General features: G+C 36.0%; 1 protein-coding gene and 1 pseudogene across 1 annotated transcript; one reads left to right on the top strand and one right to left on the bottom strand.

Moving 5' to 3' along the window:
• Window positions 1–52,707: 52,707 nt before the first annotated feature.
• Window positions 52,708–54,772, top strand: LOC143541694 (uncharacterized). Its single transcript, XM_077034450.1, has 2 exons — window positions 52,708–53,560; window positions 53,652–54,772. Exons 1-2 carry the CDS (start codon window positions 52,708–52,710, stop codon window positions 54,770–54,772), a joined length of 1,974 nt encoding a protein of 657 aa, XP_076890565.1.
• An 8,532-nt stretch (window positions 54,773–63,304) lies between these two features.
• Window positions 63,305–64,278, bottom strand: LOC143541681 (CASP-like protein 1; annotated as a pseudogene).
• Window positions 64,279–72,089: the final 7,811 nt, after the last annotated feature.

Raw genomic sequence — 72,089 nt, 5'->3', positions numbered from 1 at the left:
AAAAAAAAGTTGTGCCCCAAGCCCCGGTTAGTCGCCTTGGTTGCCCAACCCACCACCCGACTCTACTTACAAGATATCATCAAAATAAATGTTCTTAACTCATTAACAACAAATTTTATTCATTTGGCCTAGCGGATCACTTCATGACTATTCAACTGCCCCTTTTCAAAGCCACCCTAATGACTATGTTGCCAAGATCGAGGGTGAGCTTTCATAACCAATGTTTTAAAAACCGGTATTTTAGTTGTACCGGATTAGACTAAAAAATGGTACAACCAGTTGAACCGGATTATACCGGAAGGTTCAAACGATTAAATAGTTTACCTTATAATTTTCTATAAATGTAACTTCAATTCAAAAATAACCCAAAAGTAAATGATTCCATAACAAAAAATAATCAAAAAGTACATTCATATTAAAAAAATAATGCAAAAGCACTCCATTTTTTTAAAAATAGTCATAAAGTTTACGCGTTTGAATGTTAATTGTTGGGTTAAAAGTAATTTTGAAAAAATATGGGCTGCAAATATCAAAAAAATCTCGGACATAAAACCGGTTTGCCCGTAAAAACCGGTATTTTAGACAAAAACCGCCGTTACGATGTTCTAGCAAACCGGCCAAAAATACCGGACTCAAAATACCAGCTTGCTATTCGAAATCCGGTTTAACCGGTTCAACCGGCCGGTTTGAACAGGTTTTTAAAACACTGTTCATAACTCAAAACGAGCCGAGATTGATTCTAGCCGAGCTCGGGTTGGGCTCGTTTACACCCCTAGTAAGGGTATACATGTACTGATTTCAAATCTTATCGCTCTTGTTTTCACCTTAAATATTGATGAAAAGTTTAGTCAATATCAAATCATGTTGTGGATTTCTTTGCACATGACCGCAATATACGTTCTCCTTCATTGTAGCCTAAAAAGGTTATCGTAGAAGAGACTTTTGACAGACGAATTGATTGCCAAAGTCAGGATCAAGTTACTTGCACATTAATTGCGTTAAGGTGCACCGCCCAAATCTGAAAATGGATGTACATTTATTGAATATAACAAACGAGAAAAAAAAAGCAATAACGATGGGTTCAAGATGAGTTGAAAATATATTTACACATCATATAAAATACATCACGTTCTTCATTTTTGAAATCCTATGATCATTTAATCTTCTTCATGACCTTGGCCAGCATCTTATCTAAGCAACAGAGTGCAAACACCTTTATGGTCTTTGACAGTCCTTGATTTCTTGATCATCTAAGGCTGTTAAAAAGTTTGCATAACATTATTTTACTTTTGTGCATTACACTCACTGTCCAGTTTCGGAATGAGTCACTTAAGGAGTCACATAAGAAGAAAAACTCAAATGAAACTGCTATTATCTAAAAATGGTACCAAACCTATAAATGCAAATACTCTTGAGGATCCAACCAAGGAAAGTCCAAGGCTTGTGCAGATCCAGAGACCTGATCTGGAAGGCCCAGCACCACTGCACTACACTGCTGGGCCAAGTCCTATGGTTCCTCTCGCGTCATTAGTGGGAAGTCGAGGGAAATCAGAGACCATGTTCTTTCTGAGGGTTCATTGGGCCTGAATTAAAGCTCAAATCCTATAATTTCCAATTACAACCTGACTCCCCTGACACTAGCTTGATGCAAGCTGTATCTCTTGCACATGCTTTGGTAGATGGTACCTCATTGATGAGCAGAAGATCGCCTGGGATGTGTTTATCTTATTGCGGATGAGTAAACATTGGGCCATGGCAGTTGTCTGCGAAATAAGGTGGCGGCACGACAACTCATTGCCTCAGCCTTTCACTTGAGAACCTTGGTTTTTTTAATCATCATTCAATTTTAGGCTGTTAATCTCCTGATCAAGAAGATGTATGGATGACCAACAAATCAGCCGAAAAATTAACCACCCCATACGCGTTCTTTGATCAATTCCACTTATGTATATTCAACCTATGAGTGAAACAGATATAAATCTGAATAAATCAGTATTATGAGAGAGCAATGCGCTGATCGTAAGATAAAACAATCTAGAGAATGCTCAAAATACTAAAATCTGTTTTATTATAAAATAAACTAGCTAATACAAGGGCTGACGCCAATAATACAAACACCTTTAAGCAGTAAGTACATAATGTATTTGAAATGTATTGCATCTATACTTCTATCCTATGTGCGTGTACAAAAAAGTATTACATTTACAGTTTACATATAATTCATCTTTGAGATCCAATAGCTCCTCTTCACTGAGTGTGTTAGCCAAAGCCTACACAATAATATTGAATCATAGAAAATATTATTTGGAATTACTTTAATATTTGAGAGAAATATTTACCCGCGGATAAAAAAGAAATTTAAAATGGCTGGTAATAAAGATTTAGGTTATAAAATGATATTTCAAAACTATTATAAACTTACTAACCTCACCGAATGCTTCACCAATGCTACCCATTTTATGGATACTTTCAAAGTCGTTTCCCATGCCTTTCTGTATCAGTTTCCTGTTTAATTATCAAAAAAAATCGTCGCATAATTAGAGTTAATAAGAAAGGTAAACAACAAAAAAAAAGAACCATGTCCAATGGGCTGACCCAACAGATATTTCTAATTATATGTAATGTTTTGTTTACTTTAAAAGATTGACAATAAATGATTGCAGGATAATAAACTAACCCGTTTTAACCCGTTCCTTGTAAAAGTAGCTCACCATGTGCATAAAAGGATGTTCACATAGATCACAATGGATAATAGCAGCCTCCTACATGAGAACTAATCCATATAAAATCTGGTACAAAATATACAAATCATCAAATGGGGCATATATAATAATATCTCACAAAAAAATATTAAATTTAAAAAAAATGATTGAGCTATGTTGGAAATACCTCATAACAACGGGCCACGTTGCGAATGGTATAACCTCCTCCACCTTATATAAAGAGAGGAACATCAAACGACCTAAAGATACCCAAGACAATCTGCATGACCTTTAACAGACAAATTGAAGCGCTCTAGCCAATCACAAGCCAAGGAAATAGTCCCACAACAAAGAATCACAACATCAGTGTGAGAAACTTCCATATCATTGTGAAATATTTTTTCTAAACAGATCACGAGAGCTATCATCGTCCATACCAAGCATAATATTTGCCTTGATTTGTACCGATGTCTTTGATGTGACCCGTACTTGGATGAATGTAACTCCACCTATGTGAATCTGTTTTATAATGGGAAGAAAAGGGGCATTTAATATTTACACATCTTCATTAATGTTTTATTATGATTAGCAACTATGGGTTGAAAGTGCAAACCATGACTCTCACATATCCAAGATAACTCGTTTTCATTAACTTTCACAACAAACCGCATACATAGATATTTCATCTCAACAAATATGATCCGTTTTAAATGGGTGTGGATCCAATTCGGGTTTTCGCACCGGGTCATTTTTACAGAGTAATAGGATTGACATTGAGGAGCAACCTCCATTTGCCAAGTGTACAAAATAATTGTGTTTTATTAGAAGAGGAGGAGAGGATTCAATATATATGTGCACATCGGTAGCGGGCGAAATACCAGGTCAAACAAATACCAAAAAAGGAATAGATATGAGAGTATATATATAGATGTAATTGTAACAGTTAATAAAAAAAAATTCCATATACCGACTAAAAGCAATCAATAATTGCCTTTGAAGTTTAGCTTCGATCTTATTCATAGTTATATACTTAACTACTCAATTGTTTCAAAATTTGTAACTTGGTGAAAATATCATTGTATACAATCAGGAGTGCGAATATTTTTCTATTGTTGATCGATGAAGCGAAAAATTAAAATTAAAAACATCATTTGAAGTAGATCTAAGGGTATTTAAGATGAATAAAGAAGTTAATTAATCAACACTTACCTAGCGAGATTGTCTTCTGAAATCCTATGAACAGTCACCGATCGTCCTTCAGTACCCTGCATGATGATACCGATTCTATGTTAAGTCATAGTCATGAAAAAATCGAAAGACTGATCATAAAAAATCAGTTTCTAAAACAACTTAAAAGAAAAATGATGATGAAAAAAAATCAAAATCAAAATCCACTAACCGACTTTGCAAGTCAGGAGGCATGCTTTCATCAAACAACAATGATAAAGCAGATCCGATAGATCTAAGTTGTCTTACGGCTGCGTCTTGAGCGTTGAATTAAAGAGATCTTAGGGTTTTATAATTGTGGAACTCTACAAAGAATTGATAATTTACAATTTTAATCCTATTATTTTACATTCTGACCCTCCCCTTTTGTTTATTTCTACGAATCTATTCTTGGTACGTTTTTATTTTTTTATAACACTAATGTTATGTTCTTTTCTTTTTTTTTTGGGTAACTACTTTAATAAATACATGGGCAATTGAAGTCATAGAGCATTATAAATTCAAGAAGATCAAAAGTACATGAGTATGTAATTTTTAATTTATAGCCATGTAACATTCTTTGAATGAATGTGTAAATAAGCTGAAATACCTAGGTAAGTCATGCCAACTTATTTGGTCATATAGTATATTAATTATGTCGAAGCTCGGCTAGTAAAGCTTCGGAGGTGAGTAAGAAGCATACATGGTTGACTCGTCGGCTTTGATACCTGTAAGGCCAATTTTAGTGACTAGCGATATCAAATGACGAAACCTGTTATATATTTATGGTCAAGTGAATAATTAAAGCCGACAAGGAAACCAGACACAAAACGAGAGCTTCGGGACACGCGTTTAGCTTCAACGGGATTAGGCTTCTAGAATGTTTGTATATGGCTATATATATGACTTTATTTGTCATTTGTATGTGTGTTTTGTATGGTGTTTTCACCCACCCAAGGGGAGCTCACCTTGGGTGAGGTAGGTTCTTTGTTATCAATATATATCTTTTAACCGACATCGAGATCGTTCACTATCCTTACTATATTAACATTATTTTGTTCGGTCGTTTGAATTCATCGCGCCAGTCTCAACACTTTATCAAGAGCAAAACCGTTCGTTTAGTCATTTTGAGAAATTGATATGACCTTTGGAAAATGATAAGAAATTGTCTCTAATGATCTTAGCATATGAAAATAGTAGATTAAAAGACAACAAGATCATTGCTTTATGTGTAGATAGGCTTGACAAATGAGTAAGTAGCATAATGATACAAACTTGAAATCCTGCCTATGCTAGTGGTTACAATCTCAAGAAGCGGTTACCAACTCCAAAATAAGTCATATCAATGAAGGCAAAAATGTTATTAGTCAGTCATACACGAGCCCGTTAGTGATTGATCACCATAACAATTATTCTTGTTTTAAATACAAATATTGAAAATCAAAACGTTAAGGCAGAAAAACTGCAAAGTGATTAAAAGATTTAAAGTCAACAACAAAAATTGTTGATATAATATCAAACAAAAGGGGGCATATTAGAACCACGTAACGTGGGACATACAAGTATGTCCTAAACACTTTATATTAAGGCTTGTAAGTTCGTATAGCAAGTGCATCCATGGATCAACCTTTATTATTGTTTGAAAGAAAATTTGCAAAATGTTTAAATAAGCATTAAACTGTTTTGATCAATCATTAATTAGGGGTCGGAGTCAATTCAGAGTGATACTGATAAACACAAACTATGCCCGAGGTATGATGGAGTTTGTAACATGTCGGATTAACAGGGTCCACATAAGTACAGTGCCTAATTCATACCTTAACGTATCACATTGACATCAAAATAATTGTTAAGTTTAAAATGGACAAAATATATCTAAAACCGACTTTGGGTTCTTGGCATAACAATATCCAAATAAAAGTGTGATCTAGGACGTTATAAATAATATGATTCTATATTGGGATCTTCCTCGAAAAAATATTAAATTCATTAGAAAACCCTATAAATATTACTGATATATAATATTAATTACATCTTTACTCTTATCTTTTTCATTTTTCTTGTTTTATTTTATGTTTCAACTTCAAAATATTGTATATAATTTCATAATTTAAAAAACATATGAAAATGCCAAAAAGATTTTATTTTATTTTTTGTGTTCGTACATAATTTATTAAACCTTTTTCTTATTCAAAATCATGTGTTTCGTTGTCAAGGTCACTCATGCAAAGTTCGTTGGAAACCTGGGACTTAAACAAATCACTTACAAGTTGAGGGGGTATGTTTCGAAAAAGAAAACTATTCTTTGGCCCTTGAGAGGTTATGTGAATGAATCTTATTCATTTTAAGTTTTGTGCTGCTGTACATGGACTGTAGATCATGATCAAGTCTCATGGGCTGCAGAGAGTCGAAGGACAAAGCAAAGAAACCGGTTGGCCCAAGAAAGTCAACAAAAGAAAATTAGATGTCGACCCTCCCGCTTCTGATGTTTCTAAAATCAATCGTTGCCAATACTTCCCAGAAAATAAGATTGAAGTTCAAGTCTTCAAGATCGAAAATTAAAGAATTGTCTAAGAACCAATCTCGTTCAAGCTCTTGGATCAAGACAAGTACTATATTTCAAGAAATAAAGACGGAGCAAGGAACGTGATGAAAGGATACTCAATCCTAGAAAGAGATTGTAGGGCTAATATTTTATATTAGCATTAGGATTGTGTATGTACTTATATTTTCTTTTAGCCGGTTAATACGTACCTCAGTACGTTTATTTTTTAAGACGAAATGTAAAAGTTGGAGAAATTGGACCATATAAAATGGCCACTTAACCCATTTCTCCACCAACTCTTCATAACTCAAAAAACCCACTTGGAAATAAAGAGAACTTTTCTCTCACAAAACACCTCCACTTTCTATCTTTCTTTCTTTTGTTTCTTACAAACTAAGATCCGAGATTCGAGCGTTGTTAGTGATTTCCGCTAACTAACAACACGGATTGATTCGAGTAAAGTTGTTAGAGCCATCCAAAGAGGACCTACATATTCTATATTATTATTAGGATTGTGTATGTCTTTATGTTTGCTTACCGTACGTTTATTTTGTACGTAAAAGCTCATTGGGCAATCCCACTTGGGCCATGAAATGTAAACCTTGGAGAAATGGGGACCTTATAAAAGGGTCACTTTTCCCATTTCTCCAAACAACCCACTTTGAAATAAAACAAACTTCTATCAAAACTTTTCTTTCTTTCTTTTGTGTTTGAAGACTAAGATCCGTAATCTGAGTGTTGTTATGAATTCTTCTAACTAACAACATGGATTGATCTGAGTAAAGTTTTGAGATCCATTTTGAGTACCTACAATTGGTATCCGAGCTTTCGGCTCTACTAGATGTAGCTCTTGGATCAAGACAAGTACTAAATTACAAGAAATAAAGACGAAACAAATAACTTGACGAATGTTCCTCGACATACTCAATTCTACAGGGAGAGGTAGATTGTAGGGCTAATACTCATTATTATTATTAGGATTGTGTATGTCTTTCTATTTGCTTACGATCAGTGTATTGCATACTCAGTACGTTTATTTTGTACGGTAAAAGCCCACTTGGGCCATGAAATGTAAACCTTGGAGAAATGGGGACCCTATAAAAGGGTCACTTTACCCATTTCTCCAAAGAACCCACTTTGAAATAAAACAAACTTCTCTCAAAACCATTCTTTCTTTATTTTGTGTTTGAAGACTAAGATCCGAAATCTAAGTGTAGTTAGTGATTTTCGCTAACTAACAACACTGATTGATACGAGTAAAGTTGTGAGATCCATTTTGAGGACCTACAAAAAGGCCCGTAGGCATAATACCTAAAATGGGTTATGGGTAAAAAAAGACTAGGTCCAACATCTAATAAGAGGATAAAGATTTGTACCTATTTTATTAAAAAAAATGTGCCCCAAAACTTAAGTTCCCCGATTAGTCGCCTGGGTTGCCCAACCCACCACCCGACTCTACTTACAATATATCATCGAAATAAATGTTCTTAACTCATTAACAACAAATTTCATTCATTAGGCCTAGCGGTGTACCTTAACGCCCAGGGCGTTAAAAATAAGTTGGCAATGAGTTGACAAGTGTTAACGAGTGTCGTACCGCTCCTTTCATGGTTAAGCGGCATTAAATGCAAGGTGGATTGAAATATTAACGGGCTTTAAAATCCTCTACACACATAATTACATTAAATTACAGATTTCTCATAAATTTAGCATCGATTCACTATATTACCAAAAAATCAGAAGCATGCATGCATTCGTTGCTCATCATCAACAACGGATTTCACATATACTTAGGAAACTTCTAACGCAAATTAAAATAAATTCCAACTTACAAACCCATCCGATCATAAATTCATAACTACTCATAGATTTAGAATCTAGGTTTTCAGACTTTCCTTTTTAATGGTAGATGATTAATTGATCCAAAGCTTTGATCGCAAACTCAAAATTTGCAAGAACTTTATTTTTACCATATTTCATACAGTAACCGAATACTTTAACGTATTCCATATAATAATTTTATTAACTTGTTGTTGGACCGATATCATCATTTTATTGAAATTTTCGTTTAAAAAGATTGCTAATAAGACTTGTTGTTTCATTTTCCAAGTTCCCAAATTTTAGAAGAAACAGAATTAAAACCCTAAATCATTATTCAATTCCAATTTACAATGAAAAAATATTCAATAAACCATAATCAATCATTCAAATATTCAATTTCCCGTAAACAAATCCAAATTAACACTTTATATAAAAAATTAACAATTACAATTTTAAATAAAAGTAGAATAATATTTAAACTGAACAAGTAGAAGTCAAACTGTGTTGTCAGCTCCTCAACTGCAGCGTGGAGGTCCGGTGACCGAATTAGGGTGACAAGGGACAAGGCAGTGTGTGGTGAAAGCAGCGTGGGGTGGACAGTGGCCGGATGAACTTTGATTTGTTGAATATTGATGTCATGGTTTACGTGTCTGTAACAACGAACGTGTAGATTATATTTTGTTGGGCTTTAACTTTAATTGGGCTTTAATTGATTTTAGATTTTAATTTTGTGAGCCTTTAACCAAATAGGGGTAACACTATTTTTTCCAGAGGTAGCGAAATACAAAAACCGGCTAAATAAAAAGAATTGCACTACTGACGAAAAGTTAAGGCACTACCCCTGTTTATTAGCTAAGTTCTCCCCTGATTGGCATAATTCTTTACAGTTGGTGACAAGATGAAGTTTATTTTGCATCAAATGTTAAAATAAAAAGTAATTACGTAGCTGTAAAAGAAATGTGAAACATAAGAAAAATACCAGAAATAGTAACAAAGAGATTCGGTTCCGAAATAAAATTATGTGCGATATTGTAGACACAAAATTTGTGCGCATAATCTAATTCTAAACAAAGACATAATCTTGTTAAAAAAAGGTTGTTACAGTGAAAACTCAAATCGAGAAACTATTATTACTTGCAGACATTGACATAAATTCATTGTTAAAATGCTATGAACAATTAATACTTATTTTTCAACCCCTTGCTAAATCAAAGTCTAGAAGACATCATTACACAGCATCCTATCTAAGCATCACACTTTTCTGGATTTTAACAGTCCTTGAGATCTTGTTCAGGTACACGATATGTAATCAATGCACTCGAAAGTATAATAGCGACACTCCTACCACGATCCTGAAAGGTCCAGCACAACTCGACAACATTTGCTGGGAGTCGAGGAAGACGAGGGATAATGTTCTTTGTAATGGTTCCTTAGACCTCAACTAAAGCGGGTATCCCAGATTTCCAAACACGGCGAACCACCTCCCCAAGGCTTGTTATGATGCATATAACTGATGTCCTGCGATCTAGAAGAAAAAAGAGCCCATAATCCTTATTATGCAATACATGAGAAAAAAACTATAATAATTATATATGATGGAATAAATGTAATAAGGAAATATGATAAATTAATGCCCTGCTTGGGTGCGCGCATATAATGTGTATATGTGTGAACCCTCAGGTGGGCTAAAGTGAAATTGCACTAATTTTGACGTTATTTTACTAATCTCGTGAAAATAACGTTAAAAGTGGCGGAAGGTTAATTAGGCATCATGTGGTAGCGTTGATAGCCGAAAGACAAGGGTACATGCACCAATCGGCCGGTGTCCCAATGGTTGAGTGTTATGTGCCTTATGTCCAAGGCTTGATGCAAAACTACCATCGAGCTGGGGGTCTCACCGGAAGCAGCCTCTCTATTCCTACGGGGTAGAGGTAAGGCTGTCTACATCTTACCCTCCTCAGACCCTACCATAGCTTTGCTATTGGTGTGATATACTGAGTACGATGATGATGATGATGATGAAATATGATAAATTACCATTAGAAATGCAGAGATGATACTCAGCTTAAAACTATCAAACCTCAGGCTCCTCATCCCTGGGCATTCTTTTAGAGCAAGAAACTCAACTGAGTAAAAGTCATCGTCAAACATCTTTGCAAACTCCAGCTCGTTTAATCTGATCCCGGTCAGCCAGAGGGTGACGATCGGTTCGTAAGATTAATTAAAATGCTGCAGTGTCTGAAACATGCTGAAATGTTGAGGATGTGTACTACCCCTAAGAAGAATCTGATAATTCCAACACGACTTAGGGGAAACTGCAAAAATAGAGTACTTTAATTCCCAAACTACAAAAGAACCTAAAAAATATAGCAAAACTTAACAAAATTCCACTTTAAAGCAGTCTATATATACTTAAACTGGTAACTTAATGAACGTCCAGGGGCGGATTCAGTATTGAGCCAGGGGGAGCGTATGCACCCCCTCAAATTCGTATAATCTTCTATAAACATCTACCATATTATGTTCAAAAACCCCAAGTACCCCATCCTTGTTTTTTAGTGCCCCAAACTCAACTTTTCGAGCCAACTTTTTAAACGCAAGTGTAGTTTTTCTTTCACAAAATACAATTAGGCTTATAGTCAAGGTTTGAAAAGGCGGAAACGAACCTCGAGGCGTTTTCCATCAGACTCCCAAGGCGTAAGCCTCGAGGCGGACCGAGGCGTAAGCCTCAAAACATTATTAAAAAGTATTATATATATATATATATATAATCTATAAAAATAGCACTTTAACATAAAATAAACATTATGAATATTGTAAAACCTTATTTAGTAATAAAACAAACATAATAAAATAGTTTAACCACTAATTGAATACAAAACAAACATCATAAAGTAGTTTTTTTGTTGTCGTGTCTGTGTTGTTGTTGCTTGGTGTTATGAAAAGAGGCACACCAATTCAACCCTAACCATTATACAGTTAAACGATGATGTTTTTTAAGTCCACTAGCAGTAAATGTTGGGCTGACCCACTAATTAAGTTCACTAAGCACTAAATGGGTGAAAAAAATGCCCAGAAGATAATTTTTTTTGGCATATTTCCGTATTTCACAACTTCTAGTGAGGCTTAAGCCTCAATGCCTTGCCTTGAAGCCTCACCACCTCAGACCGCCTCGCAAAGGTCGAGGCGTAGGTTTCAGTAAACCCTAATGAGGCTAAGCCTTTATGCGTTTTTCCACCGAGGCTGCCGAGGCGTAAGCCTCGAGGCGCGCCTCAGAAAGCCTTTTTAAACCATGAATATAGTGATATATTTTTTGTTAGTTTAATCGGATCATTATAAAAACTAGACCAAAATATGATAGTATTCAGAGTATCATTTCTTTTTTATAGTTCTACACTATTTAACTTAAAAAAAGTTATCTGTTCATAAGAGCGCTTTGTGCCGAAACAATTATCAATTATGCAAAGGTTTTTATCAACTATAATATGTATTTTGTTATTGTGTTTTGGGGAATTTTAGTGCTTACATTTTTATACATGGTTTATTTAATGTAATATCATTTGACCTGACCCATTTTGGTTTGACCTTTTTTAGTTTGACTTGACCCGTTCTATGTTGACCGCTTTTTACACCCACTGGCAAAATTTTCTGGATCCGCCACTATGAACGTTCCACTATGTATACATATCCATCAAACCAATTCTACAATATTCCAGTATAATAATTCATTATCTTCGGCTTGATTGATGATTTTGTAACTAAATTATTTTTATACAACAAATTACCTCTTTTTAATTAAATAAGATAAGTTCAACAATATCTGGTATTCATTTGTAGATTTTCTTATGATAATTTCTGCATCAACACATAAAAAGTTTAACAGTTACCTAATTAATGAGATTGTTTACTGAAATCCTATAAACAGTCACCGATGGATCTTCAACACCCACCCTGCATAATACCGATTCTAATCAAAATAAAGCTAAGAAACCGAACAAGATAATAAGAAAACTGAACAAAGGAACGTAAAACCAAACATTACTTACCCATTTTACGATATCAGGAGGCCGATTTTCATGAAACAAGGACAGTAAAGCACCGGCCATCTAGGTTGTCTGACGGCTGCGCAGCCGTATGGGCAATATATGTATAACCTGACAAAAGAAGAGCAACAATATATAGAGTAGATTTGATATCCTAGATACAAAGATTTGATACCTAACCATTTTAATCCCAAAATTTTCATTTCACCCCTTAACTGATATATTTTTCTTTTTTTTTTGTTCCAATGGCCGATTTTATTATAACACACCAGCATCGAACTATCGAAGCATGAACACATTCAAAACAACGTTCAAACCCAATACGCATTTGTTTATTTCTATTAATTCTGTTCGTTGATATGTTAAAGTAGTAATTTTATATTTGTTTCTTTTTTAATGTAACTATCGTTAAAGACACTAGTAATGCGAAAGCGTATTAACTTTATGTTCTCCTACTGATGAACATACAGTTGGAATACACTAAAAATGCAAGGCATGAGAATAACGAGAAATTACCAAAGTAAGAAGCACATATAGTATGTAATATTGAGTTCAGAACCATTTAATATTCTCCGGCCGTGAATACGGCGTTCTTTGGCCTGTTAGCAGTGGATTACTAGAATCATTATCAAACACAACTCATTATCACATAAATGGGTTGCTAAAAGATAATGTGACTTTGTGTAATGTAATCAAACAAGTTCATTAACACACAAAATAACTTCTTATAACAGAGTGTGACTTGGTGTAATCTAATGCATTACCACATTAAGGCCCCATTAAATGTGATTTAGTGAACTTATCATCAACATAGTTTATTGACACATAAATAAGTAATTTGTATACAATGTCGGTTATTCGTGGTTATCCGTTGATGATCATCAGTGAAATTCTTTCTTCAAATTTGAATAGTTTCAATTAGTAATCCATTTTTAATTCTATTTAACTCACCACACCATATGTACAGGTTATTTTCAATAAATGAAAGGCGATCCCCAACATTTCAACTTTCATTCTCACAGCCGCATCAGAACACACACCATACCCTTTTCCTGTCATTCAAGCCCTAACCGCATCACCATCCTGTTTTGTACCACCCCACCATCTTCTCAAACATTACATTCACAAAATCCCCAAATTGAAAACCAAAATCACTTCATGACTATTCAACTGCCCCTTTTCAAAGCCACCCTAATAACTGGACTATGTTGCCAAGATCGAGGGCGAGCTTTCATAAGTCAAAACGAGCCGAGATTGATTCTAGCTGAGCTCGGGTTGGGCTCGTTTACACCCCTAATAAGAGTACACATGTGCTGATTTCAAATCTTATCGCTCTTGTTTTTACCTTAAATATTGATGAAAAGTTTAGCCAATATAAAATCATGTTGTGGATTTCTTTGCACATGACCGCAATATACGATCTCCTTCATTGTAGCCTAAAAAGGTTATCGTAGAAGAGACTTTTGACAGACGAATTGATTGCCAAAGTCAGGATCAAGTTACTTGCACATTAATTGCGTTAAGGTGCACCGCCCAAATCTGAAAATGGATGTACATTTATTGAATATAACAAACGAGAAAAAAAAAAGCAATAACGATGGGTTCAAGATGAGTTGAAAATATATTTACACATCATATAAAATACATCACATTCTTCATTTTTGAAATCCTATGATCATTTAATCTTCTTCATGACCTTGGCCAGCATCTTATCTAAGCAACAGAGTGCAAACACCTTTATGGTCTTTGACAGTCCTTGATTTCTTGATCATCTAAGGCTGTTAAAAAGTTTGCATAACATTATTTTACTTTTGTGCATTACACTCACTGTCCAGTTTCGGAATGAGTCACTTAAGGAGTCACATAAGAAGAAAAACTCAAATGAAACTGCTATTATCTAAAAATGGTACCAAACCTATAAATGCAAATACTCTTGAGGATCCAACCAAGGAAAGTCCAAGGCTTGTGCAGATCCAGAGACCTGATCTGGAAGGCCCAGCACCACTGCACTACACTGCTGGGCCAAGTCCTATGGTTCCTCTCGCGTCATTAGTGGGAAGTCGAGGGAAATCAGAGACCATGTTCTTTCTGAGGGTTCATTGGGCCTGAATTAAAGCTCAAATCCTATAATTTCCAATTACAACCTGAATTAAAGCTCAAAAAAGTTTTACATTTACAGTTTACATATAATTCATCTTTGAGATCCAATAGCTCCTCTTCACTGAGTGTGTTAGCCAAAGCCTACACAATAATATTGAATCTTAGAAAATATTGTTTGGAATTACTTTAATATTTGAGATAAATATTTACCCGTGGATAATAAAAGAAATTTAAAATGGTTGGTAATAAATATTTAGGTTATAAAATATAAAATGATATTTCAAAACAATTATAAACTTACTAACCTCGCCGAATGCTTCGCCAATGCTCCCCATTTTATGGATACTTTCCAAGACGATTCCTATGCCTTTCTGTATCAGTTTCCTGTTTAATTATCAAAGAAATCGTCACATAATTAAAAGATTGACAAAAAATGATTGCAGGATAACAAACTGACCCGTCTTAACCCGTTCATTGTAAAAGTAGCTCACCATGTCCATAAAAGGATGTTCACAGCTTTTAGATCACAATGGATAATAGCAGCCTCCTACATCAGAACTAATCCATATAAAATCTGGTACAAAATATACAAATCATCAAATTGGGCATATATAATAATGTCTCACAAAAAGATATTAAATTTAAAATATATAAAAATGATTGAGCTATGTTGGAAATACCTCATAGCAACGGGCCACGTTGCGAATGGTACAACCTCCTACGCCTTATATAAAGAGAGGAACATCAAACGGCCTAAAGATACCCAAGACAATCTGCATGACCTTTAACAGACAAATTGAAGCGCTCTAGCCAATCACAAGCCAAGGATCCAGTCCCACAACAAAGAATCACAACATCAGTGTGAGAAACTTCCATATCATTGTTAAATATGTTGTCTAAACAGATCCCGAGAGCTATCATTGTCCATACCATCATTCAAAGGCACTTTTAAAGCATAGTATTTGCCTTAATTTGCACCAATGTCTTTGATGTGACCCGTACTTGGATGAATGTACCTCCACCTATGTGATTGACTGTTTTATAATGGGATGATTAGTAACTATGGGTTGAAAGTGCAAACCACGACTCTCAGATATCCAAGATAACTCGTTTTCATTAATTTTCCCAACATACCGCATACATAGATATTTCATCTCAACAAATGTGATCCGTTTTAAATGGGTGTTGATCCAATTCAGGTTTTCGCACCGAGTCATTTTTACAGAGTAAAAGGATTGACATTGAGGAGCAAAATAATTGTGTTTTATTAGAAGAGGAGAGAATTCAATATATATGCACACATCGGTATTATTTTAGAACAGGCGAAATACTAGGTCAAACAAATACCAAAAAGAAATAGATATGAGGGTATATATATATAGATGTAATTTGTAACGGATTATAAAAAAAATATTTCCATATACCGACTTAAAGCAATCAATAATTGCCTTTGAAGTTTAGCTTCGATCTTATTCATAGTTATATACTTAACTACTCAATTGTTTCAAAATTTGTAACTTGGTGAAAATATCATTGTATACAATCAGGAGTGTGAATGTTTATCGATTGTTGATAGACGAAGCGAAAAATTAAAATTAAAAACGTCATTTGCAATAGATCTAACGGTTACTTAAGATGAATAAAGAATTTAATTGATTAACAAATACCTAGCGAGATTGTCTTCTGAAATCCTATGAACAGTCACCGATCGTCCTTCAGTACCCTGCATGATGATACCGATTCTATGTTATAAGTCATAATCATGATAATTTCGAAAGACTGATCATAAAACAATCAGTTTCTAAAACAAGTTAAAAATCAAAATGATGATGAAAAAAAAAATCAAAATCAAAATCCACTAACCGATTTTGCAAGATCAGGAGGCATGCTTTCATCAAAACAACAATGATAAAGCAGATCCGATGGATCTAAGTTGTCTTACAGCTGCGTCCTGGCTGTTGAATTAAAGAGATCTTAGGGTTTTATAATTGTGGAACTCTACAAAGAATTGATAATTTACAATTTTAATCCTATTATTTTACATTCTGACCCTCCCCTTTTGTTTATTTCTACGAATCTATTCTTGGTACGTTTTTATTTTTTTATAACACTAATGTTATGTTCTTTTCTTTTTTTGGGTAACTACTTTAAGAAATACACGGGCAATTGAAGTCATAGAGGATTAAAAATTTATGAAGATCAAAAGTACATGAGTATGTAATTTTCAGTTTATAGCCATGTAACATTCTTTGAATGAATGTGTAAATAAGCTGAAATACATAGGTAAGTCATGCCAACTTTAACTTATTTGGTCATGTAGTATATTAATTATGTCGAAGCTCGGCTAGTAAAGCCTCGGAGGTGAGTAAGAAGCATACATGGCTGACTCGTCGGCTTTGATACCACTAAAATGTACCCTTTGGGTACGTGATAATTTTAAGAGAAAGTAGATGGAAGAAGTGATATTTCGTACTTAATTATAACTTAAAAATATGTTGCATGTTACAAAGCTTTACTGAGAACATAAAGAAAAGGAAATTAAGTTTAACCCCGGGGTTCGGAAAGGAAAACAACTTGAGACGGAGGAGAAGCATATTGGTTTCTTGATTTTTGTCACTAATGGCTCGTGAAGTTGAGTTCAAGTAGATTCCTTATTCAGCGATATTAACTCTCATATAAAGACTTTCAATGCCCAATGTTGGTGGCAATGTTGTAAAAGTAGGTCTACAAGGCCGAGTACTCTCCGATTACTCGCTACAAGGTATGTTGCTGAGATGAGTTTTTTTAACTCCGCATAGATACTAAAAATTGTTCAAAGTGGTCAATCTCAGCCATAATCACATCTAGTCGGTCAACTAGGCCTATTTTAACTTAAAAATATAATATAATTCCTATTTCTATAATATTAAAGAACGAATATAATTTTTTAAATTAATGATTAGTAATTTTTAGAATAATTTAGTATTTAAAAATCTATTTCTCTTATTTATATTGATATTTATCTATTTGGTTATAAATATTAGTAAATTTATGATATCTAACACATATATAATACCCAAAAAATATTTTTTTTTATATTTATCATGTCTGAGTACTCTTCGAGTAATCCCCGAGTACACCCAACTCCCCAATCGGCCGCCTAGAGTCCGCCTAATAACTTTTACAACCTTGGTCGGTGGTGGTTGGTTTGTGAAAAAAACTCTGCGGGAGCTCTTATGTCTGCGTCGCGCAGACATCTTCTACAGAGTGTTTGTTTTCTCATAGACTTGAAACGTCATCACAGGCTCTTCTTGGTGCGGATCTCGTCCAACCTCTTTATAACCTCATAAACCATCATTATCCTTCATATACTCTCAACCCTAGCCACCATCCCTCGCTCCTCCACCGCCTACGTCTCTCCACCAGCGTCGCCTCTCCACAAGCCCTACTCCAACGATCGAAATTCAACACTCGAGGCATAAACCTAGTTTTGTTGCCCGTTGTCCTTGCTCCTCTCTGCCACCTCTTCCGCTTTCACCATTCGTCTCTTCCGAACTTCGACGTTGATTGAAGTGAAATTAACATTCTTCGAATGTCTTATATTACACGGTTAAGATATGAAATTGCTAAGTAGTTAATGCAAAGTATGAAATGAATGATTTAAAAAAGTGTTAATGCAAAGTATGATATGAAATTCTGAACTTTGGCCTTATTAATCCCAACTTAATAAATTCCCTACGTTAATTCCAACTTTCATCCTATTGGCCTTAATCGAAGTTTTTCCTAACGGAGACTAACCCAGTTAGTTTTAGGGCAAAAAATGTCATTTCTCAAAGTTCAGGGAACAAATGAAAACATAATTAAATTTCAAAACCCACCGCCGGCATCACCACCACCGCCAATGACCACCGCCACCATCGTCCCGCCACCATCGTCCCGCCACCGTCGCCGCTTCCACCGCCATCGTCCTGCAGCGCCGCCACCACCACCAATATATATTAATAAATAATAATATAAATTTTCAAACTCTTCATTCATAAACCTATAATATGCATAGTGGTGATAGCAGCGGCGGTGGTGGCGGCAATGGCGGTGACGGTGTGGCGGGACGACGGTCGCGGCGGAGATGGCGGTGGGTTTTGAAGTTTAATTTCCCTTTTCATTTGCCCCCCCCCTGGTGAAATGACTTTTTCCCCTAAAACTAACCGGGTTAGTCTCCGTTAGGAAAATGCTCGATTGAGGCCGATAAGATGAAAGTTGGGATAACCTAGGGAATCTCTAAAGTTGGGATTAATAACGGCCAATAGGCCAAAGTTCGAATTATCCAATATCCCCTCTTTAACCACTAGGCAATCATATTCAACAAATAACAATGTTAACGGCACACAGTTCACCTTGAATTAATAATTTGATGAACTTGATAAATAAATTAATTAACTTAAAATGGGATGTTTTTTTCTCATCCATGTAAAGGGTATATACATGTCATGACCTTTTTTTGGTTGTTTACGGGTAAAGAGTGCTGTGTGCAATTGTGCAAATCATATCGTTTTGTACGTGTTATCACCTTTCAGCAAGTTTAGAGATATATAATACCCAATCATGTTGTGCGTTTCTTTGCATATGACCGCTAACACATGAGAATGGTTATAGTATAAGAGAATGGTTTGAGAAATGGACTGAGGGCCAAAGTCAGGGTAGGTGTTTCATAAATTGATTAAATCTTGAATTAGGTGTACATTATTAAAAAATACACCAAACTATATTTTAATTAAATTCTTTATGTTTATTCTTCTTTCTATGGATTCAAACATGAGGATTTGTTGGCATAAATTGTAGGATGCGTTAGTTATCATAATTTTACTTGTAAACTTGGACAACAGTTCCTAAATTTGGACACATTACTGATTTGGAAATTTCGATGAAATCACATGTTTTGGTTGCAGTACATCTAAAGAATCGTTATGAATATATTTGCGAAGACACCAAATTAACAAAACCAGAACGCATTGAAAGTTGAGTAGTTTCTCTTTACATATTAAAAAAGATTGAGTGACTTCACGTATGAAATAATAAAGAGATTCAGTTCTGAAATAAAAAGTCATGTGCGAAATATGTATTGTAAACACCAGAAAGAGTAATAAAGAGATTCGGTCCCGAAATAAAAAGTCATGTGCGAAATATGTATTGTAAACACAAAAATTGTGTGCATAATCTAATTCTAAAACAAAGATATAATTTGTTTTTTTTGTTAAAAAAAAGGTAGTTACAGTGGAAACTCAAATTGAGAAACTATTACTACTTGCAGACATTAACATAAATTCATTGTTGAAATGGTATGAACAATTAACACTCATTTTTCAACCCCTTGCTAAATCAAGGTCTTAAAAACAGTGCAGTGCCACCTATCAAGGATATAAAGAAAACATGCCTGTCCGAAAACATCATTACACAGCATATAAGATCTATCACATGATTCACACTTGAAATCCTTTCAAGTTCCCTGACTGCATCTTATCTTCACACTTTTCTGGTCAATCTTTAACAGTCCTTGATATCTTGTTCGGGTACACAGTATGTAATCAACGCGCTCAAAAGTATAATGGAGACTCGGCAACAGTCACAACACTGCTGGACGAGCCCTATAGTTCCTCTAAGAAGTTAGGCCTCAATTAAAGCGGGCATCCAAGATTTCCAAACACAACGAACTAACTACCCAACGATCGTTTTGATGCAAATATCTCTCACGCCAGCTCTGATGAACAACAACTAATAAAACCACTTAAAATACCATAACCACATATTATTCATTAAAACCAACAAATCTAGCGAAGTAATTACCATCTGCACCTTTACTCATTCCATTTTCCTTTGCAGAATCTGATGTCCTGCCATCTGGAAGAAAAAAGAGATCATAAATAATTATTATGCAATAAATGAGAAAAAAAATCTAAATATATTTAATGGCCAGACTAAATGTAATAGTGTAATTTGAAAAATTACCATTAGAAACGCGACGAGATGAGTAGTTCAACCTGCTCCTTCCCTGCATCCCAGGTTTCCATCTGGGCTCTGGAGATTTTTATTCAGATCCTGCAAAAATTGAGTAGTTTAATTTCATAAACTACAAAAGAACCGAAAAATATAGTGAAACTAACAAAAATCCACTTTAAAGCAATCGTATACTTAAATTGGTTATGTAATGAACGTCTCACTATGTATACATAACTATCAAACCAATTATCTACAGCATTCCAGTATAATAATTCATTATCTTCAGCATGTTGATGTTTTGTAGTCGTTTATACAACAAATTACCTCTTTTTACATGTTATCATATCAAAATAAAGACAAATACTTCTAACATTAAACTAAAAGTAGAAACTTTACCTCCTTTTTGCGGTCACGATTCCTCGTAATTTTCATGAAATGGATCTGAGTAACATGAATCAAACTTTTATGTTATGATAATTTGATTACACGATATGCAATAAGTATACCTACCGTATGATTATTACCCGTGATCTCTTTGAGATTTTGGATCGTCTTCCGTACATTGTTCGGAATTGAACACCTAGCTCCACCCATCGTTAAATAACAAAACAAAACAACAGTAATCACTTAATCAATTGGTCGGTAATCATTACGAATAAATGATTGATTGCTCAAAAGGCGAAAAACCTAAAATCATATCATAGAGTTCGACAAAACGGTTCCAATGTCCCGGAATCCTTTCTATGACTTGCTACTTTTAGAAGACTATGTATACTAACTCAACACTTTGGTTTAATAATGAAATAACATAAGTTCAACAGCATCTGTTAATATTTTTTATTACTATTCATTTTGTAGGGTTTCTAATGCTAATTTCCGCACTAACACAAAGCTTAAAAGTATACATAAAACTAGTTTATTAATAAAAGGTTTAACAGTTACCTGGTGAGATTGTCTTCTGAAATCCTACGAACAGTCACCGATCGTTCTTCAATACCCTGCATAATGATGCCGATTTTGATCACAACGAAGCTTATAAACCAAACAAGATAATATTAAAATTGCTATTCATTATAATCACAATGAAATACCACTTACCGATTTTGCAATATCTGGAAGCCTGTTTTCATCAAACAAGGACAGTAAAGCAGTGGCCATCTAGGTTGTCTGACGGCTGCGCAGCAGTATAGGAATATAACCTGACAAAAGAATAACAGTGATATATATAGTCATGTAGAGTATGGTTTTATAATCATGTTACGGTACACAAAGATTTGATGCTTCACAATTTTAATCCCATTTTTTTCATTCTACCCCCTCGCTTTACTCATATTTGTTATTTTTTTTGTTTGAACAACTGATTTTATTATAATTACACCAGCATTTCTACTAGCAAGATGCTAGCTAGTAGATATCATGCATGTCAATTTGAACTTAACTTAAGATAAATCATTCATTAATCAGGCTATATATGGCAAAACTTACAAAAATTTCAAAGACGATGATTATCGTAATCTAATTCACTGTCTGTTAGCTGATGAAAATGTCAACCTTCTCACACACCATTTTAAAGACAAAGGTGAATTAGTTATTGTAGGGCTAATATTCTATATTAGTATTAGGATTGTGTATGTATTTAGATTTGCTTTTAGTTGGTGTATTACGTACCTTATTACGTTTATTTTGTATGGACGAAATGTAAAAGTTGGAGAAATAGGGACCCTATAAAAGGGTCACCTAACCCATTTCTCCATTAACTCTTCAAAATTCAAAACCAACTTGGAAATAAAGAGAACTTTTCTCTCACCAAACACCTCAACTTCATATTTCTTTCTTTTTGTTTATACAAAACTAAGATCCGAGTGTTGTTAGTGATTTCCGCTAGCTAAAAACACAGATTGATCTGAGTAAAGTTGCTAAATTCATCCAAAGAGGACCTACAAGTTGTATCAGAGCTTTCGGCTCAACTTTGCGGTTTTCGGATCAAACTTTTCGGGTTTTGATCTTAGTTTTTGGTATATTTGAGGTTGTTTTCGTGTTACCCATTACTTTTAAAGTGCTTTACATCCTAAAGATACCCGAAAAACATCAAATCTAAGTTTTTGGTGTTTTTGGTTTCGTGTTCGGGCTCAAATCTAGTTTCAAAACTCAGATCTAGGCCTATATAGGGGTTTCTAGACTAAAGTTCTTTAGACTTTATTGTTAGTTTGGGTATTATCTTCAAAAAAAAATTCTAATCGAGTTTGAATTTGAGTCAAACTAATCGAGTTTCAGTTTGAGTTAAACTAATCAAGTTTCAGTTTGAGTCAATCTAATCAAGTCAAAGTGATCGAATCGAGTCAAAGTGATCAAATCGAGTCAAAGTGAACGAATCGAGTCAAAGTGTTCGAATTGAGTCAAACTGTTCGAGTCAAAGTAATGGAGTCCGACTAGTTGACATTGACTTTGACTTTTGACTTTGACCCTAAAAAATTCTAATCGAATTGATCGTTGACTTTGAATTTTTTACTTTGACCAAAAAAATTCTAATTGAGTCTGACCACTTGACTTTGACCCATTGACTTTGACAAAAAAATTGTCTTGCAATTCTAAGCTTGAAGGAAGTCTAAATATGAGTGAAGGCCAAAAGGACGTGTTAAAAGAAGAATTCAACATGTTTAAACATATTAAGGGAAATCGGTTGCCTCTCTCATCAACAGCTTTGAGTCACTCATTACTAAATTGAAAAATGTCGGTATCACAAATAAGTTGTCTGAGATCAACATGAAGTTGTTGAATTCACTGCCTTACACATGGAAAAGCAGTGTGATTACCATCAAGAGAACAACAAACAAATCCGGATACCATCAAGTTTTGGTGCAAAGAAAATAAGCTGAGACAAGTGATGCGGGTGTGAGTAGTCAAGCAAGTCCTATCATCCCTGAGTATGTAGGTGGAAGTATTCAAGAAAGTCTTATCCTTCCCGAGGTACACACATTTTTGCTCTCAAGCTTGTATTGATAAAGTTATGTACTGTAGAAACCATAATGCTACCATTTTAGATCAAATCTTTGGCATTAAGTGTCAGAATGATGAACTTAAGAAAGCTGAAAAAATCTACGCCACTAGAATTAAAACTCATGGTAATGACATGGCTAAACTGAATGAAAAACTTTTCCAGGCTGAAAAACTAGTTAAACATCATGAAAGACGTGTTACTGAGTTAAATGCTAAAATTGTTTAATTAGAGTTAGATCTAGCCAAAAGGAAAATAACCATTGAGAAATTTGAGTTAGCTTGTGGAAAGCTTAATGGAATAATTGGGGCACAGATGGGGTTAAATATAAAGACAGGAATAGGCTATGATAATGCTGCGCATTTCCACTTTCTTTTTAATGATAACTATACTAGTCTTCCTCACTTTAGTTTTAATTCCCCACCTGAGAATAAAATGTTCTATTGTATTGGTCACGTGCCAAAACTAAATACATTTATTCCTGTTGTTCCCAGAAGCGTTGATCCAATTCTTCCATCAATTAGTCCTAATGGTAGTTCATCTTCTTCAGTAGGTTGTGTGGAAGAAAGTGGGTCAATGGAAAGGCCTGTTGAGGTGAACATATCAAGTTGTTCATTATCAAGTTGTAAGACTGAAGATAATTCAAGTAAAAGCAAAGTGTTTGAAAATGATAATCAAATGAGTACTTCATGTAAATATGTGCCACCAAATAAAAGATCATTTTCTCAAACAACTAATCAATCACAAAATCTTCTGCCATACAATTATTTTGACAACTACTATGGTCATTATCAACAAAATTTTGTTGATTCATATTACACTAATGCTTTTAATGATAGGGGTCACACATCAAATGTGTTTTATGATCATGTTCCTTTCCAAGAATTAACTTTCCCACCGCACCAACCATATTATAGTTCTTATGAGTTCTATAGTGCTCCTAGGAGAAAGTGTTGTTTTGTTTGTGTCATTCTTCTCACCTTGCAAGACATTGCAAATACTGGTTCAAGCAACAACTTGATATTCAAATGCGGCTTAGTCAGTCCCCAAAATATGCTTTTAATAGCCCAGATTCAAGGACTGGTCAAGCTGATAGTGAAGCCAGTGAAGTGGACGTGAGATTCTGTGATAATAAATTAAAACGCAAGAGAAAACCGTTTTGGAAAACTAAAAAGGATAAAATCAAAAATGATCCTAAGATTGAAAAGTCTGAAGATTCACCAAAAACAGTTTTAAAATTTAGAAAACAAAAGTCCAAAATCTTCAAAACCAAGGAACAACTTTGTGCTTGGATTCCTTGTTGGAACCCAATTCGTATCAATCCAATAACAATTAACATATCTCTGATCTGTTTATAATAGATTAATACCTTAACTATAGATCTAGCTCATAATTAACTTTGATTCAGTGTTGTATGTATGTATTATCAGTATGTATATAATAGTAATTGTATAATATTAGGATGAAGATTGAGAGAGAATCTGGACAGAGTTTCGTTAATTAGATCTCCAAACTTAAATTAAACGTAAACAGAGTTCACTATATATAGAAGATAGGTATGGTTCGCTAACATCCACTAGCGAACCAGACGTCACTTCGTTACATACATTAATAAGACGAAACACCCCCTGATTCGTTAACATCCCCTAACGAATCAGGACGGAATAAGCTTAAGTCTTAGTTCGCTAACATCCCCTAGCGAACTAGACCTTACATATAACGAACTAGACAATAATTAAACTAATTATTACATTAAATAAAAACAAACACCTTAACGACAATTACAAACACTCAAGACGCAAAACTGTGCACTAACAGACACCCTCTCGTCTTGAGCTCTTTGTCTTTAAATTATTTGAAGTGCTTGGAATGCCGGTCTCTGCAACTATGAATTCCATTTTCATGACAAACACGCACAACGCGTTGGAATTGCATAGCCAGGTCGTAGTCTTCATGGCGCTCGAACAAAATTTGTTTCCTGTGGAGCACGTCATTGTCTGTCTCTGATAAATTAACCAACCACATCGGGTCGATTATCTTGATAAGCTCGGTCTTCAGTCCTTTACCAAGGACAATGACGGCCTCGCCAGTACGATTGTCATAGTACCAGCGGTTGAACGAGAGATGCATCTGTTGGGGCATCGTCTTCACAGGAACCCGCTTCATCGTCTTTGGCGGCTTTACCTTAAGGACAAGTTTCCTCCAGCCAGTCCTTGGATCAATTTCATCAATGCGTTTGCATCTCGGGACCTGGGGCTTGAAGAAATTGAAGCCATGATTGACCTCGAATAGTAAGTGTTGATGAAACCACTCAGCTGTCCGGTAACCCCCACGATTGATAAATAGACGTCTCGCGAGGGTACGAACATCCCAACGCGGTAAAGTAAGTACATCCTTCATCGTTTCGTAGTACTGGATCCCCTTCTCTCACTTAATTATACCTACTTTAAGCTCAGGATCATAGAGCCATGAGACAATATCGCCATGTACCTTGGAAACAGTTTTGAAGGAGGTCATTTGGTTTTCTTTAACCCATGCAGCAGCCGTGTCTTTCCGTTCTTTATCAACATATCGATACGTACTGATAATTTTACCCACTTTCTGGCGTTTGAACCACCTTGCAATATCATCATCAGTTATAACTTCAAGTGAATGAACTGTCCGCTTACACTTCAATACTTTTTCCAATTCGTCTTCTGCCGCTTTAACCGTCTGTTCATCAAATATTGGAGCACCTTGATCAACATTAGTGTGTTGAAACAAGTCCGGATACTCCTCAGCAGTTACATCTTCCATCTCAACATCCTCATCTTCATAAATAAAATCCGTATTCTTCTGAATAGACGGATCATCCGATATACCTTCCTCATTTTAACACCTCGACATCAGGCTCAGTCTCTAAAGCAGTCAACTGATCGTCATTCAACCCAAGCAGTATGGAAATCTGCTCCCGTGTCAGAGACCTATCGACAAACTCACCAACCTCTAACTCATCACTGTTCACCACACTTCTAACCACCCCCGAACCATCTAAAAATATCACAGTGTTGACTGCAATCATCTCAATTGGCTTAGCAGCAGTTGGATCTTGATATATATTAATCTGTTTGCCCGAGTCTTCACCACCACTAGTACTAGCACCGAAAGATGTGTCGTGCGATTGTTTAGGCTCACCTCCTGCACCATACTCATCAGGATCTTGATCATCATATTTGAGTTTCTTTAGGGCATCTTATTTGCAACTTAATTGTAAGATCAACTCTTCTTGTTCTTTCATTTTCAACCCCTGAGACTCAACAATCGCTCGTAGCGCTTTAGTCTCCTTCTGACAAAATGAGATATAACTCATCATCCGTCGTTGATTCTCCATAAGACGTTCTTGATTCTGACGGTCGGCTGCCATTTGATTTTCATAAAGGTGGAGAATATTCAATAGCATCTCAGTCTGATGGTTTGGTGGCAAGTTGTATAGTGATGGATGAACAGGTTGGATTTTTCCCTGAGGCCGAGTGATTCTAATGAAAGAGACATCACTGGGAGGAGGAGGAGGAGGAGGAGGAGGAGGAGGCCTCATAGATGGTGTTGAAGGGACAGTAGATAGTGTAGCAGGAGGCCTTGGTATTTCAGATAACGCCATTTGTGAAATTAAACCAAGCCTTTCATGGACACCAGTGTCGTCGTCAATGTAAGCATCAGAGTGCTAGTAGTAGGCGGCACTACCGAGCGTTGAGGCGTTGATTGACGATGTGGCGGAACACCAATAATTACCCCAGCCCCTACTGAAACACGTCTTTTCTTCGATGGTTCTTCAGTTGCCACCGCTTTCCCTTTCCTCTTACGTTCCTGTTGAGCTGCAATGGTGGCAGCTAATGCAGCATTTACTGCCTCTTGTTACTCTTGAAAGGCAGCATCACCAGCTCCACCATCACCATCATTACCATCATCGTTCCCACCTTCTCCCCCTTCACGCTCAGAATCTGAGTCATCGTGAATCCAGCGTTCATTAGGAGGACATACATAATTAGGGTTAAGAATATGACCAATCATCTGTTTATCCTGAGGCTTTTCTTTACGATACACTTTCATTCGATGTACCGTCGATGTACCGTGTCGGCCTTCATGTGTTCCAAAGGAATCACATCATCCCTTATAGCTTGATTAACTACCAAGTTTGGAATCAAATCTCAAATTATCAATTGTAGAAATCGGGGATACATTAGAAACCTCTTCGACTGAGTTGTCTGTTGAACTTGTTCTTTCAAATGATCAAAAACCAGCTCAGAATAGTTAAATGGATTGTTGAGTATAAGAGCCACAAAAGCCGATTGTATAATGCTTCTACATTCGTCAAATCAACCCCGACGACCACTCATACAATGAATTAAAACATGAAGAAGATACTTGTATGGTGGACATAAACCATTCTTGTTCAACATAGATTTATCAATATCACCCCCATAATGTAGACGAGAAAACAAACTCTTGATCAGTCGCTTGTCTAATTCACTTGGGTTGTCGTCATTATCACCAAAACGAAGCACACACCGAATTACTTCAACATCAATTGTAATAGGAGTTTGATTAATCGTTGCTCGAATATGATTTTCCACCTCCACAAACTCAGCAGTAGCCCAAAAATGCCTGATAATACAGATACACTTTAGGTCGAGCAGTAATGGCATAATGTATCACTGGCCGTCTTAGAAAAGCCAACATATCTCCAAATGTAGCAATATCAGCAACATCTGAGTCAACATAAGCACATATGTTGCGCTTTTTGTCAGAAGGTAATAAAACAACAGCTTCTTGTTGTACTTGAGGTGGTTGCCCTTGTGGTGGTTGATCTTGTTGCCCTTGATCGGCAACCAGTGGATCTTGATTTACTTGATCAGCCATTTTAACTGTATAAATATGAACGAATATAAGGAATGTGAAGACGTAATATGCATTTAGCACCAATATATATCTAGTTATTTATAAATGGTGTATTCAATTTATTTACGCGTTTAGATGGTTGAAATACTTTATTTAAGTTAAATGTTAATTTTAAATTTAAATAAATAATTAAAAAGGAATGTCATTCGTTTAGATATCACTCTGATTCGTTACCATCCAGTAACGAATCAAACGATTCGCTATCAGGTAAATAAGTTAACGAAAGAGACACAGCAAATCAACTATACAAGTTTAACGAACCGAAGTCTAGTTCGTTACAGATTTGGCGAATCCAAATTTGATTCGTTAAGAAACTGATTCGCTGAGCTCGTTCGTGTATTTCCTTAACGAATTGGACATAAAGCAGTTCCAATTCGCTAAAGATAACGAATGGTCAATAAATTAGACTTAATCTTTGAACCGTATAGTCAAAGTCAAAATTAAGATGAACACCGATAGTCAACAACACGAATCAAGCTTCAATTAGTCCATAACTATCGTCGGATAATCAAAACATTAAGCGTATTGAACTCGGTAACACAATATTAAGCTCATGGTTTTGAGATTGAGACTCAAAACCCAGAAAGACTTAGGTTAACCAGAGTAAACAAGAACCCCGAAACCATGTAAACACAATCAACCCGGCAAACTAGAATCAATCTTCGATTAAAGTCTACCAAGGGTATCGGAATCGCATTCCGATCACATTGAATCATAAATAACCTACACTAACCCAATATATCTTAAATAAATCAAGGTTTATGAACTCAGAAAACCCTTAGACCACAAAAGTCCATAATTAGTCAATTAATACACAGTCATTTTTGACGAAAATCACATCGCTGTGATCGTCTATACCTTAGAAACATAATTATATCCTTGAAATGTCGAAATTTAGAAGTCGAATTTCAGAGAAAAAATTTTGAAAAATATTACTTTAGGGAGAAGGAAGAAGACGAACAGTGAAGGACTGTTCGTGTTTCTTGTCTTATCAAGGTTTATGAACTCAGAAAACCCTTAGACCACAAATTATGGTCCACTTTATCACAATAGTTAACTTTCTCAAAAGTAATCTTCCCATTTGACACATCACCTTCTTGTGTAATCATACCCCCAGAATTCCCAACAAACGCCACATAACCCCCTTGAATATTTCTCACGTTTGATAAAAGGTTGAGATTTCCAGTAATATGACGAGAACATCCACTGTCCATGATCCAGTTTTCACCAGAAATGGTCTTGGATGAACCCTACACACAAAAGAAAATGATTAGTTCAAAAAGGCATCCCAGGCCTCGGTCTTGGGCACCTTTTGTTTTTCTTGAGAAAAATTAACTTTAGTTGCATTTAATTGTTGTTCAGCAACTTGAGAATAAGTTACAGGTTTCTTAGACTTTCGTCTTAGATACGCAGCTTGAACCACATTTGAATTAACATTTTTGCATAATGGTTCAGTAGGAATAAACTTAGGTTTAACGGAACCATGAGTTTCATTCACATGAACAACTTTTCGACGATGTATGTTCGAAAACATAATATGAGTATCATCAGCATACGACACAGGTCGTTTCAGAATCTCCTTTACCAAAGGAACTGGTTTGGAATGACCCTTGATAAAAGGATGAAGATTCTGATAGCTCTTCTGACTACAATTCCTCACTACATGACCCTGCTGACCCCAAAGAAAACAGCTTCGCATGTCTAGACGATGATGTTGAGAGGTAGTTGGGACGAATGACTCAGAAGTTTGATGATGACTCACATTTTTGGTCATGCTCTTAGCAAACTCATCAGATAATTCAGATTTCTTTTTCAAGTAAAAATCTAAATTAGAACAGTTCGAAAAACTTTTCAATGTATCTGTCCCAGTTGACTTCACAAAATTAATTTTCTTAGCTTGTTTTAAAACCTGCTTTGCTTTAGTCAATGGGTCAGATGGATGGAACTGATGTTTTCGCTTGAGCATATTGACTTTCAAGTTCACGAACCTTAGAACTTTCATTGTGAAACACACTCTCAATCAGTTCAGGTTTAATGATATTTATTGGAATGTCTTTCTAAGTGAACATTGTTTCCATCCCCTTTAACTTAAACACACGAGCAGATGATGGCTTAGATGCATTAGGATTTATGAAACGCAACAAATCCTCATCAGAGATTTTGGGTTTTTCTGATTTCTTAGCCTTCACAGGTTAGACAAAAACATCTTGTTTCATCTTAGTTGTGTGCGAACCATACACAACCTCCTCAAATTCATGAGGTTCACACAGTATGTGATTAGAACTTGGAATGTTCTTGTTCTTGTGTATAATTTCTGGTTCAAACACATCCTCAATGATAACTTTGTCAATATTTTCAACAAAAACTTTGTTGCTTTGAACGTGAGGTTTCTGAGTTGAAGATTGGTATTTAAGACCTTTGTTAGAAATAGGTTTTAATTTTTCTGAAATCACAGGCTCTTAAAGAATAACATCTTCCTCAGTTGGAGCAAAAGGATTAATTTTATAATCATTGTTAAATGGTGGTGGAATTTCAACAAAACCTATACCTTTCTTTGAGTCCTTTTGTTTTCCAGAAACTTCGATAATTTCATTCAACAGAAAAGATGAATTTCGAAATTTACCCAATTTGTTCTTTAACTCAAGAACCTCATTCTCAAGCTCGGTTATCTTTGATCGATGTTTCAAAATTTCTTGAAACTTTTGATCATTAATTGTCATTTTCACAGATAACTCAGCCTTAAGATCATGATTACTTATAGTCAAAGCCTCAATTTTCTCTCTTGAATTTATTTGAGAAGTCAAGGATTGCCTATAAGTATCTTTTAGTGAAGCAAGTTCTCTCACTAAATTGTCATTGTGATTCTTTAAAGATTCTAACTTAAGTTTGTTAGATTCACAATCAGCACAATTTACTTTAACAGATGATGTAGCAGAGATAGAATGACTAACCTCATTGATTTTAGCCATACATGCAAAGACTGTTGTAGGCTTGTCACAAGAATCATCAGAATCCGATCCAGAGTCATTATCAGAAGATATCTCACTTCCATGGAAATCTTGAGTCAACCCGAACAAAGCCAAATTAGCTTGATTATCGTTGCACAATAGTCGTTGTGACCAATCATCTCCATTTGCTAACATTGCTTGTGACCCAGAACATGATGGTTTCTTCTCAGCATCATTACCTCGTGGTGTTGAAGAGTTTGAATTTTGACCACGAGAACCAGTATACTCCTTTTTCGATTTGTCACACTCTTTTGCAAAATGTCCGAATTATTGACAATTATAACATTTCACCTTCAACTTGTCAAATCCCAACTTCTTGTTCAGGGCAGGAAGATCTTTTCCAGTTCTTTGCATGAATCTTTTCACCTTACGAACAATCATTGCCATCTTCCACTTTAAATCCATGATTTCTAAGTCATCTGGATCAATCTGATCATAGTCTTCATCAGTCAAATCATTAGTGGCAATTTTGCTACTAACCAGATTCTCATAAGACGACATGAAAGCTGATAAGAAAGCAAAATTTTGTTCAGCTTCTTTTATATTGACATTCGGAGGTGATGAGTATTGATTTGTCGAAGACGAACTTCCTGAACCAGAAGAAACATTTGGTGATCCAGAGTTACCAGCAGTATAAAAACATGCTCTAGGATCACTATAAATAGTTGTTTCATTCTCCTTTGCATTATGTGTCAGAAAAGCAGTGATTGGTGAAATTGTTGAACTTAGAGGCATGCTACCACCATAGAAAGCAGGATCTTGACTTTCCTTTGATGATTTTTGACACTTGAGATCATACTCACGAGCTTCAATCTTTTGTAAAAATTCACTAGCAGTCAAGTCTTCATTGAAATAACTGTTTTCTTTTAATACCATTAGAAAAGTAGAGTACGAACTTGGTAATGCACTCTTAATAGTATCAATCTTGTCAATCTCGGAAATTTCCATCTTCATTTTATCCATTTCTGCAATCAAATGATTGAATCTCGTAGTCATCTCTTCAACTGTTTCACCTTTGAGTAAATTAAAGTTTCTGAATTGAAACTTAAGCATTACCGTTTTGCTTTCAGCTGTATTTCCCATACTTCTCATTCGGATATGTTGTAATAAAGAAGCACAGATTTTTATACTACCCACCTAGTGAAAGATATTCTCAGGTAAAGCCATGGTTAGAGTAGAGTAGGCTTTTGTCTCTATCTCTAGTGCCTTCTTCTCTTCTTTTGAGTATTGAGATATAGCTTTAGGTCTTAATCCGATAATCTCATCCCCAATCATAGGAACAGTATAAACTTCATCTAAACAATATGAACAATCAGGATGAACTGATACTAGATGAGCACGAAACCTAGGTTCCCATTTGGCAAAGTCACTGAACTTCATCAATCTTAGACATTTTGAATGTGAACCTATCTCGGTATCAAGTTGCAACATTTGTTGCATCAACATGTTTTGAGAAGCTAATGCATACATACCGACCATTTTTGACAAGTTTCAAAAATTCAAGGGTGTAACGAATTAATTAACGAATAAGGTTAACGAATAGTGAATGTAACGAACTGTAAACAGTTGTAGCGAACTGTGAACAGTAAATTTAACAAATCAAATCTTAACGAAGTAAAAATTGATCAGACAACGAATCACAATTGAGTTTAACGAATCAATCTAACGAAACAGAAAGTCAAACGAACGAATTGACTAACGAATTAGCTAATGAATTGATAAGAGAGGCTTAACGAATTAAAAAAATATTCAGTAACGAATTGCTAAGAGAGACTTAGCGAAATAGATAGCGAACCAGCTACAGTTGATTAGCGAATCAACTATAACGAATTAGGTTGTTACAACCGTTTGTAACAAACTCTGACACCTTATGCCACGTGGCAAAGGTTGTTATAACACAAATCCCAAGGTAGACGTGTGTCACACGAATCTGTTAACTCAAATCACGAATTAGATAACACGAATCAAATATTGATGCGAACTGGATAACGAATTACTAGAAGTTTATAACGAATCGACTAACTTAGATAACGAATCACAGTGAACAAGATAACGAATCAACATAAAGATGATAACGAATCATGTTCATCTTCAAATCTTCAAAGAAGATTACCAGAATTTCTGGAAATGAAGAACACGAAACCCAGAAACCCAGAATACTCAAATTCGTAATCCTACCTCACTTCTTAACCAAAACGCACAAATAATATACCAAACGATTCGTAAAACGATCGTGAATCCAAAACACCTAAACTCGTAACCAATTAACCTCGATTACCAGTTCAATTATACCAAAACACACACCCTGTTTCGGTTAACACCGAAATCAATATCGAATCAATCCAAAACCAAACCAAACTTCAATTCCAATTCACAATACATTTCCTATACGTTAACCAACTCAAATCCAGTCTAAACCTACCATAATTTAATTAATTCAACTCAAATTGATCCAAAATTCATCTAAACAGAACACTAACAATAGAGTAAACGTCCAATACTCTAAATAACCACCAAATCAAGTGTAATTGAGCCCCGAAAGCTCTGATACCACTTGTTGGAACCCGATTCGTATCAATCCAATAACAATGAACAAATCTCTGATCTGTTTATAATAGATTAATACCTTAACTATAGATCTAGCTCATAATTAACTTTGATTTAGTGTTGTATGTATGTATTATCAGTATGTATATAATAGTAATTGTATAATATTAGGATGAAGATTGAGAGAGAATCTGGACAGAGTTTCGTTAATTAGATCTCCAAACTTAAATTAAACGTGAACATAGTTCACTATATATAGAAGATAGGTCTGGTTCGCTAACATCCCCTAGCGAACCAGACGCCACTTCGTTACATACATTAATAAGATGAAACAACCCTTGATTCGTTAACATCCCCTAACAAATAAGGAGGGAATAAGCTTAAGTCTTAGTTCGCTAACATCCCCTAGCGAACTAGACCTTACATATAACAAACTAGACAATAATTAAACTAATTATTACATTAAATAAAAACGTTAACAACAATTACAAAGACTCAAGATGCTAAACTGTGCACTAACACTAAGGACTGTTCTTCAAGCGATGAGTCGCCAAAAAAATAAATGGTTTTCAGGATATAAAATCAAGTTTGGTAGATTTACGATTGACCTTCCCGAGACAACTAATTATCGGGAACCCATGTCCATTTAAACGCTTGGTGCATGTAGGGTCAATCAAGGAAGACTATCAAGGGTATTCGGTACTTAGATAGTGGTTGCACCCGACATATGATGAGAGACGAACCCTTGCTATTGATGCTAAAGTGCTAAACCATTCTATGGCGGATTTGAGTCTTTCATAAGTGACATGGGATGACAAACTTCAAGGAAGGGAAATGGTACTTTGTGCTTCAACTACACTAAACTTGCTCAAATGGATCAACCACAACTTGTCGAGCATTTCTCAAGTGATGGATCCAGCATCAGCTACTGGTTTCGATTTGAATCTCTTCAACTTTGTTATATGATGTGATGATGCATGTTTAGGATAGTCCATCTGACAACAGCTTTGTTGACCTTTTCGCTTAAGCCATCGATCAATTTTCAATAAAACAAATCTATCTTTTTGTATATAAAATTGTAAATATTTTTTAAATATGTCACAATTTTAGAGGAAAAAAATGAGTTAAGTATAACTCATCAAAAAGATTTTCAGTTTCTTTGAGAAAAACTATAATGAGTCCTTTGACTCGCCAAAAATATTTTAATTTTTTTGAGTTTATATATTATTAAGAAAATCATAAAAGCTTTGAAAAGATATTCTCTCGTTTATAGGGAGCTCCTACTTAGAGGGAGTCAGATAATATAAAATTCTAAGCTTTTGAGAAATTGACCTGATGATATAGTTTAATATATACATGTTATTATATAGATATTCCCTACGTTTTCAAGTATTTTGAGCCAGTTTTTATTGAATATATTTCTATTTGGCTCATAATTGAATTTTAAAGTTTAAATTTTTAAACGAGATAAATTAAAGTATTTATGCTAAACTTGAGATCACAATGACTTCAAAGTAATAATTGGTGGAATAAATGGTCACATATTTTATGGAGTTTTATGTTAACATGCTTATTAAAAGCACGTTAACCATGCTCCAATTACTTATGAGTTTTATTTCTTTATAAAGTGCAGGGGTGCTCGTTGAAATATTTCAAATGGGTTGATGATTGATGGGCTCACAATAAAGAAAGAAAAAAACCCTATCAGAATATAAGTTTGGTTGTTGGCGGCAAAACTTCCAGATTATTATAACCTGCTACGAGGGGGTTTTTTGTGCTAGGATGGATTTTTTATGTAGAGGCAGTCGAACCAGAAATAAATCAACGAAGAATATTATTATTATTTTTGGTGGGCTAATCTACTGTGCGCACAAAAGTCAACAGAGAGTATAATTTTTGGTTTTGGTCCGCTGAAGTCAACGTGAAGACATATTTTTGGTTTGCAGCTACTGTTGAAAACGGACGCAAGTTGTTTTGGGTGTGTTATTCGTTGATAGACAAAGTAAGGCATATATTTTTTTTATTACTCTTTTAATGAATCATAACTTATATTTTGTTTTTGTTTCGTGTATTATTTTTATGAGTAGCTAAACTTTTATAATGCGTAGGTTTTGGTTGAGCACTAGTTTATATTAATGGTTTGAAGAACTATTATTTGACTTTGGTTGATTTAGTATTATGGTAAAGTTTTTAATTGGTTTGTTCATGGTATTGTTGAGTAATTAAATCTAGTTTATTACTTTAATATTTATTCCACTTGTGTTTAATAGTTTTTGGTGATTGTTAGACGCATGATTAGGTTGTCTACTTTATGTTTTCAACTTGTTTGCAGTTTATGGTTGAAACAACCGTAGGAGTAATTATTAAAAGTTTATTAGATTTTTATTGTTCTTTCACTAGAGAGACCGGGTGGTAATTTAGTATTGTGTCATCTTTGTCTTTTGCGGGTTTGGGTAATAATTGCACGTGAGTGAGTTATCCTAGGTCCCTAAGATTATTGTGATACAAGTTGTGTTCAAGTTAATTAAAAATACCCTCTTTATATTAATATATATTGTATTCGAAGAGACCGGGAGGTGATTTGGGTTTTGGGGTACCATAATATTATTAGGCAAGGTGAGACCGGTAGGTGATCCAAACCTTTAACAATTGAGCTTCACATGTCAATAGAGTTCTAGGGTGTCGTTGGTGAGGCCGGGAGGCGATCTAGCGTATTTTAGTGGTCTTTAATGTCATATTTTTAAGATATTGTTTTTCAACCAAGTCAAGTTCTTTAACTATTAATTTAACTAGTATGATTCCATTACCTAGGTAATCGTTTCTCATATTTTTTTAAAACCCAATTTTTATAAAGTTTTATTTTTAGTTAATTATTAAATAGTTAAGTATTATTAGTTTTATTAATATAAAAAAAATCTAAGAATCAAAAGAAAGTCTAGGTTAGTAATCATTTAAGTTTAATAATTAGAGTTTATCCATAGTGTCCAAGGTTCGATATTTGTTCTTACTTGCTAGCTACATTGCGTCCGGTACACTTGCCGATTATGTGTGGTTTTTTAGGTGAATTCGGTAAAACTTGGTTTTTAAATTTTATATACGTTTTTCACACATCACCTGACCTTTGGAAAATGATAAGAAATTATCCGTAATGATCATAGCACATAAAAAGAGTATATCAAAAGCCAATAAGATCATTGTTTGATGTGTAAATAGGCTTGACAAATGAGTAAGTGTTAAAGTGATATAAACTTAAATTCCTGCATATGCTAGTGGTTACACTCTTATGAAGCGGTTACCGACTCCAATATAAGTCATATTGATGAAGGCAAAACTGTTATTAGTCAGTCATACACGAGTCCGTTAGTGATTGATCAACATAAAAGTTGTTCTTGCTTTGAATAATAAATATTAAAAATCAATATGTTAAAGCAGACTAACTGCAAAGTGCTTAAAAGAATTTAAATTCAACACAAAAACGTTGATAAATTATCAAACAAAAAGGGGTATATTAGAACCACGTAACGTGGGGCAAACAAATAAGTCCTAAACACTTTATATGAAGGCTTGTAAGTCCGGATGGCATGTAAGTCCATGGTTCAACCTTTAAAATGTTTGAAAGAAAATTTGCAAAAAGTTTAAATAAGCTCAAAATGTTTTGATCAATCATTAGGGGTCGGAGTCAATTCGGGGTGATACTGATGAACACAAACTATGCCCTAGGTATGATGGAGTCTGTAACATGTCAGATTAACAGGGGACCACATAAGTACCGTGCTTAATACATACCTTAACATATCACGTTGACATCAAAATACTTGTTAAGTTTAAAGTGGACAAAATATATCTACAATAGACTTTGGGTTCTTGGCATAATAATATCCAAATAGAAGTGTGATCTAGGACGTTATCGATCAATGTGATTCCATGTTGTGATATTTCTCGCAAAAATACTAAAGTAATTAGAAAATCTTGTAAATGTTATGGTTATATAATATTAATTTCACCTTTACTCCTATCTTTTTTCATTTTTCTTGTTTTATTTTATGTTTCAACTTCAAAATACTGTATATATTTTCGTAATTTTAAAACATATGAAAATGCCAAAGAGATTTTAAGTTTTTATGTGTCCATACATGTTTTATTAAATCTTTGTTTTATTCAAAATCATGTGTTTTGTTGTCAAGGTCATTCATGCAAAGTTCGTTGGAAACCTGGGACTTAAAAAGATCATTTACAAGTTGAGAAACTGAAATTGGTATTTTATGAAAGTCAAGATAAAATAAAATTTCATAGTTATTCTGCAACTACTTCAAAACAAGGGCGTGCTTTGAAAAAGAATATTCTTCTTTGACCCTCAAGAGGGTTTATGAACGAATCTTATTCGCTCTAAGTTTTGTGCAGTTATACATGGATAGGCAGATCAAGATCAAAGTGTTAGGGCTGCAGAGACTGAAGTTGGAGATGCTGAAGAGCTTAAAAGAAAATGAGAACGTGAAAGTTGGCGGTTGAACCCAAAAATGAACTGATCGTGTCTGAAGATCAATCAAAGGACAAAGAAAAGAAACAAGTTGGCACAAGAAAGTCAACAAAGGAAAATTAGATATCGAGCCTCCCGCATATGATGTTTCTAAAATTTGTTGTTATCGATCCTTCCCATAAAATAAGATTAAAGTTCAAGACTTCAAGATCAGAAAATAAAGAATTGTCAAAGATCCAATCTCGTTCAAGCTCTTGGATCAAGACAAGTACTAGATTTGAAGAAATAAAGACGAAGCAAGGAAGTTGATGAAGGTTCCTAGACATACTCAATCCTAGAGGGAGATTGTAGGGCTAATAATATTCTATATTAGTATTAGGATTGTGTATGTATTTAGATTTGCTTTTAGTCAGTGTATTACATTCCTCAGTACGTTTATTTTGTATGGACGAAATGTAAAAGTTGAAGAAATGAGACCTATAAAAGGGTCATCTAACCCATTTCTCCACTAACTCTTCATAATTCAAAACCCACTTGGAAATAAAGAGAACTTTTCTCTCACCAAACACCTCCAACTTCATCCTTATTTCTTTTTGTTTATACAAAACTAAGATCCGAGTGTTGTTAGTGATTTCCGCTAGCTAACAACACAGATTGATCCGAGTAAAGTTTTTACATCCATCCAAAGAGGACCTACAGTTATCAAAAGGAAGATTGATGGTGAAATGTTTTGTCATCCACACCGGTCATTCTTTTTGAAACAATCCTTAACGGGTCAGTTTCTCTTCATGATCTCATGAAAAAAGTGGAACTAATTTGTGACGGATGTGTAAGACCAATCATAAGTGTGCCCTTTTATAAGTGTTCTGAACATGATTGTGATTTTGTTCTTCATGAGTGGTACACTAGGCTACCCTCTAAAATACAAGACCACCCCAACCACTCAGAGCATACACTTGTTTTCATGCCAAAGGCCCCTACAAACTCCTTAGGTTTGTTTTTCTGCAATGCTTGTTGGTTACGTTGCAATGGTTTTGCATATGGATGCTTGCAATGTATATATTATGTGAATAAACCCACCCTAACCATCTTCTATCAAGATTTGAAGCTTCATCAGTATATAAGGATTGTAAGACATGTAGGCAGAGTATATATAGAATGGGGTATTATTGTCCCACTTGCGATTTCTATCTACATTTGAAATGTGCTTTGTTATTACCTAGAATGATAAGGCACAAGTTCGATATACATCCATTGACTCTGAGATAATATCCCACCGAGAACCATAGTAGCGAATACTTTTGTGAGATTTGTGAGGATGAGTTTGACCTGACAGTGTGGTTCTATCATTGCAGCACGTGTGCCTACTATATGCACATTGCTTGTCCATCCCCCCCCCCCCCCCCTAAAGCATAAGTTTTAGCGGTCTACATCTTCCATTAGTCCTGTATTTTATTATTTAAATGTCAAGTTTGGAAGAAGATCTAAGTTAAGAGGTCACCCCCACCTTGTCACTTATGTACATGGTATATACGGATGATGGCCAATGCATTCATTGTGATAGTGATTTGCAATATGGTATGATCTTTAAGTGCTTCCAATGTAAGTTTGCACTTCATTATAGGTGTGGGTTAGAGCGTATTCAAGATACACCATATACAAGTATCTGACTTTTGTTGATTTTAATGCATCAATTACTTTTTAATCGTAATCCTAAGTGTTAATAACGTCGGATCTAAATATAATTCAATTTATATTTCTTCTATTGCTTAAATACTTTATCTATGTTACATTGATGTAAAAAAGAGAACCAAATTTGAGAATCCAAAGTACGTGTAACTTACGCTTATTGTTAAAAGAAATAAAACAAAAATAGAACTATCTTATTTAACTTTGGGTTTTGTTCTTCTTGTTCACGATGTTTACTGTTTAAATCAATGGGATTTTGCACCTAGGAAGAAGAAACCAAAAAGTGATAAGAAATATGCTAAAATAATAGAGTACCACTTGGGTACAAATCAAGAGTATAAGGATAGTACAGGCATGAATGAATTACGTGAACGTTCTGGTTCCCGTCTCAAGTCTATCTCTATAATTCCCATCCACCTTGGTTACTTCTTGGTTTCTTATTTAAATCATTATTGAACGATATCTTTGTAGTATGTCTTCAACTGTGCATGCTTTTGATAGCTTAATTTCAAAGATGGCGTGAAAGATATATTTTAGGCAGCCTAGTGTTGGGCTAATATTCTATATTAGTATTAGGATTGTGTATGTAGTTATATTTGAATACGTTTATTTTGTAAGACAAAATGTAAAAGTTGGATAAATTGGGACCATATAAAATGGCCACCTAACCCATTTCTCCAACAACTCTTCATAACTCAAAACTCACTTGGAAATAAAGAGAATTTCTCTCTCACCAAACACCTCCACCACCTACCTAACTTTCTATCATTCTTTCTTTTTCTTACAAAACTAAGATCTGAGATCCGAGTGTTGTGAGTGATTTCCGCTAGCTAATAACACGAATTGATCCAAGAAAAGTTGTTAGATCCATCCCAAAGAGGACCTACAAGTGGTATCAAAGCTTTCGGCTCAACTTTTGTGCCAAGTTTGGAAGAATTCAGCTAAGAGATCACCCGCATCCTGTAACCTCTGTACAAGGTATTAAGGATGACGGCCAATGCATTAACTGCCATGTAAATTTGCATTGTAATACGATTTTTAAGTGCTTCTGGTGCAATTTTGCACTTCATGATCGGTGTGGGTTAAAGTGTGTTCAATTGTAACATCCCAATTTTTAATAACCCTAAGAATTATTAATGTAACATCCCAGGAAATCACATAATTAATTTAGGCTAAAAAAATTAACTTTAAAAGTTAAAGGACCCAAAAATATTTTTAGGATATGGTAAATAATAAGATGTGTATATTATAAAGTTGGAAGCATCCTATAATAAGGAAATGGGAAAAATGAATCCATCCCACATTGAAAGGAGGAAGAAAATGGAAGTCTTCCACATGGGTATGAACAGTAAATATAAATCCATCCCACATGGAAAGTAAGAAAACTTTGGAAACTCTTTATAAGGAAATGAGTTTCCATGGTAATATTTTTATATGTCAAACATGCACCTAGTGGTCCCTAGCAGAGGGTGCGAAACACCCGACGCGCATGCGCATGGCACGGCCTCGAGTGATGGGTACGGGCTCGGGCAATGAGCACAATTCAAGGGACTAAAATGAAAATTCTTGATTTCAAGACCTATCGCAATACGCGTAATGGCACAATCGACTCTTTAGTCAAAGGTGATAATGGTATATTTAGACTTGGAAATAAGATCTGGGTACCAATAATCGGAGAGCTGCATGAAAGGATAATGACTGAAGCTCATAAATCGAAATACATGATGCACCCTGGTAGTGATAAGATGTACCAAAATCTTAAACCTAACTAATGGTGGAATGGAATGAAAAAAGACATTGCTCTGCATGTAGCTAAATGTATAACTTGTTTACAAGTAAAAGCCGATCATCAAAGCCTTCTGGTTTACTTCAACAACCCGAACTTCCTATTTGGAAATGGGAAATGATAACCATGGATTTTATAACAAAACTTCCAAAGACTACTCGTCAACATAATTCAATATAGGTTATCATAGATAGGTTAACCAAATCTGCTCATTTTCTACCTATTAACGATTCTTATTCCATGGATATAGATTGGCACTAATATGTGTAAACAAGATCGTATCATTACATGGTGTGCCATTATCTATCATATCTGATAGAGATAATAGATTTACATCTCATTTCAGGTATAGTTTTCAACAAGCGTTAGGAACTCGATTGAACCTTAGCACTGCTTATCATCCTCAAACTGATGGGTAGAGTGAAAAACAATCCAAATTTTTGAGGATATGCTACGAGCTTGTGTAATCGACTTAGGAAGAAGTCAGGACGATCATCTTCCTCTAATGGAATTCTCGTATAACAATAGATATCACACAAGTATTCAAGAGCACCGTTTGAAGCTTTGTATGGAATAAAATGTAGAACGCCGGTATGTTGGTCTGAAACTGGAGATCACCAAATGTCTAGACCTGAAATAGTCCAAGAAACCACGGAAAAGTGTTGCAAATCCGTGAGCGACTTAAGACGGCAAGAGATCGACAAAAGAGTTATGTTGATGTTCTTCGTAAGCCGTTAGATCTCAAGTAGGCGATAAAGTGTTATTAAAAGTATCACATTGGAAATGTGTTGTACGATTCGGCAAGAAAGGAATACTAGGTCCTTGTTTTGTTGGACCATTTGAAGTGTTAGAACGAATTGGCACCGTAGCTTATAGCTTACATTTTCCAAAAGAAATGAAGGGAATACACGATGTGTTTCATGTTTCTAACTTACGAAAATGTCTAGCTGACGAAACTTTAGCTATGCCTTTAAGAGACGTCGAAAATAATGAAAAACTATAATTTGTATAACAACCTCAACAAATTGAAGATTTTATAATTAAGAAACTTAAAAGGCGAAAACTGAAGTTAGTCAAAATAAGATGGAATTCCTGAAGAGGACCAGAATTTACTTGGGAATTAGAATACGAGATGAGAAGGAAATATCCGCACCTATTTTAACGAATCTCGAGGATGAGATGCATTTCAAGGTGGGGAGGATGTAACATCCCGAGAAATCCATAATTAATTTGGGCTAAAAATATCAACTTTAAAAGTTAAAGGACCTAAAAATATTTTTAAGATATGGTATATAATAAGATGTATATAATATAAAGTTGGAAGCATCCCATAATAAGGAAATGGGAAAAATGAATCCATCCAACATGGAAAGGAGGAAGAAAATGAAAGTCTTCCACACGGGTATAAATAGAAAAGATAAATCAATCCCACATGGAAAGTAAGAGAAATTTGGAAGCTCTTCATAAGGAAATGAGTTTCCATGGTAATATTCTTATATGTCAAACACGCACCCAGTGGTCCTAGCAGAGGGTGCGAAGCACCCGACGCGCATGCGCCTGGGCACGGGCTCGGGCGATGGGCGCAATGTGGTGCTTTGATGGCGCACTTCTCACGCTCTCATCGCTTGATAGCCGCCTTAGTATTTTTGGAAAATGGAAACAAGACTAAGACATGACAAGTTACCAAATTCAAGGGACTAAAATGAAAATTCTTGATTTCAAGACCCATCACGATACACGATGGATCAGAAGGCAACACGTCGCGTTACGCGATGGGTATCTCACATCACCCCATAAAAGGCGGCGTCGCGCTATGCGACCACCTAACCTTTTTGGGTCATCGCGACACGTATCACCACATGGCAGCTCTACTAGGTGACGAATCAGAGCTAGTGGGCGGTGTCGTGATACGTGATGGCCAACCCAAGTTCCCATCACATTACGCGATGGATTAAAATAATCAGAGGTAGTGAGAAGATCCATCGCGCTACGCGATGGATCCCCTTTAAACCCATCGCGATACGTGATGGGTCAGAATTTCAGCCCTAAAAATAGGGAGGTCGGGCTCTGCTTTGTGCATCCCAAATCAACTTTTCTCTCACTTTACCTCGATATACGTGCCTCAATCCTGACTCTTCGACATGTTAGTTTCTCGAATTATGTGCAAGGAGTTGAAGCTCTATTCGTTTGGTTCTCGAATACCCGCTGACAAGTAGAAGTGCTGCCCGTATCAAGCCGAGACATTTCTCATAAGTTAGCCATACAAGATAGGGTTCTGCCAGATTATTTTATTATTATGGTTTAGACCCTAGTCGGGGATATAGTCTATACCTTGATCAACTAATAAGTGAAATATAGTTTTCATAAGACGAGGGTATAAATAAAATATAATTTCTTTATAATTATAAAAGTTTCATAAGGTTTCTCAAGAAAGAATAAACTAATAAGTGAAATACATGTTTCTTCATGAAGAAGAAACGTAGTGTATAAATGATGAAACCTCTTGGACTAAGGTCCAAGTATTTTACAAAAAGAAATTATTATCAAGGTAATGATTATGCAAATGGACTAAAGGTCTAAACCTAGATCGCTTCGTACTATAGGTCCGAGGTAACGTTCAACCATAAATCAATGAACTGCACTGATCATAACAAATGTGAATACGTCTAAACTCTTTACAATCAACTCTTTAATCAGGTCTTGTAATGATTACATTGGATTATGTATCCCTAAAACGTTATAAACAAAGGTAATTACTAGCACTCAAGCTATCGTATACATTTGTCTGGATCCTTACATATGTGGGTAGACGGTGGGCACACCGCACCACACCTGATTATGCCTCCGCCACGTTGGGCCGGACCTACGATGTTTGAGTGGGGATAATCTTGTGTATATAGGTAGTTGCTACGTTCTCAAACGCTACGGTGCTCGTTGAGCGGTTTTGAGTTGAGCTGGAGTTTATAATAGTTATTCAGACTTTCAGAACTTGATTATTTCCAAAGCTAAGTTGGGCTGAGGCCTACGATGTTTCAAGGGATAATTAAGCATTAAAATATTTTGTGTCAACGTGTTCACCAGCATGTGTTGCTGACGTATTTTATAAGCTGTTTTATAGGTAATCAATAATAGGTGTTTGGAGATGATGGATAGCCATTAGACAATCTGATGGCTCAGATGAATCTTTTGATATTAAAATAATGTAAATTATGGTTTTCATATTCAAACACTTTTGTAACAATCATCGGGTGTTTAATCCCCGACTCTTTGGAATATGTAAATGTTTAAATCAAGACTTCCACTTTACAACCTTAAACTCTGATATATTTACAAAACAGGTAAAAACTATTGGTCACATGCCTCGGCTCTAACTCGGGGTGTGACAATTAAATATCGAGTTAATATGTCAAATATTAACGAGTTGACAATTAATAATCGAATATCAGTGTTGACCAACCAAGGGTGATATATAATAAATAAATGTTATTTACAATAATAAGTCTATATACGTTGTTGACTCTTTTAAAGTACAAGGTTGCGTGTTTGATTCACGTCGGGTTCAAACCCCTAATACGATCTGTTGTTTTTTCTTCGATCCTCCGGTTAAGCAAGTTTTTATATATTTTTTTATATAACAAAATCTCGGAAACTTATGGTTCCTTTTTTTTATTTTTCCAGTTAAAGTGTTTCTATAATTCATTAAGAAGTTGAGTTAACATTGATACATAAGACAAACGTGCATTGGTGAAGTATGCTTATGGCCCGGGTGACCGTGCCCCTGTTTTCATCCAAAAATTGAGCCCGACCCATGTGCTTTCGTCCAAGCTTTAAAATTGCAAGCGAACAACCAGCTGCGCCGTTTTCTGGTTATGTTGAGCAAATAATCGAATTAATTGTAACCAAGTTAAATGAATCGGATAGTTAATCGATGGTTCGGTTAATTCATTATTGATTAACTGAATTTTGCGGGGTTTATTCGGTCTTTGACAAATAAAAGAGCTTTGGGGGCGGTTGAACTTATGAAACGCCTGTCGGAACTTAGGGACCCAAAAGTGAGCTCCTTTTGTTGCGTCGTGCATGGGGTTGCTAAGTTAGTGTTTGGGCTCCGGACCTGTCAACCTGAACATGTCAAAGAGGCTGTGGCCATATTTGATGCGGGCCTGCGGGGGGCAATTGAAGATATTGTTGTGTGTAGAGGACCTCATTTTGGGGACCTCCAGTGGAGGTTGGTTTCATTCCCTATGTGTTGAGGAGGCTTAGGAATTTTCTCGGCTGAAGATGTCTCCGCGTATGCCTTTGTGGCTTCCAGGGCTAATCGTGGAAATTGCAGGACCACATCTTGCGAAGCGCTGGTGTTATGGGGGTAGATGGTGACTACTCCCTTGCACTTAGTAATATTGAAACAACTCTCCCGGACCTTGATCTAGGCGGTTTTACTGATAAGGAGACTGCCCCCAAGAAACCTCAACAAACATTGGCAAGTGCTCTTTATGGTAAACACGTACATGATTTGGAGGAGCGATTCGATATGACTCCGAGACAAAAGGCAGTTTTTAATTGTCTCAAGGGGGCTCATGCCCAATATTTTTTGACTATTATGCCCATTGAAGGTCTTGGGCAACGGATGTCGGCAGTTGAATACAGAGTCATCCTTAAATACCGGCTCATGATTCCTATTTTCCCCTCCAGATGAATCATGCCCCATTTGTAAAAATGCATGTTTTCCCTCCACTGTAAGGAATTGCCAGGGTTCAAGTATCGTCACGACTGGGTTAGAGATGTCTTATGAGATGTGCTTAGGCGTGCCGGGATCTCAGCCAAAAAAGAGGCACCTGTTAACTCTCTGACTGATCCGAGAGAGGGAAGATCTACACTGCATCCTGCGGACGTTCTTGTGTTTGGCTGGGCAGGGGCTAAGCATGCGTGTGTCGACCTCACTGGGGTGTCCCCATTGGTGGGGCTGAGAGACAGTGGCTTCGTTCCGAGACAGGCGGTTTTGAGGGCGGAATCTAGGAAGGTTGCTAAGCATGAGGCGGCGTGTTTGGAGAATCAGCACGTGTTCATTCCATTTGCCTTCGACACATTTGGATCCCTAGCTCCCGAGGCGGTTCGCTTTTTAGAGCGGGTGCAGAAGGTGGTCCACAGTGACTCGCAGAGCCCGAGGAACCAAGGATTGATGTTTAGTAGAACAGGCTTTGCGATCCAAAAGGGGATAGCGGCGCAGCTTGTTGCTCGCTTACCATTATCCAGATGTAGTTTGGGTTGTGTTAAATGTTAATAAAAACTTGTTATTGTAAAGCCATAATATTATAAATCAGCGAATTTCTCTTTAAAGAAAAAAGTTATGGCTTTAGCGTATGGCATTATTATTAACCGAACCGAGTGTCTATATGTCTACATATTGGATTCTTCCTGATTAGTCTTCTTTATTTTATTTCTTTAACCGAATTAACCAAACCATAACTACATTAACCGAACCGAATAATTAATCAATGTTTCATTTAAGTCATAACTAAACCGAAAATTATGGTTTGGGTTATGGCTTTAGTGTATGGCATATCTTTTAACTGAACCGCTTAATGCTTATAGATATGTGTGTGCATGTATACATTGGATTCTCACCTATAAGTGTGTTCCTTTTTTCTCTATTTCTGTTGGAGTTATCATTGAGAAATCTGACTCATTCTTTCATGATTTTTAAAGTCATCTTCAATGTAATTATTATTATACATTTCTCAGTATTTAGGTTATGTAGAGAATAAAGTGATTAGGAACACTTGATGTACTTAATTAACCTGAACAACTGCATTCACATAACAGAATAACAACCACTGCCATTATATGCTTAAAACATCAATGTTAAAATTTATTTGAATTTTATAATTTTGAAGTTTAAATTTACTGTTTAACCGCCCCTGTTTTAGTTTAGCAGGACCTGACACCCATACAGAAAGACCCAAAAATTCTAACGATTGGTGATGAAAACTCTTAAACACCGAGAAAAGAGACCTCACTTGGAAAAAATCATGGTCCACCACTAGCTGAACTCGAGCTTTGTATAATTTGAAAACAACATTAAAGGAATTTTGGCGTTTTATACATTATTCTTAATAATTTCAATATATATTTTGAACTTTTTGCATGAGCCTTCCTTATAGTTCACAAAAGTGAGTTATTGCTTTCCATTCAATTACTCCAAGAATCCCTTTGAACCCAAATTCCTTTCGTGTAATCAACAATATTCTTAATCATCACTATTTATGAAGTAAATGAGAAGCATCAGGATCCGTGGCACAATGGTAGCGCGTCTGACCAGATCAGAAGGTTGCATGTTTGATTCACGTCGAATTCAAATCCCTGAATATTGATCCGGTGTATTGTATATTTCTTGAATTTTGAACTGGTAACAGGTCATCAAGTAGACTATTTTTACCCGGTTATATACAGTGGCGAAGGTTGGACATACACGTCGAGGGGGGCGAACTCAATATTTATAAAAAATTTCATAAACTAGAGAGGGGTGGGCTCAAAATTTCGGTCGGAAACGGGCAAATTTACACTATGTATAAAAATTTTCGGCCGAAAAGGATAAATTTACACTACCGAGCGAAAAAACGGAGGGGCCGGGCTCAAAATTTCGGTCGAAAACGGGTAAATTTACACTATGTATACAAATTTTCGGCTGAAAAAGATAAGTTTACACCAACAAGCGAAAAGCGGAGGGACCAGACTCAAAATTTCGGTCTGAAACGAGTAGTTTACAATATGTATAAAAATTTCGACTGTAAAAGAATAAATTTACACTATCAAGCAAAGAAAGCGGAGGGGGTCGGGGCACCCTGCCCCAACTAACATACGCCCCTGATATAATACATATTTTTTTTAAAACTACTTACCAAATGGTCAATGTGGTGTTTAGGTTATGTTGAGCAAATAACTTAGTTTACTAAATCGTAACCAAATTAACTGAATCCAATAATTGATCAATGGTTCGGTTTAGTCACAAGTCACAACTACTTTAACGGTTCGGTTATGTATTTACCACTTAGTATATGACATTACGATTAACCGAACTGCTTAATGATATATGTGAGTGTGTATATATATGTATCCATTGGATTCTTCCTCTTTTACTTTTTTTTTTTTGTAATTGCTCAAATGCTCAATGTGTTTTTTTAGGTTATTTTCAGCAAATATTCGAATTGGCCGAACCGTTTCCAAATAAACTGAATCGAATAGTTATTCGATGATTTGGTTAAGTCATAATTGATAAACTAAATATTGTGGTTAAGTTATGTCTTTAGTGTATATCCTAATGGTTAACTAAACGGAGTGTGTGTATTTGTAAACACTGGATTCTTCCTAACTAGGCTTCTTTATTTCTTTAACCGAATTAAGCAAATCGTAACTACATTAATTAAACCAAATAGTTAACTGTTGGTTCAGTCAAGTCATAACTGATTAACCCAAAATTATGGTTCGGTTGTGGCTTTAGTGTATGGCATAACGATTAACTTAACCGCTTAATGCTTACAGATAGATATATGTGTGTGTGACTGTGTATGTAGACATTGGATTTTTCATAGTAAGTATTCTTTTCTTTTTCTTTTTCTTCTAACTCATTTCTTTATGCTTTTTTTAAGTAATCTATAACGTAATTATTATACATTTCTTGGTTTTTAGGCTATGTAGAATAGAGTGATTGGGAACACTTAATGTAATTCATTAACCTGAACAGGTGCCTCCGCATCATAGGAAAACAACCACTGCCATTTGGATAATTATAGTAGATCCAAGAAAGCGAGACAACTTAATTAAGCTTTTTAAGAATTATCATATGTTTGAAACATCAATGTTGAAATTGTCAGACTAAAAAGTTTTACTTGACAATGCCAACACTATGCTTCATAATCAAAGGGAGTTAATACCCAATTGTTTATTAGAGGTGTCAACTCTCTTTGATGATAAAGTTACTTGAGTAATCAAAGTTTTTTTAAATTTATTAAAAGAATTGAATTTCAAGTTACTTGAGTTAATCGATTCAGTTATTTGAACTTTATAAATTTAAAGTTTAATTTAACAATTTAACCGCCCATGTTTTATGTTAGCCAGACCGCACACGAACTGACCCAGACGGCGACCGATTAAAAAATTCTAACGTTTGATGGTGAAAAGTCTTAACACCAAGAAAATGGACCCCGATGGAAAAAGAATCTTAGGTCCGCCTCTAGCTGAGCTTGATCTTTGTGTAATTTGAAAACAATGGAATTCGGGCGTTTTATACATTATTCTTACTAATTTCAATAATATTTTTTGAACTTATAGTCATTTGCATGAGCTTTCCTTATTGTTCACAAAAGTGAGTCATTATCTTTAGTATTTTTAATAATATCTGAACTTTTAGTCATTTGAGTGAGCCTCCTTGTTATTCACAAAAGTGAGTTGTTGCTTTCCGTTCAATTACTCCAAGAATTTCTTTTGAGCCCAAATTCTTCTTGTGTAATCAACAATATTCTTAATCACCACTATTTATTCATTCATTCCACTCTCGTCTTTATTCGCTAAACATCGATCGATCTATCAGACTCTTCTTTATTTAATTTTTTGAAGATTCCTTCCGCAATAATAGTGTGCAGGTGTGTCTCTTGATTTTTGAGTTGTATTCATTTAGATGATTACTGTTTAGACAATGGAGTTAATTTAAATTAAAAATGAAAGATTCATATATGAAGGGAAAGAAGAATGCTCACCAAGTGTTTAAGAAAAAGCTGAAATGTGGAGTATAAACTGTTACACCATTTTTCCAAAGAAGCAAATAGGTGAATATGAAATAAAAGTACTAATTAGAAAAAACGTTTTCATTATTTTTAACTTTTTTAGTTCCAGCACAGGGGTGTTCATATTTTTTTTTTTTTTTTAGAGTTGTATTCATTTAGATGATTACTGTTTAGACAATGGAGTTAATTTAATTAAAAATGAAAGATTCATATATGAAGGGAAAGAAGAATGCTTACCAAGTGTTTGAGAAAAAGCTAAAATGTGGAGTATATATTGTTACACCATTTTTCCAAAGAAGCAAATATATAGTTAGGTGAATATGAAATAAAAGGACTAATTAGAAAAAACGTTTTCATTATAACTTTTTTAGTTCCAACACATGGGTGTTTATTATTCGGTTCAGATTTGAAAAATTCAACATTCAACTTGATTCGAATTCGAGTCATATTCAAGCTCAACAATCGAATGCGAATTCATGATTTTCAGTTCGATTCGAAATTCGAATTCCAAGTATACTCACATTTTTTTATTTTTTCTATATGCATATATATTTTTTTATATACATATACATACACAAACATATGATGCATAAAGCTAGTAACAATAGACAGCCATTTAGTTCCATATTCGATTTTATTAGTAGTGTCTTATGCTTTCATATTTAAATTGTAAGTATAAATATATTTTATATATTTATTTATATGGCCATCATTATCATTTATTTAATAATAGATCAAAATAATTAATTATATCTTATTATATATTAGCTTGGCAATTATTGATGGGCCATATTACTCTTAATAGCTAATAAAGGGTTTTCCCGTTGGGTGTATATAGAGAGAGAATGAATTAACATCATAACCTAATCTCACACACGTAAGAAAATCATGTGTCTCCTCTCTCTTCTAAGCCGGGTTCCCGTCAAGAACCCTAACCATCCTTAACTATACATCCTAAAGGGTAATCGATCAAGATGACAAGCATGTCGACTACATCATACCCTGCTGCGGATACTACTCTTCCTGCTGTAACAAGTTCATAGGTTTAATATTTATCATGTTTTATATTGCTTACATGAAGAACTGATAAACATAAATCTTACACAATAAACAACCATTTAATTCAACAAGCACGAAATTATTTTATTTATTAGCACTGTCTAATGCTTCCATATTTGAAATTGAAGTCGTTTTGAAAATAAAAGTAAAATAATTTATTATTTTAGGTGCATTTGAATTAAATTTGAATTCGATCCTAATTCGAGTTCAAATATGACTCGAACTTCGAATATGAATAGAGTACGAATACAAATAAAAAATCAAAATCTTCGAATAATTCGCTTCGATAAATTCAAAATTTTGATATTCGATTCAATGTCCCTATAATTTAGCATGATTTAGACATAGCAAGCATCCTGCTTTTGGGAAATATATTGTGTTTCTTTTTACATGATTAACATCCTAAATTTTAGAATATATGACTACAAGTAGGACATGCCCAGTGTAAAGTAATATGATGTCTTTTGGTTAAGCTAAAACGTCAGATAATTTGTGAGAGAAGTTTATTTTCTGCATTATTGGTATTACTTATATTCCTTTCCTATCTTCATTGGCCAAAGCGTCAATCCTTTTTATAGGAAGTTAATCATAATGAGTCATTGTGGGAACAATAAAGAGTTAAGAGATATGTTTAATTTATTAGTACACTTGTCGATTTAATAGCGACACAACTTGTAGCCCGTTTGCCTTTTGAGTCAATGTAAACACTACCTTTTAATGAAATACCTCTATTATATAGTTTACAGATTTTCTAAGAAATTTTTTTGAAAAAGTTGTATGTTTATCTAGTTGTTTGAATGATAGAAGTTAGAAGGTTGAGTTATAATATCTTTAGAAAATTATTTAATATAAATATAAATAGATAAGTTAGGGGTCATTGTAAGTGTCAATAATTATAATAGATCTTGGTTGAGATCAAATTGTTCTTAGGCCCGATTAACATATGGTTTCTTTTTTTTTTAATAAAAAACTTATTATTATAGGAGGATATTTGTGGATATATGAGTTTTGTAACACATTTATGTTTTATATAATGTAGCTTCAATGGAACACATTGATCATTTTAGTCACAGACATATGCTACACCTTGTGAAGTTGCAACCTGACCACGACAATAAAAGCTCTGACGAAGAAGAAGATGATGGAGATGAAGATGAATACACGGATAAAGATGTTATTGTGATGGAAGAGGGCAATTTTGGCCTATGCAAGATGTGTGAGGAAGAGATCTATTCATTTCATGTAAGTTACTACACCTGTAACGATTGTGACTACTCTCTACACAAATTCTGTGCAGAACTGCCTGAAACCCAACAAAACCACCCGTTTCATCCCGACCACAGCCTTAGATTGGACAAGAAATACGTATGGAGGTGTCATATTTGTAGACTTAAGAAGCAAAACTCGGCCTATTGTTACTATTGTTACATCTGCAAATTCAGGATAGACATAGTCTGTGCAACCATGTCTGTACAGAAGATGGACCACCCAAGTCACCCTCACCAACTACAGCGTTATTTCGGTCACATGATGTCTTATTGTAATTCTTGTGGTGATGAACATAGCGGGACCTTCTACCATTGTACCACATGTTCTTGGTTCAGGATCCATTTGAGTTACGCTTTGCTTCCGGCCAAGCTACTTATCCAACAGTCTACAAATAAGAATTTCGGACATTCTCATTTACTTACCCTTTCCTATTCCTTTCCTTATAACGACTTAAAGGTTAGGTATTTTCCCCGTTGCAGAGTTTGTCTGAAAGGTTTTGATTTCCACGAACCGGAAGATAAATCTTACTTATGGCATTACAGATGCGATAAATGTCGATACTACGTCCATGTTGATTGTGCGATATCAATGAAAGATGCATTTATGTCTTCTATCTTGATGCCCGCAGGTTTTTATTTATATTTATTCTTTACTTTCTAATAGTATATATTGTTCTTGTCAATTTAAACTTAACTTACGACACATCTTTCGTTAATCAGGTTATGGCAAAACTTACAAAAATTTCAAAGACGAGGATCATCCTAATCTAATTCACTGCCCGTTTGCTGATGAAAATGTCAACCTTCTCACACACCATTTTCTCAAAAAAGGTGAATCAGTTATAAAAAGGTTTTGTCATCCACACCCGCTGGTTCTTTTTGACACAATCCTTAATGGGTCAGTTTCCCTTCATGATCCCATGAAAAAAGTGGAACTACTTTGTGACGGATGTGTGAGACCAATCACCACTATGCCCTTTTATAAATGTTCCCAACATGATTGTGATTTTGTTCTACATGAGTGGTGCACTATGCTACCCTCTCAAATACAAGACCACCCCCACCATCCAGAGCACACGCTTGTTTTCGTGCCAAAGACCCCTACAAACTCCTTAGGTTTGTTTGATTGTGGCATGTGTGAGTTACCTTGCAATGGTTTTTCATATGGATGCATGCAATGTGAATATTATGTGGATATCAATTGTGGCTTCATACCTGATGTAATCACACATGAAGCCCACCCTAACCATCTCCTATTAAGAATCGAAGCTTCATCACTATATAAGAGTCTGTATTGTAAGGCATGCACACAGCCTATGTATGAAATGGGGTTTTATTGTCCCACTTGCGATTTCTATCTGCATTCGAAATGTGCTTTGTTATTACCTAGAATAATAAGGCACAAGTACGATAAACATCCATTGACTCTGATGTACTATCCTGCTAAGAACCATAAAAGCGAATACTTTTGTGAGATTTGTGAGGATGAGTTTGACCCGGCAGCGTGGTTCTATCATTGCAACACGTGTGCCTACTCCATGCACACTGCTTGTGCCCCCCTAAAGCTTCGGTGTGAGCAGTCTACATTTTACAAGTATCTGAATTCTATCTTTGAGTTTTTAAATGTCAAGTTTGGAAGAAGAACTAAGCTAAGAGATCACCCGCATCCTGTAACCTTTGTACAAGGCATTAAGGATGATGGCCAATGCATTGAGTGTGATAGAGATTTGCAGTATGAAATGATCTTTAAGTGTTTCCAGTGCAAGTTTGCACTTCATTATTGGTGTGGGTTATCATATGTTCAAGAAACACTGTATATGACTTCTCATGTCAGATTATAATTGCAAATCTATGTCATATTTTGTTTTATTATTATTCACATGAGCTGATTTTAACGTATAACTTACTCTTTAATCATAATCTTAACGGTCAATAGCGCCCAACATAAATATAGTTCAATTTATTTTTCTTATATTGCTTAAATACTTTAACTATGTTACATTGATGTAAAAAAGAGAGCCAAATTTGACAATCCAAAGTACGTGTAACTGCTACACGCGCATTATTAAAAGAAATAAAACAGAAATACAAGTATCCTATTTAACTTTGGATAATTTGTTCTTTTTCATGGATGTTTATTGTTTAGATCGATGGAATTTTGCACCCAGGAAGAAGAAACCAAAAAGTAGGGTTTGGTGATTAAATAACAAAAGTAATAAGAAATATGCTAAAAAGATAGAGCACCACTTGGGCATGGTTGGGAAAATCCCACCTAGACGCCGATTAATTGTTAGTCGGTACTACACTGACTAGTCGCAGATTAATCACTATCTGGTCAAACTCGGTGGGTTTATATATGTGTATTTGAAAAGTTTAATATAAATTCCAATTTGAATAATCTCTAATCTCTATCAATATTCCTGACTAATCGTAGCCCCTACCATACCGCCTGACTAGCGTATAACGAGTTCTACAACACTAGTTTTAGGTAATCAATAGTATTTTGGTAAATGTTTTATTTCTCATAATAATATTTCGGACAGAATTATAGAAATTGTCATTTATGTTTGTACCAAATCACTCGTTGTCCTTTATCTTCAAAATTAATATATTTTATCATTTATGTTTAAAAATCCTACAGCCTTTGTCCTTTAACCATAACACAGTTAATTTTTCTCTTTAAATCTGACCATAGGCTTTACAAATGAGGGCAAATAAATCAATTTACCCATAAAAACAAAAAATATATATATCATATCCCATCTCACTTTCATCTTCACCCACCATCCAAAAGTACCGCCTGCCACCACCACTCTCCTCAACGCCACCACCCTCTGTCAGTTTTTAATCTTTCTCTCGCTCTCTCTAGGGCATATCTTCACCACCATACCAGCACATGTCGCCACCCCACCAAACCAGCACCACCACCAACCTTCCACCCCCAAATCTAAAACCCTAATTTCAGACTACATAAAACCCAATACTAATTTTTAAAGCTAAATACAAACAAAATAATTAGCAAAAAAAAATGGATTCATATATGAACATACCTTAAAAACCTCTAATTTTGGTTATAGAGTGTTAAATTAACCTAAAAAATGGGAAACCTAACTCAGTGCTCTGTGTTTGCGCTATGTTTCTCTGTCTATGGCCACATACCACCACCAATCTACACACCAAGACTCCCGACGGATGGAAATCTAAACCTAAGTCATCAAAGAGCACCATCTGTGACCAGAATCACGACCACAAGTCCGACCACCTCTGAATCGTCGAGTCTACAATTGATGTTGTGTTCAGCAGGAAATAGGAAATTGGCATGCGGGTGACATTGGGAGGTTGAAGGGGAGTGTCGACGTCGTGGTTCTGCCGGAAATTGAGAGGCGGTTTCTCTTTCTAGAAATTTGAATTCAAGAGAGGGGCTATGGTTTGTGAGGGTATAAGTAAGAGATAAATATTTTTCTAAAGGTTTTTGATGGTTATAATCGATTAGGATGTTAAGCCTGAAATTAGAGCTTTGATTTGTGGATGGTTATAATCGATAATTTTGCTAATAATCATTTTAATTTAACGTTTCTCTCTCTCTCTCTTGCATATTACCTAATATATCACCTCTGCTGATCGCATATTACTTTTTTTCGGTAAGTTATTTTTTATACTCTAATGGTCATGTCTTTTATTATTCATTATATCCATTGGAAATTCATTTTCTTTGCCGGTTTTGTTTGTATTGATTTTAATTATTATATTGTTTTCATATAATCTATTTAGGTTCTATATCAAAAGCCAATACGTTATCGCATACAGTGAGTGTTTTATTTAGCTTGTGATTTCAATTGTTATTGAATTTATTATGTTAATTATTTCGGTTATATTCATTGGAAGTTCAATTATTACGATTATTGTTAATTATTCTGGTTACATCCATTGGTGTTTTCCGGTTATTGGTAATTATTCCAGTTATACACTATGACATCAATGGTAGATTTGTTCACATTATTCAAATCTATCAGAATTGGTAATTCCTTTATTATGTGATATCAGTTGTTATCGGTTTTGTTGGTAATTATTCCAGTTACTAACCAAAATATAATTTCTGATTTTACCAATCATTTGTTCCGGTTACTAATCAATTATTATTTGTTGATATCAATTTCAACCTATGACCCCAATTTGGTTGAATAAGGAGTATTTGTTGCAAAAATGACTTTGATGGAGTGTTGATGTTATTTTACGATTGTTATTATATTTATGTAATCTACGCAATTCATGTAATTTAATTGATTTAGACATCATCAGTCTTCTATTGTTGTTGGTCAAATCCATTTAATATATTACTAGGATTTTGATTCTTTGTCAAATACGATTTAATATATTTCTATAATTTTTTTATTGGTCAAATTTTATTTAATATATTTCCATGATTTTAATTACATAAAATTTCACTTATTTCTACATTTATTTTCATTATTGGTTGTAAGGCCCCGTTACCGGTGCCTCACATTTATACGTTGGATTTACTCATAAACACAGTTCTAAATATCAGAGTTAATTAAAACTTTGCGTGGAATATAAAACTTTCAATAACATAATTTATTTCTGTAATTGTGCACGGCTAACTGTTAAATATATATATATATATATATATATATATATTTGTTAATTAACCGTATAATTAATTAAGTCTGTATTCTATTTAACCAACGTATTCTTCTAGGTTGGGCTTGTTTGTTAGTTCATGATGATGGACTAGTTTGCTTTAGATAGGATATGGGCTTAGCACTTGTGGACTTAGTTAAGTCAGGCTTAACTGTCCATTAAGGCATCTGGGCCCAACTGGGTTCAGACCCAAACCAAACAGACAACTGTGTGGCCGAGAACTCAACAGAGAACCCATGTTTGACCGAGAACTCCTTGTTTGACCAAGAACTCTGGTTTGACCGAGACTTCAGTGGTTGCACGTGACCAAGAACTCAACAGAGAGCATCAGGACCGAGAACTCTTAATATAGAACCAAGGTCTGATTCTTTCGACCTGTTTGTCCATCTTTTCATTTCTATCTTATATCAAAAGGGTATTTCATTAATTATACATCTATTAAGGTATTCTTTTTAACCCTTAATGTTTCATTAACCACGTTCGGCCAAATCATGACCCGTGTAACCATAAAGCTTGGACCTTTATGGTTTAAAACGTTCTAAGACTAGATCTAGGGTTTATTTAATGAACCGTCCATAACCATAAGTTCGTTAAGTCCATTTTAATCCTCAAGTTTGCAACTTTATGGTATAGCTATACTCAATTTACTATCCTAATAAGTTTCATGCAAAACCGACTTCGTTTACCCGTCCTTTTCACAAACCGAACACTACTTGTTTTATCCGAAACGAACAACTAACCCGATTATTATCAAGTTCATTACTTTATCAATAATCATGACCCGATCTATCATCCTACCAATTTTCATGTAAATCGGTTCATGAAAGTAAGCCTTTTTAACAAAAACGTACCTTTGAGGTTTTGTTTGAAATCACTCGAGAGGCTCAAAACCATATCAAACGAACTCCGATTTGAGTGATTCAAGCGGCCACGGAACCGTCTTGTCCCGATATACAAACCCATCAGCTCACCTTCTCCGCAAACAGCTGCTACAGTCGCCGGAATTTTCATTCTTGAGCTGCTACGGTTTTGCTGATAAAAACCGGACTTCCCAATCTCTGATCGAAGATCTAATGGGTGGAAATCTTCATTTATATACCATGAACACTCTAAAAAATTTTAGACCGATCGACGGCTAGATCTCCGGGAATCTTTGTGTCTTTGTGGGAGGTTTTTCTCAAAAACGGGAATGAAGAAGTGTGTGTTTTTTATGGTGTAGGCTATGGTGTAGAGATGTATAAAAATGGAAAGGTTTAGGGTTTTAAGGGGTATTTATACTCCCTTAAGCCAATGGACCTTAGGCTCATCTTTCCTTTTTGGTCCATAATTAATTATATCTAATTAGCATGCTTATCCTTCCATCTTTATTATTTTACTATTTTTTTTCTATTAACTCAAGTAAACTTTTCTATCTTAAATAAATATTAAATAATATATTAATTATTTATTCTTAGAAATTTTAGGATGTTACATTGGTCAAATTCTACTTAAAAGTTTTCTTCAAAAGTCTCTTGTATTAAGTGAAGTTCTTCAGGTGTTTTAAAATTTTATATTATCTATATATTATTTCCTATTAATATTAAATGTATTTTATTAATATAATTGTCAATTAAGTATTAGTTTTTATTTGGTTAGTTTCTTCATATGTTAACCATTATTAGATTAAAAATGTCAACATTTTAGTTCATGTAAATCATGCAAATGAAATTACCTTTAATTCAATTTATGACAATTGATTTTTGTTTAAAAATATTTAAGTTAATTAATTAATTTACAATTTGATTTCTATATACTTAATTGTGGAATTCAAACTAATTGCTTAATTGTGGAAGTCAAATTAAATTATTAACACTTTCCAAAACACCGGGGTAATTATGGAAGTCAAATTAAATTATTTAAACTCAAATTTATTTTAATTCACACTAATATTATTGTTACAAAGATATATATATTTTAAAAATGATTTCAAATATTGTGATTACTAACTATCATTTGACCATAAAAATGATATCAACTTCAAAACCATTTATACTTTTTATTTTTGTAAATTCGTTTAAATTTAAGTTTTGCAATATATATTGACCACTAATTAATTTATTAGTTATGATGTTTCTTTAAAATCAATTTTGGAGGGCATATATGACACAATTAGATGTTTTACTTTTCAATTATTTTTAAAACAGATTTTTCAAACGTTTACGTATTACATATAATAATTTGTCACTTTTATTATATTTTTCATTCGTAGAGAAAGTTTATGTCTCAAATTTCTATGGGTCAGTTGCCAGTCGTGTGTTTATCAACGACTATTTGTTTGAAATTGAAGATTACAAAAACGGGTATCATAAAAAACTATGATACTCATATATATATATATATATATATATATATATATATATATATATATATATATGATTTGGTTTATTTCGGAAGTGTTTTTATTGCGAGAAGCGCGAGAAATAAAACCAACCAATCATAAATTTTCTTTTGTTATATGATTTATTATTTTTAATCATAAAGTTAGTTTATTACAAATAGATTTTCTTATTTTTGGTAACTAATTATTCCTCGAAAAGAGTTACATACTTATTGTTTTTATTTTTTTTAGTATAAGTTATAATTTTTGTTCCCCGTTCCAGTTTATTTTAATTTTGAATTTCTAACAATTTTTCATTATGTTTTCTTATAATAATAAATAATCTTATATTTTTCTTTATTATGAATTTAATCCAATTTTTATTATAAATTATACGTCATTCAAAATCCCATAACATCTTCCACAAACAAATCTATATTATATAATTCTACTTTTAATTTCAATTTTCTATATAAATAAAACCGAAAATGATCTAAACAAGCTAAAACTTGTAATATCCCCATAAATAAAGCTAATTTACCAGTTGTGTACAAAAAATCATCAAAACAAAATAAAATTTAAAACAACAAAATGGACTGTCATTTCATCTCCGTTTTACACTTGTATTTTAATGGACTCCATTTAGACTCTCACAAACCTTTCATATTTAAACTTAAACAATGCATAACTCCTACATTTTTACATATTATGATACCAAATAACGAATATGATATAGTGCATTTCAACATTATATACTACATAACAATACACACTAATAACTTATATAAATATTTTACACATCAAACAAATATATACACATCAAACACGTTTATTAAGCAATAAAATATGTTTTTTTGCAAGTTATATATGAATTTTTAATGCAAAAATTAAGTGTAGTTTATTTGCTTTTATCAATCTTTTGTGTGTAGGCATATATGAGTTATGTGTAGATGAATATTACTTACGTGTAGGTGTGTAGACAAATATGAGTTATGTGTAGATGAATATTACTTACGTGTAGGTGTGTAGACAAATATGAGTTATGTGTAGGCAAATATTAGTTATGTGTTGGTGAATATAAAAAAAACTAACAACCCGTACACAATAAAATAAGATTTCTGTGTAGGTCATATGTAGAATTTTAAGTGTATTTTATAATAATGTAGGATGTCATTTTTGTCATGTAGATTATTAAGATCTAGTGTAGATCATATGTAGGATGTTAAGTTCTATTTGTAGGTTATTATTCTCTAGGTTCTATATGTATGTTACTATTTTTTATGTGTCTGGTTGATATGTAGGATGTGTTAATTTATGTGTAGGTTATGGTGTTCTATATGTAGATTTGATGTGTAGTTTGTAACATGTTTGTTGTAATGGATGTATTAATTCAAGTGTTGGATTTACCAGTTTATTTGTAGGATACAATATTAAAATTCTACATATTATATGTAGGATAAATTAGTTTATGTGTAGGATAAATTCTACATGTAGGAAGTAAATTTTTTATGATTTTAGTATATAAAATATATATAATTTAAAAGTGTATCTTGTGTTGTTTAATGCCTAGTATGTCACATATACTTAATGTGTAGGATGACTCTTTTTATATGGTTCACAAAATAAATGTTTTATAATTATTTAATGACAATTTAATTACTAAAGGTAATTTATGAAGACATTTAATTTGGCTTGCACAAAATACAACTCTACCATTTTTAATTAAAATAGTGTTATAATAAAGTCTTGGTAATTACTAAGTTGCCACTATTATTGAACACCATTGATGTACATAATCAATGGTTTAGATTAACTTATCGCATTTCTTGCTGTAACTTTACTTCTCGCATGAACCATCCCCTATATATATATATATATATATATATATGGTGGTGTTAAAATAAAAGTAGAGTATGTCTAAAAAGTAACCTGGTGCGTTAGATATGTTGATTTGATGGTGGATATGGAAAGTGTATTTATTATGCGGTGTGTTTTATTTTAGCTGTGGTGTGTTTATTGTGCAGTGTGTTTTATTAGATATAGTGGTGAAAACACACATTTTAAGAAAAATCTACTTCTTATTAGATTTAATAAAACACACCGTACAATAAGCACACCGCACAAGTCACAACAAACACTATATATATCTATATATATATATATATATATTGTTTATATTTGTTGTCAAATTAGTTATGCAAATGAAAAATTTGTCATGTGCAGCTTGTTTGGATTGCTAAACGACAATGACATTCACGTTCGGAGGCCAGTCACTCCAAAATGTGTATAAGACAATACATTTTTATGTTGATTTCATTAAAGTATTATGTTTTAATTAACATGCGTTATTTATTCTCATGGTATAATTTATAAACATGATTTAAACTTTCATTTTTCTCCGATTGTCTTTGTATGTTTTTATAGTTGAGTTAAAATAACAATTTAATATCTCATACTTTATGTAAAAGTATCCTTTTTTTTATATAATATCACATTTGTATTTTACTAAATTTATAATATATACATGTTAGTATGCTTTATATTTTCATAAATATGACGTTTTAAATATGTTTCATCTGTGTGTAACACAGACACTATCCTAGTTTAAATATAAAGATATGAAGGTCCTAAATAAATAGATATGAAGGCCCAACGGAATATATATGAAGGACGTCAGAATAGATGTTGGTCGACGGAGTAGATATAAAGGCCCGACGGAATAGATATATACGCCCGATAGAATATATCCGTTGGTCAACCTTTTATTAAACAATTGGACATATCGTTTAAAGGTTGACCAACAGTTTAATAAACGACTGGCACCATAATTAAACGATCAGTTTTTTTATAACGGTCGGGCCCATCGTTTAAGTACGCGTGTCTAGATGTGGTTAGTTCAAAAACACAAAAGCGTCATATAAATTTATCAGGTGTTAGTTTTAATTTGGTGGATCCTACAATTACCATTAAGAAAGTGACCATTTATGGTATTTTTAGTTTAGGAGGGCTAGTCAAGTAATTTGCTTGGTAAAATGGTCATTTTTATCATTATCCCTTTTTTAATTCGCTTAGGTCCCAAAAAACGTCGAGCCGCCACTGATTTTGCATAATTCTGAATCTGTTAGTCATTCACTATCCATCCTCCATGATTTTTGTGTGAACTATTTTTCCGTCTATTTGTTGGTTAATATTTATATACATTTATACAAGTTTTATTTTTTTAATTATCATATAGTTTGAGTGTGAACTTTTGGGTTTTATTTTTATGTGGTTTTAAGAAACCTTAAGAAATCACAAAAGGTGAAGGGAAGTAACTCAAAACTAATACACATTGGAAACATATTGCTTATCAACCAAACTAACTCCTTGAAATTTTCTTCGAAAGCGCAAAAACGGAGACGCAGACGAGCAATAGCAGTGCTATGGAGGGCAAGAGTGACACTGTAATAGAGCCTGCAATATGTCCACAAAAGGAACCGTAAACATTGCAAATCTTGTTCCATCTCGTATGCTTGTTTCCTTTGAAACCTATGTATCCTACTCCTCCTGCTGCGCCTGTTGCAGAAGCCATGATACCTAACAGCAGCTGTACCATTCACATTATTATAAATTAGTTCATTCTTATATAAGAACTACCACAAACTCGTGAAGCTAAACGTTAAACATTTCATCCATTGAATCGCTTTTAAAGAAATAAATTCTACAATTCGAAAACTTACAGCGTCAAGTATCACAAAATGAAATATCATCTTTGTGGACCCTTTTGTGATCAATTGATCATCTTCACCAACGCTAAGACCGATAACAAACCAGTGATGATGCTGTAGAAGCAAGCAACTGAGAGTGCTGCCACATAGTATCTGCGTCATAATACACATTAATATCGGACATCAGTCTCAAATAGTGCATATTAGTATATTACACATATATGATATGATACAATCCAAAAAACTGGACTAAAGATCCACAAGACACACTACTAGAAAACTGGGTAATTTGCTACGTACTTTTGCGTACCAAAACTTAGGCTACTTACATTAAAGCAGGGGACTGGTTGAACTTCGCAACCATGGGTACCGCAAAGCCTGGGGCGACTGGTATCAACTTGGTTTGTTTAGAAGTAACCATGATAATGAGTGCAACGAAAGCCGTTGCAAAGAGCATGGCCCTCAATACCACATCAATAACCACATGGTTCTTGGCCGAACCAGTACCTGTACCGGTACTAAATTTGTGCGCTGGTGCTGGTGACTCCACCGATATGGTGGAATGTGATGGATTAATGGATGACATACTCACCGGAATGTATAAAAGCTGAATTTTGTGTTTTCGAAATTTGCAGGTGGTTTAATTTATGTGACACCATCTATATTTATACAAGAATTGATGAACTTGTTAGTCATGATTACTAATTAGATTTTTTTTGGCCATTTTGTCAGATTCGATAGACATCCAAATTATTGTATTTGACTACCTAACTAACAACAGTTTGATTTTCTCAAACGGTAATTTTATCAGAATTTGCCTCATCCTGTTTTAATTTTTATTTAATATTTTTAGAAAATATATATATCAAGAATACATTTAGCTTTCTCGTCTGTTCACAAATGTCTCCTTTAGACCTTCAAAATTTTGTGTTATAGATATTATTTTGATACTTCAAAAATCTACATCTACACCAGAGGAACCTAGGATAATTTTTTCTATGCACAGGTCACTTTTTTCAGGCCAGGTGTAGTTGGAACATAATAAAATGCAATATCATAATGAAAATACACAAGTATATAAAACACACAATAAAATTATGATGTCACTAGAAATAACAAATACATCACATATTTCTAGAGTTGTATGAGTTTTCATCATTTGAGAGAAACTGTAGTTTCTTGTTAATCTTACACCCAAAACATGTTTCAAACTGCAAACTTGTTAATACGCTATTTGCATCAAACCACATGGATCATACGTGTAGTTAACTCTTTCTTTTTCATTTCATTTATAGGGTAAAAAAAAGACCACTTAAGAGGTCCTTGGCCAGTTGGCTTATATATGTGAAGAGGTAGGTCCCAGCAGGGCTCAGTTGGTCCCGCATGACTCACCTTGAACAGGGATGCCTGCGCAAAGACCATCTACTCCCGCAGGACCCACCATGCTCAGAGAAGCCTATGCGCAGTATGCAAGCTGCATACGCAGGGAAAAGCCTCCCAATGGTAAAGTAACCCGCCTGTTCCCGCAGTTGCGGATACAAGCCATCAGGGAAGGCTACCCGCACAGCATAGCTACACGCATAAGGCTTAACACTTACAAATTCAGTGTCACCTGAAAGAATGAGCAAAGGCGGGAGGGGGAAAACTCCCGCCAAAATGGGCCAGTCCGTATGATGGAGGATCTTTTGCGTGATACCTGACGAGGTAAAGACAAAAGATCTGACCAAGAATGCGACAGCTCACTGACAGCAGCGTGGCAGACAGCACGCCACAGCACTGTGACCAATAGCCGCCGCCTGCCCACCAACTCCTGCCAGACCACGTGCCTAGCCTGCAGTTGGTAGAAGACGAAGAGTGCACGGCACGCCTGCTCTGTGTCAGCCGCTACCTATCCACCACTCACAGGTAGGGCACGTGCATAGGTTACAGTTGGTAGCGTGTTGGGCCGGCTAAACCCCTTGGAAACCCACCTTCGGCTATAAAAGACAGCAAATGGTATTATCATTTCATCATCTACTATCTCGTATAACTTACTTGATAACTGCTCTAATAGTATTCATATACTTTTATATTCAAAGAGCAATATAGACTGATTCTCACGCCGGAGGGTGGTCACAAGGAGGAACCCCCCCTTCTCAGTGACGAGCTTACGGTGTCTGTTTTGCAGGTTCCCTGAAGTACAACTTACTCTGCTGGACCTAACCTTCGTGGGAAACATTACTTAATCCCCAGATTACCTATAATCTGCCCGGGGTCACTTAGTGTTTCTTCATTGGCGCCATCCATGGGAGATTCGATCACGCCTGATCGAACTCCCAACACTCACGGCACCACAAGCGGGGGAGGAGTTAATCATATACCTCTCCGCAACAGATAGAGCAACCGGGGCAGTCCTGCTTGTAGAACGAAAAGGCATCCAGATGCCAATCTATTATGTTAGCCGCGTGCTGGCAGACGCGGAAACCCGGTACTCTACCCTGGAAAAACTGGTCTTGGCACTTATACACGCTTCACGCAGGTTGAGACGATATTTCCAGGGTCACCCAATCACTATTCTCACCAACTTCAAACTCTCAAATGTTCTAGGCAAACCCGAGTTATCGGGACGTCTAGCCAAATGGGCAATTGAATTGGGAGAATATGCGATTCAATACAAGCCGAGACCAGCCATTAAAGGTCAGGTCCTGGCTGATTTTATTGCAGAAGTCCCCGCTTCACGGGAGAAAGAGTGCCAGGAGGAGGTTCAACCCTCCCCAGCACACGAAATCGATGAAGTCTGGCGACTCTACACTGATGGAGCAGCTAGTAACGAGGGTTCAGGCGCAGGGTTAAAATTAACAAATCCAGCAGGCCAGGAATATACTTATGCTATTCGGCTGGATTTTCCAAGTACGAATAACGAAGCTGAATATGAAGCATTCCTGGCCGGATTGAGGATTGCACGAAAGATGGGTGTAAAAAATTTGGAAGCCCACGTAGATTCCATGCTAGTGGCAAACCAAATAAACGGGACGTACACGGCTGTGAACGACACAATGGCCCTGTACCTTGCCCAAGCCAAAGCCATCATGCGCGATTTTAATGATTGTAAAGTGATACACGTCAAGCGCAGCGAAAACAAATCTGCGGATGCGTTAAGCAAGCTTGCATCACTGGCCTTCACCCACTTGGGGAAGGACATCCGCGTGGAACTCCTCGAAACACCATCAGTCCCGCACAAGGAAATTTGTGTCATCCAAACCGGTACAGAAACATGGATGACCCCAATAATAAAATACCTTGAAGCAGGAACGTTACCAGAGTCGAAGTCACAGGCAAGAAAACTACGCTGTAAAGCACTGAATTATCAGCTGGTCAATGACACCCTTTACAGACGTAACTTTCTTGGCCCATTGTTAAGATGCGTGGACAACCAAGATGCTGACTACCTCCTAAGGGAGGTTCACGAAGGCATCTGTGGAGTACACGCAGGCCCCCGCGCTGTGGTAGCCAAGCTAAACAACGCGGGATACTTCTGGCCGGGGATGCATATGGACGCGTTGGCATACATCAGAAAATGCAGATCTTGCCAGCTTTACGCACCCAACACGCATCGCCCGAAAAATGAACTTGTTCCTGTCACTTCCTCGTGGCCATTTCAGAAGTGGGCCATTGACGTGACAGGCCCATTTCCAACAGCAGCTGGGAATGTTCAGTTCCTAGTGGTAGCCATTGACTACTTCACCAAATGGATAGAAGCGAAACCTTTAGCCCAAACAACCGCAAAGCATATCAAAAAATTTATTTGGGAATTTATTATTTGTCGTTTTGGACTTCCACAGAATTTGGTAAGCGACAATGGCACCAACTTTGCTGACAAGAAGCTACAGCATTGGCTGAAAGAACTTCAAATCACCCACACCTTTACCTCAGTGGCACACCCGCAAGGTAACGGTGAGGTGGAAAGAGCAAATAAGAGCATCGTCGAAGGCATAAAGAGAAGACTCTTGGAACATAGATCCGGTTGGGTGGACGAGCTTCCACACGTCCTTTGGGCAAACAGAACGCTGAAGAAGACCAGTACGGGAGAAACCCCGTTCAGTCTCACTTATGGCACTGAAGCCATGATCCCAGTCGAAATCGGTTTACCCTCACCAAGGGTCTTAATCCAACCAGAAGACAATGATGCGGAAAGACGGTTAGACCTTATGCTAACCGAAGAGCGCAGAGACTTAGCCGCCGTGCGTGAAGAAAACTACAAACGACAAATGCAAAAATACTACAACACGCGGGTGAAACTCTGCAACTTCAAGGAAGGAGACTACATACTGCGTAACAACGAGGCTTCGAACCAACAACGCCCAGGAAAGTTGGCCCCGATTTGGGAAGGGCCATACATTATCAAAGAAGTTCTGGGAAAGGGCGCGTACCGGCTCGAAAGGCTCGATGGTACTCCCATCCCTAGAACATGGAATGGAGCTCAATTACGCAAATGTTATATGTAGATCAATTCCAACTTGTAAAGAAAAGGCCTAGAGCCACTTCTAATGGAAATGATTCTCCTTTCATGATGTATTAATAGCTTGTAACCTATGAACTTCCCTTACGGGAAGAAGTAGTTGCGTGTGGAAGGCGGCAATACCCGCATAAACACAACGCCAAAATGTTAAAAAGTTCTAAGGAAAACCTACACGCAGGTCAGATGTAGGTAAAGTTTAGCCATCCTTGTAAGTGCAAGTGACGGTCTTACCCGCACAATCACGAACAAGGAAGCCAAACTTAACTTACCGTCTACCACGTTAAAAGGTTAACTTATGAACACTTAAAAGGATAAGAAAAACCTACACGCAGGTCAGATATAGGTCTAAAGTTAAAGCCATCCTACTAAGTGCAAGTGACGGTTACAGCCGCACAATCACGAAAGAGGAAGCGAAAACTTTAGTCCATTATCAACCACGTTCAAAGGTTTAACTTAATGCCTTAGAAATTTCGAAAAGGAAAACCTACACGCAGGTCAGATAGAGGGTAAAGAATAGCCATCCTACCAAGTGCAAGTGACGGTTTTACCCGCACAATCACGAAGGAGGAGGCGAAACTTTAACCCATCATCAACCACGTTCAAAGGTTCTTATTCTAAACACTTGGGAAATTGCTAATTTAAACTAAGTATGCAAGTCATAAGTTTATAAAGCAAAGAACCCAGGGAAATAACAATCTTATACGCAAAGAGATTAATATTTCACAATCGATTACAAGAATGGCTGGGTAACTACCCGCCTAAAAGAAATCTATACAAGGCTGTCTATCCTAGCAGGGGGAAGGGATCTTCGAGATCAGGCTTCAGGGCCACCTCCGCTTGGACCAGCACCGTCAGAGCGCGGCTGCCCAAGGAAAGCCTTAAGGATGCTTAGCCCATCATCAGCAGCAGCAGCTTCATTCACCTTCTCCACCACTGGATGCGGGAAGGCAGCGTACTGATTCACAGCTTGGTCATAAGCAGCTTCAGTATTAACATTGAATAAAGGGAAGTTGGAGGGCGGAAAGCCTCTCTCAGCAAACCCTAGACCAAGCAGGAAGCCAGTCTTCTGCCCATCCTCATGAGAAGCGTTGAGGGCTGCGCTCATTGCATCGTCGTAAGAGGTCTCTGAAAGGACCCGACGCACAACCTACAAAAGAATATTACAAGTTAGAACATTTTCTAATTACGAGCGGAAAGCGTAAAGAAAAAGATAAAGATACCTCAGGCAACGCTTCTCGAAGCAGCCATTGGAGGGTAGCTTGACTTTCTTTGTAAGCACGTTCGGCTCCGCTTTTATCAAGGTTGGCAAGTTGAACTTCCTTGGCGGCAGCTTCTTCGACGCTTTTGAGTTTCCTTTCAGTACGGTCAAGCATCCCCCTCTGGTCAAGGATCTCCTGCAGCTTCTTGGCATCTTCCATTGCCAAGGCGTCATGAGCATGTTGAAGAGCCTTTAATTTGCATTTAAGCTGCTCATTCTCTTCGCGAAGTGGCTCAGCAACAGCTTCAGCCTTGGCAGCCCTCTCAGTTGAGTTTCGCGCAGTCTCCTTGGCCAGCCGAAGCTGTTCATTCACAGCTTGGGCAGCCTTGGAGCGGGCCTCGAGTCGCGCCTGGACTTCAACCTCGAGGGCCTTGAATGCCTTCTCCTTCTCGGCTGCGGCAGCGGCCAACTGCCGGTTCTCCTCCCGAAGAGCCCGCGCTTCAGATACATCTTTGGCGCGAGCTGCTTTTAACTTGTCGTTTTCACGACAAAGCAGCTCGACGCGGGGCTGCGTTCGGGCCTGGAGAACCCGAAGCTCATTGGTTAGCCTACCCTCTTGGTAGCTAGCCATGGCTTCCCCCAACGCACCATGAGGAGCAGCGTGGCGAGCCCAGTCCACGCACTCCACAGGGGTGCGAAGGGTTGTTCCTCGGCGTATGTTCCATCTTGGAACATACACTTCATTGGAATCCGACACTGCAAAAGAAACAAAGGCAGTTAGGAAAAGATGACAAAAATATACAAAGAAAAAAGAACCCTACGTACCTGTAGGGTCAATAACAGGCCGATAGCCGCCAAACCCATCACCTGAACCTAAAGGAAATCCATCCAACAGGTCAGGCAGACGGGAAGGTGGCGTAGATCGGCGGGAAGCACGGCGCGTACCTGATGGTCCGGCCGTCGGCGCCGGTGGCGCAGGTATAGTGGCAGCCGCCGTGGTAGCCATTGTTGGCGCCGTCTCCTCAGCAACAGTAACCGCCGGCTCCGTGAAAGATGCTGTAAAAATTGCACTCACGGCCGGCGGAGACACCTTCTCAGCTGGAACAGCCTCAGGAAGGCTGGAACCAGCGGAAGCAAGCGTAGACGCCTGGGTCGACGCCTCGGGAAGGCTGACCGAGCCTACCGTCATTGGCGGGGGAATACTTACTCCAACTCCACCCTGGAATGCGTCAACATCCACACCTGCACAAGCAAAAGTGTTAGAAAAATTTATTTGAAACAACAAATATAGACAGGAATTATGGGGGTACTTACGGGGTTTCTTGAGCTTGAACGCACGGACGAGCGGGGGCGAACCCGATGGAGCCGGCCTCTTGACACCGGTAACCGTCGTCGTCGCTGCCTCCCCGGAGGTAACACCTGCAGCCTCCGGAGCGGTGGTCTCCTCACCACCGGCCTTCCCCGCCACCTCTGCGTTATCTGACTCCGAGTCAGATAGGACTACCGGGTCGGCCGTAGAGGCCACTTTCTCCTTGCCTCTCCCGACGGCAGCCTTTTTCTTCCGCACCAGTGGAGGACCTTCTGCGGATTCCTCAGAAGAAGAAATGTCATGAACTCCAGCAGCAGGCACAGCATTGAGAGGTTCAGGGTAGAAGATAGGCTTACCTGGCCGTCGGTGGCTCAGGATCTCTTGGCCTGGCGGGTAAACCTCCACGAACCGACCCGCAGTCTGCTCTAAGATGGGCAACTCGTTCTCGTCCAGAGCACGAGTACCCATCCGCGCAGGACCATCTTCCTCCCGCGGATTCAGGAGCGACTGAAGATCGTTACCCTCTGAAATCAACAAGAAAGTTAGAAAAAATCGTAGTCAGCAAAAAAGAAACAAGACATACCATAAGGGGTAGAGTTCGAACCATATTCAAGGACGATCGGAACCTTATCCGCATTCGCCGCCTTCCACACCCGGCTCATCCCCAGCATCACCATCGCCGACTCCGGAAAACGGAAAACCGGGGACTGGACCCGGGATATCTTCGCGAACCATTCCGCCTCCTCGTAGTTGATGGCGGGAAGGTTCGGAAGCGGCTGGCCATTCTTGAACTTCATGGCAATAGGGATGGCTCGAGCGGATATAAAGAAGAACTCTCTTCTCCATGAGCGAAGACTCCGCTCGGTGGTACAAATCTTTAAACCCTTGATACGGGTTGTAAGAGTGTACCACCCTTGGATGCACCTCCAAGTATAGAAGGTCATCAGGCGGTCAACAAGGGGCTCAAGGCCCAGTATCCGGCACACCCACTCAAAGTGCCGGACCTTGGCAATGGCCATGGGGTGCACCTCTGTCAGGTGCACACCGTGCCTCTCTAGGACACGGTACACAAACTTTGTCAACGGAAACCTAAGGTTCCCGTAGACAAAGAATGCAGCATAAACCCCGATTTTGCCACTAGGGGCATCGTACACAGTATGGTGGGGCTCAGGAAACTCAGGCTCGAGAGACTCGAGCATGAACTTCCTGACGATATACTGGTACAGCTCGACAGGAAGATAACACTGGCATTCGCCAGCAGTCTTCTGATCATCAGCATCGTGAGAAGACATGGTGGAAGAAAGAAGAGATTTCAGAGCAATGCTTTACTGAAAAAGAGAAATTCGCCGGAAATTACTGGAGAAGAAGAGATGAAAGTGGAAAGTGTGAATTGCAAATAACCTTCTCCCCCTTTATATAGCAATCGCAATT

Source organism: Bidens hawaiensis, unplaced genomic scaffold, assembly GCF_021521415.1.
Source record: "Bidens hawaiensis isolate Kalapana, Puna unplaced genomic scaffold, B.hawaiensis_p1.1 tig00012636_1, whole genome shotgun sequence".
Lineage (NCBI taxonomy): Eukaryota > Viridiplantae > Streptophyta > Magnoliopsida > Asterales > Asteraceae > Bidens > Bidens hawaiensis.
This window is presented reverse-complemented; position numbering and strand designations above follow the sequence as displayed.

Coding starts and splice junctions, on each gene's coding strand:
- LOC143541694 (XM_077034450.1), top strand. CDS start 52,708: ATGGAACACATTGATCATTTTAGTCACAGACATATGCTACACCTTGTG. Junction 53,561..53,651: donor TTCTATCTTGATGCCCGCAG/GTTTTTATTTAT, acceptor TTCGTTAATCAG/GTTATGGCAAAACTTACAAA.